We start from the raw sequence: 72,089 nt of genomic DNA, 5'->3' as shown, positions 1-72,089 counted from the left end.
GTGTCCGTCTAAGGGGACATCATCTTGTCAGGGTGGCCCACAACAGGGAAGGTGTTCATCCTGTAGGGTCTCAGTTAAGGGAGTCCTTCCGTCTGAGCAGCAGGCCACTCGAGTGCAATCTGCAGCCCTCACACAGCTAGCTCCAGGCTGGCAAAGGCAGAGCCCCGGTGCACCAGCCAGGGACGCCTCTACACTAGTAAGAATTTAGCCACCAGCTTTGTGCAGAACCATTTTGGAAAGAGCGAATCACCGTAGCAACCCTGAAATGAAAAACCTGGTATTTACAACACCGAGTCTCGACTCTGGCTACACGTTAGAATTACCTGCGGAGATTTCTAAGGCGAGAAATGACTGGGTACCATCCTCAGGGATTTTGTTTGCACTGTTTTTTTGGTTTTGTTTTGTTTTGTTTTGTTTACACTCCTATAGGGAACCTGATGCCAGAGACTGGAAAAGGCAGGCGTGGAACTTGGAGGGAGTCTGTAAACAGACTAGAGCTAGCAGGGCTCTGTAGAAAAACCTTCACAGGTGAAGACCTACAGACCAGGAATGATAGGAGGGAAGGAGGCTGCACTGCAATGGCCTGTGATCGCTCCATACTGAGGAATGTGATTGTTGTATCCAGACCCTAGGCTGTAAACAATTTATCATATGTTTTCTGTAAGTAAATTGCTAATTCCAATTGAGCCAAAGTCAATCTAGCTGTCTCAGAATGCAGTCTGTCTTAGTTGATGTTCTATCGCTGTGAAGAGATACCATGACTATGGCAACTTTTATTTATTTATTTATTGATTGATTGATTGATTGATTTTATGTGTGTAGTGTTTTGCCATGGGTTTTGAGTCCCTTGGAACTGGAGCTACAGACAATTGTGGGCTGCCTTATGAGTGCTGGGAATTGAACCCTGGTCCCCTGGAAGAGCAGCCAGTGCTCTTAACTGCTCAGCCATCTCTCCAGTCCCACAGCAACTCTTATAAAGTAAAGCATTTAATTGGGACTGGCTTACAGTATCAGAGGTTCAGTCCATTGTCATCATGGCAGGCAGCACGGTGGCATGCAGGCAGACATAGAGGTGGAGAGGTAGCTGAGAGTTCTATACCCAGGTCTGCAGGCAGCAGGAAAAGAAAAACACTGGGCCTGGCTTGAGCATCTGAAACCTCAACGCCCACCCACATTGACACACTTCTTCCAACAACACCACACCGACTCCAACTCCATGAATCCTAATCCTTTCACATGGTGCCATTCCCTGTGTGCCTGTGGGGGACATTTTCATTCAAACCACCACACAGTTCTTATATCAGAAGCAACTGCATTTCCCAGGAGCTTGTTAGAGACACTGGGCCTCCAACCCAGGCTTAGTTGTTCTCCATAAACCGGCAATAAGGCTTTCTTGCTGCAGTTAACACCTACACAAACTCATTGAAAATGGAGAAGTCAAGTTGATGCCCACACGGAGCCTTCACTCATACTGACTAGTAGTGTTTATGACATGGGAAGGTAGTTTTGCACACTACCAGAGAAAGGTGAACACAAATCCAGCTACAAAACTTTGGTCCACAGTGGCGACCTCCAGCATGATATACAGGTGCAACAGTGACACAAAGCTTGTGGAGTGACCAACCACTCTCTGATGGGAGTCAAGGCCCGCTCCATGAGATGGAACCCATACCAGTCACTGTTCAGGAGGCCAAGAACCTGAGACAAGACAAGCCATGAGCCTAGGGGAAAACCAAATACTACTGCTCCACTAAAGAATGTAGCAATAAAACGACTTCTAAGAACATCTGTACCCATAGTTCAGTGTCTCTCCATCAGCTGTCCTCAGAAAAACTTCCTCCTGCAGCAGATGGGAGCAAATACAGAGACACACGGCCATACAATGTGCAGGGAGTTAGAGACCTGGGAACGCTCAGTCAAAAAAGGAATGTCCCTGTCAAATCCCTCCCTTCAGGGCTCAGAGAATCCTGCAGAAGAGGAGGCAGAAAGTGTAAGCACCAGAGGGGATGAAAGACACCAAGGACACAAGGCCCTCTAAACACAGTAGGGCCCACACATATGAGCTCACAGAGACTGTGAAGCATGCCTGGGTCTGGGCCTGATGGGTGCCTGAGCTGAGAAGGGAAGCCAACACAGCCCCACATCCTTAACCCAGAAACTATCTACAAGTGTAACAAACTCACAAATGAAAATTGTTTTCTCCAACAGAGTCTCACTGGGTACACAAACCACTCTTCAGGGAAAACCCCATGCCCAGCAGTTGATGGCCAACATGAAATTGTAAAATGGGAGTTGAATTGGTCTAAATAATAAAAACTCAAAGTAGAATTCAGAAGAAAATGCTGAGAGATCAGAGAGAAGGAACAAACCACTGCCATATCTTACCTCCTTAGTGTCTCAGCAGACAAGAGAGCGAGTTCCTGTTTCTCCCTGCTTATGTCCTGTTTCTGCCCAGCTATCTCACTTCCTGTCTGTACAGACCTGCAGACCTCTATGGTTAGCTAGTGACACATTCTACTTTCTGACCTTCAGACAGACTTTTTATTTGTACAAGTAAGATATCACCACATAAACTCAAGTGGTAAATGAGCTTTTTCCTAAAGTTTAATAACACCTCATCCTAAGAGGACACCCTTCCAGAACCCAGAGACAAACTGTAGCAATTAAGACAAGGGAAGCAGGAATTCTCCAAAATCTGTGCTGTACCCAGCACCGCGATGCACTGGCATCGCAGGACCAATGGGGACCCCTGGGTTTGGAAGCACAGCACATGGCAGCAATGTCTGATGTGCCAGCCTTTTTAGGAAGGCATCAACCACAGAAGTGATGATGACACTCCTTGTCAGTGGAAGCAGGACGAGAATTGTCCCCAAGCATAAGTCCTGGTACACAGCAAACATCTGCCAAGTGTCTATGGAGCCATCACCAAGGAAACCTCAGAAATCACTGGAAGGAAGGAATCGGCAGGCCCCTGAGTAGAAATGGAAATAGAACAGAGAATAGGTCATCTCAACTTTTTACCCACAGACAACACAGTGTGTCGCTATACCTCAAAAAAAGGTCCTCTTATTATCCATCATAAATTCTAGAGAGTCTCCAGGTATTATACCCAGGGATTCTGAAAGCTCTTTGACAACTTATCCCCAGAACTCATTATTCTAAAAACTGATAAGGAAAAACAATTAAGCATTCATTCTGTCTTCACCTATCAATTGCACTCAAGTAATGGCTAGGAGGATGTTGTCCAGTGGAAAATTCCAGCTAATCAGGAGGAATGTTCAAGCATCATCCTTACTACTCCCAGGGAGGTAGTGGAGTAGACTGGGGCTTCTCAGCCTTGCCTGTAAACCAGAATCACCTCTATCAGTGGGTCCCACCCCAAGAACATCTGGTTTGGTTCATCTGGAGGTGACCTGGTGAAGAAATATAGATAAGACTAAAATATACCCAGTAGAATAAACAACACATGGTTGATAATTAGTCTTGTTTTATTAATACCACTCACTATCATTTTTTTCCTTCTGATAGGAGATTTATACTCAAATTCCATTCATTATAACTAAATCCATACTGTAGGTGGACTTTTCTTTCCCACCAGCCAGTTCCCAAATAACCGACACGGAAACTCAATATTAATTATAAATGCTCAGTCAATAGCTCAGGTTTATTACTAACTAGCTCTTACAATGTCAATTAACCCATTTCTATTCATCTACATTCTGCCAAGTGGCCTTACCTCTCTTTCATCCTGCACCTCCTGTTTCCTCTCTGCGTCTGGCTGGCAACTCCTCTGACTCTGCCCTTCTTCCTACCAGTGTCCTTAGTCTGATTTTCTGGCCTAACCTTATCCTGTCCAGCTATTGGCCAGTCAGCTTCTTTATTAAACCAATCACAGCGACATATATTCACACAGTATAAAGGAATGTTCCACACTATACACTCTTTTGAATGGATCTCTAAACTAGAGGTTGGCAGGATCTGCCCAGTTGATTGAATGGGGAAATAATGTAACCACTTTTTGTAAGATGAGGTCTGTCATAGCCTGGAACTCAACAGTTCACTGAGGGGGAGAGAGCTATCCTCATTTCTTCTCCTGTTGCTGTGATAACATAACTGACAAACGCTCTTTGAAGGAGAAAGGGCTAATGTGAGTCACAGTTTCAAGTTACAGTTCATCAAGGCAGGAAAGTCACAGCCACAGGCGTATGAGAGTCACAGCCACAGGCACATGAGAGGACTAGTCACATCACTTCCCATAGTCAGGAGCAGGAAGCAATTAATTAATGCATGAACACCAGAGCTTGACTCACCTTCCTTCACCTTCATCTGAGGACCCAGCCTGTGGAATGGTTCCACCCATATTCCACAAAGTGGGTCTTCCTGCCTCCACCTAATCTAATCTTTGAGATTCCTTCCCGGGTAATTCTACATTGTTACAAGTCACTAATTGAAACTATGACCATCATGACAGACAGCTGGTCATAGATTAGCAGGCAGCCTGCCATTGTTTCATCATCCTTCAAAATGTATTGTAGTTTCTACAGATGAAGGTGCTCTCTGCGTTACAAAGTAGCCTGTGACAGGCCATTTTGATACATAAGATCAATAGATTCTCTCATTCCTTGATAAATAAGCCCCTTCTTAACCAATCAGTCATTTCAAAACTACTGACAGGAAATCCAGAGGCAGCCTACAAAGCATCATTTACCGCACGTAATAATTCCAGCAGGGCTGGCATCCTTGCTGTTCTGTGATCTGATTTGCCTAAATACCTTTAATCTCTCAGGATTGAAATATGCTACCAAACACTGGCACTTCTGTGTTAAATATTCAGTATCTTTAACAGCATATTTCCCACATGATACCTGATCCTGTCATATTATAGTCCATCTATACAATAAGGTTCATATTCTCCTCCAGTGTAAGAATGAGTTGTTTTACCAGTTAAGATGATTTCAGTGTGAAGAAGAGGAGGAGGAAGCTGCCTGCCTAACTTGACAGAAAAGGATTGCATAGCAGTGGCAACTCACAAAATGGAACAAAGCATGGCATCAACAGGCTCAGAAATGCAGAAACTGGGGGTGACCCTCGCTTAGCAGAGGCAGGACCTAAAGAATGTCATTTGTCACTTCCAGGCATACTACAAAAACAGTAGTGCCAGTTAATTCAGGTCGTGTGTGTGTGTGTGTGTGTGTGTGTGTGTGTGTGTGTGTGTGTGTGTGTACATGTGCCATGGCACACTTAGGGAGATCTGAGAACAGCTTGCAAGAGTCGGTTCTCTCCTTCCACTGTATGGTACTGGGATTTGAACTCAGAATGATAGTCCTGGAGGCAAGGGCTCTTAACCATCTCACCTTTAACCCACTGAGCCATCTCACCAACCCTATTTTGGTTTTGGTTTTGGTTTGTTTTTTTGGTTTTTCGAGACAGGGTTTCTCTGTAGCTTTGGAGCCTATCCTGGCACTCGCTCTGGAGACCAGGCTGGCCTCGAACTCACAGAGATCTGCCTGCCTCTGCCTCCCGAGTGCCGGAATTAAAGGCATACGCCACCAACGCCCGGCCTCACCAACCCTATTTGGATCTTTCTATCACCCTGACAAATACTTTCAGGCACATGCCTTGGGTCAAAGGTCATTAGGTCACTGACTGACAAGTTCTCTGATCAGAAGCAAAAGGTGACAAATATCCACTACAGTTTCAAAAAACATAGATAAAACTGAGTATGGCAACACATACTTTTAATCACAGAACCAGGTAGACAGTGGCAGGCAGATCTCTGAATTTGAAGCCAGCCTGATTTGTAAATAGAGTTCCAGGATAACCAGGGCTACATGAGGAAATCATATCTCAGAAAACCAAAATAAAATAATTAAAAGATGGCCTAGATCTAAAATTTTCATTCCTCTGATATTGTTAGGGATTTTATTCAACTGTCCATCATGGTGAAAATGTGGTAGAGTGTTCAACTAATTACCATAAAATTTCTAAGCAATGTCCTAGAGTTGCTGTAAAAGAGGAAAAAAAAAACATTAATGAACATGGTCACAAAAGGGTAACAGAGATTCTCAAAACATTAGGTCTTTGATGGCTGCCTCACATAGACTTTTATTATCCTCTGGAATGAGAGCCACTTCTTAGATGTGAAGTTCCCTTTCCTCTTAAAACTGTCATGATGTAATAAGTCTATCCTCAACTTAGAATGTTCAAATAACGAGTTACAGGGACATGAACTGCTTTACTCGGAAGGCGGCAGTTTCCGATGCCTCGCCGAGAGGAATGAGATGCCATGTTGAAGGGCTGAGAACAAAGCCAGAGCCTGAGATCTTAATGCTCCTGTAGACACCAAAAGGAAGCCGCTCTCAACTTCCTCATCATATCAAGTTGCCAGAACTTTTGTCTTGTCAAGCTTAATCTCATTTCCAAAAATGGACTTTCAGACCATGTAATCCTTTGGTTCATTTTTCTCACATTGCTAATGAGTTTCATTTTTAAACCAGACATGAGGCCAATAAGTCTTTCTGGTTTGTAAAGTAAATGTTAGCCAGAAAAGAAATGTAGCTCTTCCCTGACAAGAATGCTCTGAAATTCTCTCCTAACCAATACAAATTCCCAGCACAGAAACAGAAAAATGAGAGTAAAATGGAGCCCAGGTGTTAGACTAATTCTTAATTTAGCCATAAATGAAAAGAGGAGAAATATCAATCCTTGTGCAAGCTGTTATGTTATTATGGAAAATATCTTAATGAAGGAATGACCCACACTTTGCTCAAAGGTTAACTGTATAAATTGGGTATGTGCTGACCAAGTGTAACTGTGTGTGTGTGTGTGTGTGTGTGTGTGTGTGTGTGTGTGTGTGTGAGAGAGAGAGAGAGAGAGAGAGAGAGAGAGAGTATGTGTGAGTATGAGTGTGAATGAGTATGTGTGTGAGTGTGTGTGTGTGTTGGGAGCGGGGTTAGAAGGCAGGGGCTATGGCAGAAGAATGTCAATGTGAAAGCTGGATAATGGCAATGGAAGTCATGTCTTAGATAATGAATGGGATTTACCTCACATCCTCTCAGCCATGGCACAATCTCTCCAGCTCTGTTTATAGTAATCTCTGGAATTGTTTGACAGCACGGTGACATTTTTTACCTTGGAACACAATTTTCTTATAGAAAACATAATTACTCATTGATATTGTGACTTGCAGTTAGTCATAGCTGGTAGTTTGGGTTTTTGTAAGCATACAAATATATGTCTGTTTGCTGTTGGTGGAGGTAGGAGTCCTTGTATTCAGCCCTTTGGGTGTTAATGCCTTGGTCATATGCAAATTGATACATTCTGAATGGTTTTAATTACCCATTATTTAAATAAGGAATTTCAAATTTTTAAACATGGGAGAACATGAGAGGCTAAAGCTAATTAATATCCGTGACAGATAAAATCCTTATTGAATGTAGAGACCACTTCAAGGAACATTATTTGGGTTATATTCTACCTAGACCCATTTAAACGAAAAATTCCTATTATGAAGGAATTTTATTATAGCGTAAAATGTAATCTGCTGGAAATATGTATGAATTTTTATGAGTGTCGTTGTTTTATTTAAATTCACAGAGTTATCAGTCATGTGCCACACTGAGTACGTGAAGGAGAAAACCCCTTTGTGTAGCTTCTGGGCCTTACAGAGTTCAGGAGGGGGATTCTTGCCCTGGAGAGCACATGTGTGGCCGCACACACTCACACACACTCATATGCGACTGTATGCAGCTAGCTCTCAACCGCATGTCAAGTGGCAATGTTTCCACCCACACCAATTCACCTGCTGTCACTCGGAAGCATGGCCTCTCCTCAAAGTGCATTCAAGAGAAATCAGTAGAATTCAACATTAAGCCAAACAAAGCAAGTTTATTGGGAAATCTAAAGTAAATTATTTCTTACACATCAGCAAATGGTTTTAAAACAATGTATTTAAAATTGTGGAAACCCTTTGTGGCTTATGTGTTATTTAAAATACACCAAAAAATGTGAAACTGTACTGTTCTAGTATATGTTATGAACCTAAAAAGAGCTGGAAGGAAGGAAAGAAGGAAGGAAGGAAGCTAACCTTTGGGTGGGACATTATCTGATTGTCACAGACTGTTAGAAAAGCTAACCCTCCACAGAACCCATTGGTAGCATGCATATTACAGCTGTGTCATTCAGTTTACGGTCAGCATTTAATAAGATGAAGCAGTGGTCAGCAGACCATGGTTTATGAGCCGGATCTGGACGAGCATTTATTTCCATCCAGTTCACAAGGTGTACATGGTCTTCACGTTTTTAATGGTTGGGGGAAGAAGATCAAAGGGCTAACATTTTATGACATGTGAAATTAAAGATTCAGAGCCCATAGACCAAGTGGCATCGAGACACAGCTGCACTGCCGATGGCTCAGAGCTGACCGTTCCCAACAGAAAGAAACCTTGCAGGCCATACAAACTACTCACTGGTTCCTAACAGGAAAAAAATTAAAATAAGCTTGAGAAATCAGCACACCATGCAGCATGTCATAGGTTTCTGTAGATGATATTTATATATAAAAATACATCCTTGATATATTCCTGTATGATTCATGAACTAAGCTTTCTGTCCCCCAGGAGGGTTTTTATGACCTTAACATGTAATACAGAGGGGCTGGAGAGATGGCTCAGAGGTTAAGAGCACTGACTGCTCTTCCAGGGGTCCTGAGTTCAATTCCCAACAACCACATGGTGGCTCACAACCATCTACAATTCAATCTGGTGCCCTCCTCTGGCATGTAGGCAGAACACTGTATATGTAACAAAAAAAATAAATCTTTTTTAAACATGTAATACAGAAAGTCACCTCAACAGAGCAGCCAAGCCACTCTGGGTAGGCTACTGAACAGAACATATAGAATGAATGTACATATATTAAAGAAGGATTTATTAGCTGGGCAGTGGTAGCACACTCCTTTAGTCCCAGCACTCGGGAGGCAGAGGCAGGTGGCTCTCTGAATTTGAAGACAGCCTGGTCTACAGAGTGAGTTACAAGACAGCCGGAGCTACACAGAGAAACCCTGTCTTAACTCCCCCCACCCCCCGCCCAAAAAAAAATAAAGGATTTATTAAACTGATGTGTGGTCCAGGCAATCCAACGATGAATATCTCACAATGAGAACCTAGTAACTGTCCAGTCCATGTGGCTGGATGTCTCTGCAGTTCCAATCTGATGCTGGAGTCCTGGAGGATTCTGGAGAGTGACTGGTCTTCAGTCTACACTGGAATCTTGAAAAAGTTGTATTTAATATCACCACAGCAACAGGATATTCAAACCTGCCAGTAAGAGCAAGAGCAAGCAGACACAAGGCAGTGTCCTGTGTGCCTCCACATCCCTTCACATGCCACAGAAGGTGCGGCCAGATTCAGGGTGGATCTTCTTACTTGAGATAATCTGATTAAGAAAATCCCTCACTGGGGTGTTCAGAACCTTGCATTTTAGTTGATTCCAGATGTAGTCAAGTTGACAACCAGATTAGCTATCACAGCTACATAATGAAACCTGATGATCAAAAGAATAAATTAAACTCTACCCATTTGGTAAAGCCCTAAAGATCAGTGGAGTGGAAATGGTTGTTAAGCCAGAAATGAAACCAGAAATATTCCACACAAGCTTGTTTCACATGTAAGTCCCTTCTCCCTCTCCCTCCCCTCACTCCCATCCCTCCTCCCCCACCCAACCTACCCCCCACCCCATCCACCCACCACTCCCCAGGCAGGGTAGGGCCCTCAATGGGGGCTCTGCAAAGTCCACCAAATCTTCCTGTGCTGGTCCTGGGCCCTTCCCCATGTGTCCAGGGCCAGAGTGTAACCCTTCTCGTGGGATGGGGTCTCAAAGCCCCTTCTTGCACCAGGGAAAAATACTAATCTACCACCAGAGGCTCCCTGGAGTGCAAGAGGCCTCCTTATTGACATCCATGTTCAGGGGTCTGGATCAGTCTTGTACCGGCCTCCCCGACAGCATCTGGGGTCGATGTGCTCTCCCTTGTTCAGGCCAATTGTTCCTGTGGGTTTCTCCAACCTGGTACAGACCCCTTCGCTCTTCATTCCTCCCTCTCTTCAACTAAATTCCCGATTTCAGCTCAGTGTATATCTGTGGATGTCTGTCTCTGCTTCCATCAGCCACTGGATGAGGGCTCTAGTTCCTGGGTCAGTCAGCGGAAAGCTACCTTCTCTTCTTAAGCATCTACCCATGTAGTGTTCTTGGACTTCTGGAGATGAGTTTTCCTGTGAAGATAAAAGCAAAGCACTTCCCTTTCCTTTGGGGGGGTTTCTATTTAGTTTATGAGATATACCTTAATAGAATGCCCACTTCTTGTCGAGAGGTTTTTCCTTTTCAACTCGAATCTTGATCAACTTTGACAGTATCCAAAGTTTTTCTTCTCCTGTGGAAACCGATGCAAAACCCCTACCCCATGGTAACACATATCCTGGTTTCCATACAGAGGTTAGTACATCTTTGAAGTATACCAGCTGATTCAATTCAGCAGTTTTTTCGGTCGTCCAGTGTTGTTCTGTAGCCATTTGTCCTTTCTCATTGGCATTAAGAAAGTTTAGTGTTAATAAAGCATTATGCAACCTATGTTTTGGGGGTTTAGTCTTCCAAGATATCTATGGAGCATCTCCTTTAGTGTCTGATTAGATCTCTCAACCACTGCTTGTCCCGTAGGATTGTGTGGTATACTGGTGACATGCTTTATGTTATAATATTTGAAAAACTGTTCCAATTTTGTGGAGACATATGCTGGAGCATTGTCAGTTTTTATTTGTGCAGGAATACCCAGAACTGCCATCACCTCTAGCAGGTGTGTAATAACAGAATCATCTTTTTCAGAGTTAAAAATAGTAGCCCATTGGAACCCTGAGAATGTGTCTATAGTATGATGCACATATTTCAAATTTCCAGATTCTGAAAAGTGAAAGACATCCATCTGCCAAACCTCATTTCTCTGAATGCCCTTCGGATTACAACCTACTAGCAATGGAGTTTGGTTATAAAAGGAACAAGTAGGACAGTTTCTCGCTATCTCCTTGGCTTGTTGACAAGTGATGGAGAAGTCCTTTTTCAAACCTTTGCTATTTACATGATGTTTTTTATGAAATTCTGAGGCTTCTAGCACACTTCCAATTAATAAACGATCAATCTAATCATTGCCTTATGCTAGTGGGCCTGGCAGACCCATATGGGATCTGATATGTGTAACGTATAGAGGATTACTTCTGTTTCTGATTGTTTCCTGTAATTGTATAAACAATGAAGTTAATTCTGTATTATCAGGAATTAATTCTGCAGTCTCGATGTGTAAAATGACTCTTTCTGCATATTGAGAATCAGTACCTATATTAAGAGGTTCTGTAAAATCCATGAGTACCATGAGAATTGCATATAATTCTGCCTTCTGTACAGATGTATATGGACTTTGAACTACCTTACTTACCTCACCTGCTTTATATCCAGCCTTACCTGATTTGTTGGCATCAGTGTAGAAGGTAAGAACTCCAGAAATGGGGGTTTGTCTTACAATACATGGAAGAATCCAGACTGTCTTTTTTATGAATTTAATTCTGTCAGTTTTGGGATAATTGTTGCTAATTGTTCCCAAAAAGTCAGTAAGAGTTACTTGCCAATATTCATAATCCTTCCACAAAGAGGAAATTTCCTCATTAGTTAAAGGTACTATAATTTCTGCTGGATCTTTTCCAATCAGTTGTTGGAGTCTTAATTTGCCCTTTAGAATCAAATCAGAAATCTTTTCTATATATTTCTTTAACTTTTTATTCTCTTTATGTGGCAGAAATATGCACTCCAATATGGTGTCTTCCCACTGCATCAGAATCCCAGAAGGGTATTCTCTGGATGGCAAGATAACCAGAATACAGTCTAAATTAAGGTTTATCCGATCTACATGCAGATCCAATGTTCTGTTTTCTACCCATTGTAATTCTTTTTCTGCCTCAGCAGATAATATTCTCGGGCTGTTTAGGTCCTTATCACCTTTAAAGCCATTTTTAAATACTTTAAAGTATGTCCTTCCACCCAATAATTGTCTGTAGTTGAGAAATTTCCCCTAGCAGCTTCTGAAGACTATTAAGAGTTTGATAATGATCCCTTCTAATTTGTACCTTTTGAGGTCTGATTCTTTGTAAGTATATCTTGTAACCTAAGTAGTTAATATAATCTCCTCTTTGTATCTTTCCTTAGGCAATCTGTAACCCCCAACGAGGCATAACTTCCTTCACCATTTCAAACATACGTTCCAGAGTTTCCTTATTAGAATCTGATAAAAGAATGTCATCCATGTAATGATAAACAAGAGATTGTGAAAATTTCTTACGAATTATTTCCAAAGGTTGCTGTACGAAGTGCTGACACAAAGTAGAACTATTTAGCATTCCTTGTGGTAAAACCCTCCATGATATCTCCTAACTTGCTGTGAATTATTAAGAGTTGGTACAGTAAATGCAAATTTTTCTCTATCATTTTCCTGTAATGGTATTGTGAAAAAACAGTCTTTCAGATCAATGACTATGATCAGTCATCCCTTAGGAATCAAGGAAGGCAACGGCATTACAGGTTGCAGAGAGCCCATTGGTTGAATCACTTTATTTATGGCTCTCAGGTATGTCTGCATTCTCCACTTGCCTGACTTCTTTTTTATAACAAATACAGGAGAATTCCAAGGGCTGGTAGATTCCTCTATGTGCCCAGCTTCTAGCTGTTCCTGTACTAACTTTTCTAAAGCCTCTAGCTTCTCAGAGGTCAAAAGCCATTGTCCTACCCAAACAGGTTCATGTGTAAGCCACTTCAATGGCAGGGCCTTGGGTGCTTTTGAAGATCTATCATTTGTATTTAGTTTCTGTACAGCCTGAATGGTTGGTATCCATTTTCCATAGCATCTTACCTGATCTTTTCTACTATTTAAAGATTGTACATAATTTGTATCCGACACTGGAGGAATATTAATCTGAGTATTCCATTACTGTAAGAGATCACGACCCCAGAGATTTATAGCTATATCTGCCACATATGGTTTCAGTCTCCCTTTCTGTCCTTCCGGTCCAAAGCAGACCACCGAGTGAACACTCTGTCGAAGTCTAGATAGAGTTCCAATTCCTAAAAATTATACTTTTGCCTCTCCAAGAAGCCATTTCTGAGGCCAAGACTTTTGGGTAATAATAGTCACATCCGCCCCAGTGTCTACTAAGCCAGTAATAACTTTATTATTCTCACTTTCAACTGAGGTCTTAAGTTTGCCAAAATATGTGTTTCTCATTTTGTCCATTCACATTTGATTCTTCATCGCTAGCCAAACTACCATCTAGAGCAGTATTATTTCTCACAATAGGCAAAGAACTATCTATTCGTCATATGAGAGATTGTTTCCCACTGCTACTGGGAATGACCAGACTGTTCTCGATGTGGGGGACTTCTTGAGGCCCCCCTCAGGGTTTCCCAGCATTAACGGGCTTCCTTGTATGTCCCTGGTCGATCTACAGTCATTGGTCCACTGTCTGCCTTTACCATGTCTTCTACACAATCCAGAAGGCAGTGGCCTTCCGTATGAGGCATTGTTAGAATTCATTTGTCTACAATTTCTCTTAATATGTCCCATTCTACCACAGCTGAAACATCTAGGTTCCTGGCACCTTTGTGGTCTCTTGGGGAAGGCTCTTCCTACCCGAGGTTCTGGTTCATAGTAGTGATAAACTCTGGCCTCTTAGTACCTATGTTGATCTCTGTAAGGTGCTTCTCCTTCCCAAGCCCTTGTGTTCTCACCTCTAGAACTTTTAATTTCCTGTTGCCTTTTTAAACCTTTCGAGATGGCTTCTCCTACCCAAGCTCCAGTATCTTGCACATTATAGTCAATGTTGGCTGCATGCAAAACCCATTCTTCTAGCGGAGCTGATCTGATCTTTAAAGGAAAAAGTATTCATTTGCATATTGGGTTTGCATTTTCATAAGCTATTGTATATATAATTGATTGTCTTGTTTCTGGATCTGTTACCTGTAATTCTACTGCCCTAGTTAACCTTTGTAAGAAGTCCTGTAACTGGCAGACTGACCTGGAACTAGGTGAGTGAGCCCTGCCCGCTCCCGACCCCAGACCAGAACACCCCACCACCCCCATCCCACCACCCCCTCCTGAGCCTGCCGGCTTGGGCCAGACACGCCCAGAGAGGGAGGAGCCCCCTGCCCCTCCAATCTGCTAGCACTCCATTCTTACATTCCGCCGCCGCAGACTGACCTGGAACTAGGTGAGTGAGCCCCTGCCCGCTCCCGACCCCAGACCAGAACACCCCACCACCCCCATCCCACCACCCCCGCCTGAGCCTGCCGGCTTGGGCCAGACACGCCCAGAGAGGGAGGAGCCCCCTGCCCCACCAATCCGCTAGCACCCCATTCTTACATTCCGCCGCCGCAGACTGACCTGGAACTAGGTGAGTGAGCCCCTGCCCGCTCCCGACCCCAGACCAGAACACCCCACCACCCCCATCCCACCACCCCCGCCTGAGCCTGCCGGCTTGGGCCAGACACGCCCAGAGAGGGAGGAGCCCCTGCCCCACCAATCTGCTAGCACCCCATTCTTACATTCCGCCGCCGCAGACTGACCTGGAACTAGGTGAGTGAGCTCCTGCCCGCTCCCGACCCCAGACCAGAACACCCCACCACCCCCATCCCACCACCCCCTCCTGAGCCTGCCGGCTTGGGCCAGACACGCCCAGAGAGGGAGGAGCCCCCTGCCCCTCCAATCTGCTAGCACTCCATTCTTACATTCCGCCGCCGCAGACTGACCTGGAACTAGGTGAGTGAGCCCTGCCCGCTCCCGACCCCAGACCAGAACACCCCACCACCCCCATCCCACCACCCCCTCCTGAGCCTGCCGGCTTGGGCCAGACACGCCCAGAGAGGGAGGAGCCCCCTGCCCCTCCAATCTGCTAGCACTCCATTCTTACATTCCGCCGCCGCAGACTGACCTGGAACTAGGTGAGTGAGCTCCTGCCCGCTCCCGACCCCAGACCAGAACACCCCACCACCCCCATCCCACCACCCCCGCCTGAGCCTGCCGGCTTGGGCCAGACACGCCCAGAGAGGGAGGAGCCACCTGCCCCACCAATCCGCTAGCACCCCATTCTTACATTCCGCCGCCGCAGACTGACCTGGAACTAGGTGAGTGAGCCCCTGCCCGCTCCCGACCCCAGACCAGAACACCCCACCACCCCCATCCCACCACCCCCGCCTGAGCCTGCCGGCTTGGGCCAGACACGCCCAGAGAGGGAGGAGCCACCTGCCCCACCAATCCGCTAGCACCCCATTCTTACATTCCGCCGCCGCAGACTGACCTGGAACTAGGTGAGTGAGCCCTGCCCGCTCCCGACCCCAGACCAGAACACCCCACCACCCCCATCCCACCACCCCCTCCTGAGCCTGCCGGCTTGGGCCAGACACGCCCAGAGAGGGAGGAGCCCCCTGCCCCTCCAATCTGCTAGCACTCCATTCTTACATTCCGCCGCCGCAGACTGACCTGGAACTAGGTGAGTGAGCTCCTGCCCGCTCCCGACCCCAGACCAGAACACCCCACCACCCCCATCCCACCACCCCCTCCTGAGCCTGCCGGCTTGGGCCAGACACGCCCAGAGAGGGAGGAGCCCCCTGCCCCTCCAATCTGCTAGCACTCCATTCTTACATTCCGCCGCCGCAGACTGACCTGGAACTAGGTGAGTGAGCCCCTGCCCGCTCCCGACCCCAGACCAGAACACCCCACCACCCCCATCCCACCACCCCCGCCTGAGCCTGCCGGCTTGGGCCAGACACGCCCAGAGAGGGAGGAGCCACCTGCCCCACCAATCCGCTAGCACCCCATTCTTACATTCCGCCGCCGCAGACTGACCTGGAACTAGGTGAGTGAGCCCCTGCCCGCTCCCGACCCCAGACCAGAACACCCCACCACCCCCATCCCACCACCCCCGCCTGAGCCTGCCGGCTTGGGCCAGACACGCCCAGAGAGGGAGGAGCCACCTGCCCCACCAATCCGCTAGCACCCCATTCTTACATTCCGCCGCCGCAGACTGACCTGGAACTAGGTGAGTGAGCTCCTGCCCGCTCCCGACCCCAGACCAGAACACCCCACCACCCCCATCCCACCACCCCCGCCTGAGCCTGCCGGCTTGGGCCAGACAAGCCCAGGCAGGGAGGAGCTCCCTGTGCCCCAAATCTGGTAGCACCCCACTCTTCCATTCCGCCGAACGACCAAGAAACTAGGAACTAGCGAGGAGACCACCAGGAGCTTCGAGATCATCTAGAGTTGTGGACATCGAATTCCTAGCCCCCACACACCACTGGGCCACAAGAGGAGATAGAGAGAACCCACCCGCACCCACTAAAAGGATATGGGGAGAAGACAGAATAAGATTTCACTCAACAACACAAAGACCAACATGACACCACCAGAACCTAGGGACTCCACTCCGGCAAGAGGTGAAAAGCCCAACACAGAGCATGAAGATGAGATGGACCTCAAAAATTATCTCAGCAAGTTGATAGAGACCTTTAAAGAGGAAACAAGAAAATCCCTTAAAGAAATAGAAGAGAAAACAAACAAAAAATTAAATGAATTGGAGGAAAAGACAAACCAAAAAATTCAAGAAATAAATAAATCTCTTAAAGAATCCAAAGAAAGCCAAGAAAAAACATCCAAGCAAGTGAAGGAAGCTCTTGAAATAGTTCAAAACATGAAAGCTGAAATACACACAATAAAGAAAACACAGAATGAGACCATGTTGGAAATGGAAAGGTTGGATAAACGATCAGGAACTAAAGATGTAAGTGTATCCAACAGGATTCAAGAGATGGAAGAGAGAATCTCAGCCACTGAAGACTCGCTAGAGGATATACATTCATCCACCAAAGAGAACCTCAAGTCCAACAAAACCCTAACACAAAATATCCAGGAAATATGGGACACCGTAAAAAGGCCAAACCTAAGAATAATAGGTGTAGAAGAAGGTGAAGAAATACTGCTCAAAGGTACAGAAAACATATTCAACAAAATCATAGAAGAAAACTTCCCCAACCTACAGAAGGATATGCCTATGAAAGTACAAGAAGCTTACAGGACACCAAACAGACTGGACCACAAAAAGAAGTCGCCCCGACACATAATAATCAAAACACCAAATCTACAGAATAAAGAGAAAATATTAAGAGCAGCAAAGGAAAAAGGCCAAGTAACATATAAAGGCAAACCAATCAGAATCACACCCGACTTCTCAATGGAAACTCTGAAAGCCAGAAGGTCTTGGATAGATACCCTACAAGCACTAAGGGAGCATGGATGTCAACCCAGACTACTGTACCCAGCAAAACTTTCAATCACTATAGATGGAGAAAACAAGATATTCCACGACAAAAACAGATTTAAACAATACATATCAACAAATCCAGCACTACAGAAGGCTCTGGAAGGAAAACTCCAACCCAACGAACATAACTACACTCACAAAAACACTGTCAGTAGTTAATCGAATTTCACCAAACACAAAAAGAAACAGAAGGGCAAAATCCACACGCAATGATACCACCAACAATAAATCCAAAACCAAGAAGAACCAATGAACAATGGACGTTAATATCCCTGAATGTCAATGGTCTTAACTTACCCATAAAAAGATACAGGCTAACAGAATGGATACGAAGACAGAATCCATCCTTCTGCTGTTTACAAGAAACACACCTCAAATTCAAAGACAGGCGATACCTCAGAGTAAAAGGATGGGAAAAGATTTTCCAATCAAATGGGCTCAAGAAACAAGCTGGGGTAGCAATATTAATATCTAACAAATTAGACTTTAAACTGAAAGCAATCAAAAGAGATAAAGAAGGGCATTTCATACTCATCACAGGAAAAGTCCATCAAGACGAAGTCTCAATCCTGAACATCTATGCCCCTAATACAAAAGCATCCACTTTTGTAAAAGAAACATTACTAAAGCTCAAACCACACATAAAACCACACACACTTATAGTAGGAGACTTCAACACCCCCCTTATACCACTGGACAGAACTACTAGACAGAAACTTAACAAAGAAACAAAGGATCTGAAAGAAGTTATGACACAACTGGGTTTAACAGATATCTATAGAACATTCCATCCAAACACAAAAGAATATACCTTCTTCTCAGCGCCACATGGAACCTTCTCAAAAATTGACCACATAGTTGGCAGCAAAGCAAACCTCCACAGGTACAAAAGTATTGAAATAACCCCCTGTATCTTATCAGACCACCATGCATTAAAGCTAGAATTCAACAGCAATACGAATTGCAGAAAACCTACATTTACGTGGAAAATGAATAACTCCCAATTGCACCATTCCTTGGTTGAGGAAGAAATAAAAAAAGAAATCAAAGACTTTCTAGAATTTAATGAGAATGTAGACACAACATACCCGAACTTATGGGACACCCTGAAAGCAGTGCTAAGAGGGAAGTTCATAGCACTAAGTGCTCACATGAAGAAACTGGAGGAAAGTCACATTAGAGAATTGACAGAACAACTGAAAGCTTTAGAGCAAGAGGAAGCAAACTCACCAAGGAGGAGTAGACGCCAGGAAATAATCAACCTGAGAGCCGAAATCAACAAAGTAGAAACTAGGAAAACAGTACAAAGAATCAATGAAACAAAGAGTTGGTTCTTTGAGAAGATCAACAAGATAGACAAGCCTCTAGCCAAACTAACCAAAAGGCAGAGAGAGAGCATGCTAATTAACAAAATCAGAAATGAAAAGGGAGACATAACAACGGACACTGAGGAAATCCAGAGAATCTTTAGGTCATACTTTGAAAACCTGTATTCCACAAAATTGGAAAACCTAAAGGAAATGGACAACTTTCTGGATAAATATCACTTACCAAAATTAAATCAAGATCAGATAGACAGTTTAAATCGAACTATAACCCCTAATGAGATAGAAGCAGTAATCAAAAGCCTCCCAACCAAAAAAAGCCCAGGGCCAGATGGCTTCACTGCAGAATTCTACCAGAAATTCAAACAAGAGCTAATTCCAGTACTCCTCAAACTGTTCCACACAATAGAAGCAGATGGGATATTGCCAAACTCTTTCTATGAGGCTACAATCACTTTGATACCCAAGCCTCACAAAGATATGACTAAGAAAGAGAACTACAGACCGATATCCCTCATGAACATCGATGCTAAAATACTCAATAAAATATTGGCCAACCGAATACAAGAACATATCAGAAAAATCATCCACCATGATCAAGTAGGCTTTATCCCAGGGATGCAAGGATGGTTCAACATACGAAAATCCATCAATGTAATCCACTATATAAACAAACTTAAAAAGAAAAACCACATGATCATCTCACTAGATGCTGAAAAAGCCTTTGACAAAATCCAACATCCCTTCATGATAAAGATCTTGGAGAGAACAGGAATAACAGGAACATATCTAAACATGATCAAGGCAATATATACCAAACCAATAGCCAACATCAAAGTAAATGGAGAGAAACTCAAAGCGTTTCCTCTAAAATCAGGAACAAGACAAGGCTGTCCACTCTCTCCATATCTCTTCAATATTGTACTTGAAGTTCTGGCTATAGCAATAAGACAAGAAAAGGGGATCAAAGGGATACAAATTGGAAAGGATGAAGTAAAACTTTCACTATTTGCAGATGACATGATAGTCTACATTAGTGACCCGAAAAACTCTACCAGGGAACTCCTACAGCTGATAAACACCTTCAGCAAGGTAGCAGGATACAAAATTAACTCAAAAAAATCAGTAGCCCTACTATATACAGATGATAAATCCAATGAGAAAGAAATCAGGGAAACATCACCTTTCACAATATCCACAAGCAACATAAAATATCTGGGGGTAACACTAACCAAAAAAGTGAAAGACCTGTACAATAAGAACTTTGAGACTTTAAAGAAAGAAATTAAAGAAGATACCAGAAAATGGAAAGATCTCCCATGCTCATGGATAGGTAGAATTAACATAGTAAAAATGGCAATCCTGCCAAAAGCAATCTACAGATTCAATGCAATCCCCATCAAAATCCCAACACAGTTTTTCACAGACATTGAAAGAACAATACTCAACTTTATATGGAAAAATAAAAAGCCCAGGATAGCCAAAACAACTCTTTACAATAAAGGATCTTCTGGAGGCATCACCATCCCCGACTTCAAGCTCTACTATAGAGCCATAGTTCTGAAAACAGCTTGGTATTGGCACAAAAATAGACTGATAGACCAATGGAATCGAATTGAAAACCCTGATATCGACCCACGCACCTATGGATACCTTATTTTTGACAAAGGTGCTAAATCTATACAATGGAAAAAAGACAGCATCTTCAACAAATGGTGCTGGTACAATTGGATTCGGACATGCAGAAAATTACAGATAGATCCATACCTGTCACCATGCACAAAACTTAAGTGCAAATGGATCAAAGATCTCAGCATAAATCCAACCACACTGAATCTTCTAGAAGAGAAAGTGGGAACTACCCTTGAACAAATTGGCACAGGAGACCACTTCCTGAACATTACGCCAGAAGCACAGACATTGAGGTCTGCAATTAATAAATGGGACCTCCTGAAACTGAGAAGCTTCTGCAAGGCAAAGGAAACAGTCAGTAGGATAAAACGACCACCCACAGAATGGGAAAAGATCTTCACCGATCCCACATCTGACAGAGGACTGATTTCCAAAATATATAAGGAGCTCAAGAAGCTAGCCACCAAAACACCAAACAACGAAATTAAAAAGTGGGGTGCAGAACTAAATAGGGAATTCTCAACAGAGGAATCTGAAATGGCTGAAAGACACTTAAAAAAGTGCTCAAAATCATTGGCCATCAGAGAAATGCAACTCAAAACAACTCTGAGATACCATCTCACGCCTGTCAGAATGGCTAAAATAAAAAACACCAATGACAATCTATGCTGGAGAGGATGTGGAGAAAAAGGAACACTCCTCCATTGCTGGTGGGAGTGCGATCTTGTAAGACCACTCTGGAAATCAGTATGGCGGTTGCTCAGAAAAATGGGAATCAGTGTACCTCAAGATCCAGCCATTCCTCTCTTGGGTATATACCCAAATAGGGCATGTACTTACAACAAGGACATATGTTCAACCATGTTCATAGCAGCATTGTTTGTAATAGCCAGAACCTGGAAACAACCTAGATGCCCCTCTATTGAAGAATGGATTGAGAAAATGTGGTACATTTATACAATGGAGTACTACTCAGCAGAAAAAAGCAATGGAATCTTGAAATTCGCAGGCAAATGGATGGAACTAGAGGAAACCATCCTGAGTGAGGTAACCCAGTCACAAAAAGACAAGCAAGGTATGTACTCACTGATATATGAATTTTAGACATAGAACAAAAGACTACCAGTATATAATGCTCTTCACCAAAGAAACTAGGAAACATGAAGGACTCTAAGGGTTAAATGGTCCCCAGGAATGGAAATGGCATGAACTCCCGAACTAATTGGGGGCATGAGGGTGGGGGGGGGAAGGAGCTGCTACAATAAGAGCAAGAGAAGAGGAGAAGAGGAGAGGAAATGGAGGGGCAGAAACATTGAGTTGGGGGAAGAATAGAGGAAAGAGAGCAAGATGAGAGAAACGATATCAGAGGGAGCCACTGTAGGCCCGAGAAGGGATCAGGAACCAGGGAGATCTCCAGAGACCTACAAGGATGACACGATCTGACAATCCAGGCAATGGTGGAGAGGATAACCTAAAAACCCTCCCCCTAAAATGAGATTGATGACTTCTCTTTATGCCATCCTAGAGCCCTCACCCAGAGGCTGATGGAAACAGAGACAGACATCCACAGATATACAATGAGCCGAAATCGGGAATTTAGTTGAAGAGAGGGAGGAATGAAGAACGAAGGGGTCTGTATTAGGATGGAGAAACCCACAGGAACTGTTGGCCTGAACAAGGGAGAGCACATCGACCTCAGATGCTGTCCAGGAGGCCTGTACAAGACTGATCCAGACCCCAGAACATAGATGTCAATAAGGAGGCCTCTGCACTCCAGGGAGCCTCTGGTAGTGGATTAGTATTTTTCCCTGGTGCAAGAAGGGACTTTGAGAGCCCATCCCATATGAAGGGTTACACTCTGGCCCTGGACACATGGGGAAGGGCCCAGGATCAGCATAGGAAGACTTGGTGGACTTTGCTGAGCTCCCGTTGAGGGCCCTACCCTGCCTGGGGAGTAGTGGGTGGATGGGGTTGGGGGGATGGGCTGGGGGTGGGGGAGAAAGTTTGGGGGTGAGGGGAGGGAGAGGGAGAAGGGACTTGAAATAAGCTTGTTCCCTAACTAGAACTAATAAAATAAAATAAAAAAAAAAAAAAAAAAAAAAAAAAAAAAAAAAAAAGAAGTCCTGTAACTGTTCTGTAGGTCCCTGTTCTATTCTGGTATAAGCTTCTAGGTGTTGTCCTGGCTCATGAACCTTATCCCGGGTGTTGAATGCTGCTTTCCTGCATAGGGACAGTATATGGTCGTCATATTCAGCCTGAACCTGTGGGTTAGCATAAATACCCTCACCAAGAATCATATCTAGGGGGGCTTCATAACCATCCTTTATGCCTTGACACTCAAGGAGCTTTTCTTCTTCCCTGACCAATGCCTTCCACTGGGTTTGGCATGAATTCTTAGGTACAGCTGACACCAGTCTTTCCCAGTCCATGGGTGTCACCCTGTTAAAGGTTGCCCATGAATGTAATAGCTGTTTTACGTATGGGATATGGAGACCATATGAGACAACTGATTTTTTAATATTCTTAAGATCCTTCAGCTGTATAGGTTGCCATACATAAGCCATCTGTCCCTGAGGATGTTTCTTAGACGGTGGCTTTTCTACCATGGCAACTGGGTAGACTAATGGTGTACAAGTAACAACCTTAGAAGAATAGTCATGATACCTGGGTGTAGTAGGTGCCTCGGATTGGAGTGATTCTGTCTCTGAGGCATCCCAATTATCTTTAAACCTAGTAATGATATCCTCATGAAAAGTTTCGATTTCCTGCATAATAAAAGATTCCAAGCATGTTAGCGAATCTGTAAATTGCTCTAACTGCTCCTCTACACATTTTTCTAGGTCTTTAATACACTTGTCCTTAGCATCTGGATGGTATGGAGACTGCCTTCTAGGTATTGGAGTCTAGATCATGATTTGCTGATTTTGAGTCCTCAGCAATCAACCGTATGGACCTATCTAATCTGTCAGCCCTGTTCTGTAAATTATCTTCCAAACATTCTAATCTAGACTCAAATTTATGATCTGCTACCTTAGATGCTTCAATAATTGATTGAATGTAATTGTCCAATTCTTCAACCCTATCCTGGGTATTTTTCACCTTTGCATCTAATTTCTGGGACACAGAGCCTATCTGAGTCTCTAGTTGGCTACAGATATTCTTTAGTTCATCATGGTCCTCTGACAGCCTAGCCTCTAATGCCTCAGACATGGAGGATCTCTCTGTGTTTATCTTATAAATATGCTGCATCTCATCTTGGGTAACAGACAGCTCTGTTTTTAGTGTATTGGACACAGAGCCAAGCTTATCATCCAATTTTTGTTCCTCTTGCTGCACAATTTTGGCCTGACCTAATCTGTTCTCCAAAATCTTATTGTGTAAAGCTGTTATTTCCTGTAAGTAGGTGGTGAGGTTATCTTTGTCCCTGTTCCTGAGGACTCTGGCTAGTAATGTTATTTGTACCAGCAAGCTAACTGCCATTATATTACATAGGCTGGTAATTGGCAGATTAGCGTCCTCCTCAAACATTGAATTCACATAATAAGCAAAAATATTATCAATTCTAGCAAATGATAAATATTCCACCATGACTTTACCTTGTGGTTCCTACTCCAGATGCAGTAGCTATCTATCTTTGACCAGCAAGTGGTGTAGGCATTCAGCTAGTCCAAGTGCCTTTTGGCAACAGTGGGTCAGGCAAGATGGCAACAGCAGTGGTGGAGCTGAGGTCAAACAGGCAGCTGTGTTTTAGCTGGAAGTGTGCAGCCTTGCAGCCGCAACCACTGAAAGAGGTGCGGCTTTACGGCCTCCATGGCCAGGGAAAGCCACAGGCCCTGATGAAAGCTGAGGCCTACTCCCAAAGCCTACTTGACTCAAGGGCAAGAGGCCTCCGGGTGCAGACAGGCCACAATCCGGGGCAGTCCCGTGTCCACGAAGCTAGAAACTGCAGCAGTAAAAGCGTGGGGAGGTCTGGAGAAGTCTCCTCAGTGGCAGCAGGAACCTGCTTGTGTGGCACAGCAGGTTGGCTGGGAGCTGGGAGCACCTGTGGAGAGAGGGAGCGCTTTCCCTGCTTAGTCTGCCATCCCAGTGGGACCCACAGGCTCTCCCAAATGGGGCCTAGGTTTACAAGATCCCACTCCTGACACCAGATACTATGGGAAATTACCAAAATGGAGCCAGGTAAAAGTACAAGGGAATTTAGTAGGGAAAAGCCTTACTCACAGAGTGACCTAGCCAGCCGGCGGGGTAGCAGTAAGTACAGCAAGCCAAAGATGAAAACGAAAGCATCCTGCCACATGAGCATCCCTCACTCTTAAACCTTCCCTACATCTCCCTGACCACGCCCACCTGTAGCCAGCCCCTAAGCAGGTGTAGCTACAACATCCCCTACACACACACACACACACACACACACACACACACACACCATACACATACACACACACCCCACACACATACATACACACACACCAAGAAAAAAGGAGGTGAACCTTGTATGAACCATGTATGAACCTTGGGGACACTGTGTTAAGTGATATAAACTAGTAACTATATGACAAATGCTACATAATTCTACCATGGGACATACTTAGTCAAAAAACATGAAAAGAGTGAATGGTGGCCGCCATAGGCTGGGGAGAAGAAGAAATGGGCATTATGTATAATGGATACAGAATTCTGATTTGCAAAATGAAAAGAGTTGTAGCAACAAGTGGGGCAGCAGTCAGTCAGCATTGAAATGCATTTAACACCAGTGTATGCTTAAAAATAGGTAATTTGCCAGGCACGTGGTGGCTCACGCCTTTAATCCCAACACTTGGGAGACAGAGACAGGCAGATTTTTATGAGTTGGAAGCCAGCCTGATCTACACAGTGAGTTTCAGGCCACCCAAACCTACACAGAGAAACCCAGTAAATTTATCCGTTTCTCTTTTCTTTCTTAAATACAAAAGAATCCATGGATTGTTATCAAATCATTATCCAAAAAACAGAAGCCAGAGATACACATTTCTAATCCCAGCACTCTGGAATCTGGGGCAGAAGGATCACAAGTTCAAAGCCAGCGTGGGCCATATAGTAAAATGCTATCTCAAAATAACAATAGTAATAACAGTAAAATAAAATTTAAATACCCACTGTTATCACCATTTAAAAAAAAAAAACAAGAAAAGGGGGCTGGAGAGATGGCTCAGCATTTAAGAGCACTGACTGCTCTTCCAGAGGTCCTGAGTTCAATTCCCCGCAACCACATGGTGGCTCACAAACCACCTTGAATGAGATCTGGTGCCCTCTGCTGGCATGCAGGCAGAAGACTGTATACATAATAAATAAATAAAATATAAAAAAAGAAAAAGCCTTATAATCATTTAAAACAGTGGTTCCCAAGCTATAGATCATGGCCCCTTTCACGTGGGTCCCCTAAGACCACTGGAAAACACACATATTAACAGCATAATTCATAGCAGTAGCAAAATCACAGTTATGAAGTAGCAACAAAAATAATTTTACCACCATATGAGGAACTGTGTTAAAGGGTCAAACACTAACCTCAGAGGAAATCTCGAGGGGGTGGCCCACCGTGTTGCCCACCCAAGAGTCCCAGTAGCTGAGTTTCACACTTTACTACGACCAAGTAAATGGGGAATCCCTGAACAGTCACTGTGAAATTCACCACCCTAATGTCATTACACATGGGGCCTGAGGATATCGATGGTCTGAAAATGTGACCAAGAGAAGTATTAAAATATTATAAGAATTAGATTTAGTTACTAAATCAGTCACTTCTATGAATAGATAATCACATTTCTCAGAAGATAGAAGTTCAGACCCAAAACAAATCTTTACTAAAACAGCTTCGGTAATGTTCCAAACAATAATTTTCTATTTCATAAAAAAAAATCAGGAGAGATATAACTGGTTTTAGGATATTAAGAAAATGCTGATAATAAAGCATTATCAGGAAAAAAAGAAACATTTCTGCTACCATGGGTTTTGTTTAAGATCAATAATTTGATAAAAAAATCATGTGTCCCTCTTTATTTATTTTAAAACAAGATAAAAATCTACCAGAGTAAAATGCCTCTGGGTCTATACATACTGCCTCAGAAATAAAAACTCATTATAAAAGAATGACTTATTGTCTCCAGTTCATCCAAAAAACTCTTCCTGCTGTTTTTACAAAAATCTAAACGCAGTCTGGAGCACTTCCTTCGGAGAACCAGGGCAGGAGAAATTCCAAGAGTAGGAACCAAAGATGAAGGCTCCTAAGTCAGGAGCTGGGTGTCCAAGTTTCCTAAACAGGATGGACCAAACATCATACAGCTATGGGTGCATCCACACCTGGCAGCCCCTGGAGTCACCAGCCAGGAAGTACGCCAGCCTGCCCTGTACCAGGAAGAAGTGTGCCGGTCTCCCACTCTACAGAGGCCCGTTGGCAATACCTCAACTTAAAGAAGTCTGTGCATATGTGACAGAAGAATAAACTTTTTAAAAATGAATGCAGCTCAGAAAAGAAAATACTGGGTGTGAAGGTGACAGTAGCAGGGAAAGAATTTTTGACCAAGGTGCTTACTCCACCCATTAGCCCTAAACACCAAGGACAACTTACTCTACACACATCTTGAAGAGCAAATGAAGGATACAGTTCAATCATAAAAATCATTATTTTTAAACAAGCTTTCAGTTGTAAGTTTTTAATTGATTCTAATTGCTTAATTCATCTCTGACCTTATTTTGTCAGTTTAAGTTGAGGTTACATCTTGAACCACAAAATATAAACCACAAAGGCTTGGAAGATGGCTCAGAAGTTAAGGGCACTTGCTATTCTTTCAGGGGACCCAGGTTTGGTTCCCTGTACCCTCAACTGGTAGCTAGCTCACAACAACTTATAGGCCTCTGTGGATGTGCACAAGCAATCATGAAAAAAAAAATGTAGTGTTTTTAATCTTTAAAAAAATCAACAAATTCAACGGGCAGTGGTGGCGCATGCCTTTAGTCCCAATACTCGGGAGGCAGAGGCAGGCAGATCTCTGTGAGTTCGAGGCCAGCCTGGTCTACAAGAGCTAGTTCTAGGACAGCCTCCAAAGCCACAGAGAAACCCTGTCTCGAAAAACTAAGAAAAAAAAACAGTAAGTTCTACACACCACGGCTGGAGAGATGGCTCAGCGGTTAAGAGCACTGACTGATCTTCCAGAGGTCCTGAGTTCAATTCTCAGCAACCACATGGTGGCTCACAACCACTTTAAATGAGATCTGGTGACCTTTGCTGGCATGCAGGCAGAAGACTGTATACGTAATAAATACATAAATACATAAATTAATTAATTAATTAATTAATTAAAAATTCTACACACCTAACCTAGCATGGGGAGGGGCAGTGCTAGAGAACGTCTGACCGGAGCTCTCTTCTGACTTACGTCAGTCTACATTGCCGGAACTTCTGTAAGAAGCGTACTTTTATATATAACTTCTGGGTTTACATCTCAAGATCATCTGAAATAGCATTACCTCGGGGACCTTTACCCACCCAGGTGACAACAATCCACGCGGTTCATTCAGTCACATTGTCTAGTCACTCCAGGAACTATCTCCCTTGGGGACCTACAGGTATAATCCTGTAATGGCATTTAGGGTGCACTGACCATGTGCCAGGTGTCGCCTCAAGAACTTCCCCAGAACTGTCATTTAACCTCCAGCCCATTACACAAAACCAGCACTGTCCTTTCTTCCTCTCAGGGAACAAAGCTCAGAGGCAGACGGTAAACTGCCCACACCCTTCAGCTGATACTGATGGAGCTGCAATATGGCTTCCAAAAACGCCACTGACCACTGTGTTCCGCCTCCCCTTCCTCACCCCCCCCCCCGAGGGTTATAGTCTAACTGGGGAGAAAGGAAGGGACTGGATGATAGGATAAAAGTACAAGAGGGAATCTGGAGTGGTTGGAAGGGGTGGGGATTGGCAGAGAACATTTCCCAGAGGAAGCTCCCAGCACAACCAGGAACAGGTCTCACCACAGAAGCCAAGCAGGGAGAATAAAGGCCACAGACTCTCAGTCGTGAACAGGGCACCTGTGAGTATATCAAACAGGCCATCACATTGGCTGGAGCCACCCAGAGTAGTTCCACGAAATGAGTGGAGTGCTCACTTCCACCCGTCAAGACACCGAGGCTAAATGGTGCCTAAAGTTAAACAGCTCCAGGTGCCAGAGATTTACAAAGAGAAAAAAATGAGCCTTTATGGATTGACTCAGAGCCCAGACTCCTCCCACTATGCCCTCCTCACAAGGATGAGGGTGAGGAGGAGAAAAACTAAAAGCTAATTGAAAATATTCTGGCATAGACTGGAGAGAGAGCTCAGTCAGCAATGTGCTGAGTTCGAACATGAGTTTGATCCCCGGAAAACACACACACACACACACACACACACACACACACACACACACACACATCTTGGTACCATAAATCCCTGATGGTTCCAAAGCAGCCTGGCAAATTAAGAAGGCCAGAAATTCAAAGCTACCAAACTCAGTGCATAAACAAACCAGGAGATTCAAACATAATAGTTGGAGAGAGTTGAGTCTCAGCCCATCAGAAGCAGGTGAGCACCAGCTAACCACAGGCTGCAACTGCTCAGACCTTACTCAGGGAAAGCAAGCCTGGTGCACTGTTTACCCAGTCTGCTTCACCCACTCCACTCCCCATGCTGTCCCCACTCCCCAAGCCTGCTTAGCAGCTCTCCAAACCTCCAGCCCATCTGTGACTAGGTCTCTGTTTGACTTTGACTGTTTAAGGCTTTTCTTTTCACTGACCAAAGGCAACCAGACACAGCACATCCCTTGGGATGATCTTCCATGTCTGGGAATGTTTGTGTAAATGTGAGCATGTGTCTGTCTGGGCTGGAAAGCCCAGGGTGAGACTTTAGACTACCTGATCTCTGGTTACCCTTGAAGCTAAAGAAAATATTATTCCATGGGATACTTCCTAGTTTCCATGGTAACACAGGCACTCCCAGAAGTTAAGTGTAGCCGAAAAATAAAGTTCTACTTAGTGCTGGTTTTGTTGCTGTGACAACATTGTACTTCTCTGATGACAAAAGCATCATCTTGTCACCTCAGTTATCCCAGGCAGGGTCCTCTGTCTTCTCAAGGACACACAAGCATCCTTAAGGGCCTCTCTGTTCTCCTCTTGTTTAACCTCTTGGCTGTTGCCAACACTTCCTTCAGACAGTTCTTTCCTTTGTTTCCATGGCTCCACGCTTCCTCTCCTCCTACCCTAGCTATTCATTCCTTCTTCATCACTTTGGCTGGTTCCTCCTCCTCTTGCCAGCCTCTGCACTGGGACACAGTTTGGAATTACCTTCCCTGGGATCTGTATGCTGTCCCTGGACCAGCTGGTTCAGCTCCTGGGTCTTCAGACATCACTATATGCAAACAATGCTCACATTTGTGTCTTCAGGTCTGACTTACCAGGGACCAATGTTTTCACATCCAGTGGGCAACTGAAAGCAACCACACTCAAGCTGAACGCAGAATTTCCATTCTCTACAACTTTTCTCGTTTCGGTAGATTGCTCAGGACAGCTCTTGGGTGTGGCAATTTACACCTGTAACCCCAACAGGCTGAAGCAGAAGGACTGCACAAATTCAGGGCCTGCCTGGACTGTGTAGTGAGGTTTAGGACAACCTGGCCTCCAGAATGATATCTGTTAGTATCCAAGCATCTGTACTGGCCTGTCCTTGGGGTTCTGACAGGATACACCCTCAGCTGCTGTCACTAAGAGCACCTCCTGTGCACTACACTATGTTCCTTTTTAAAAGGGCCCTGCCCACCTCCTGTCTCTCTTTCTCTCTTCCCTCTCCACCTCCCTCTACCTCTCTCTTCTTTTCTGCTACTCCTGTCCCCAGAGGTTGGTCTCCCCTCTCCCCCTCCATTTTTCCCATTCACTTTCCCCCCAATTAAAAAAAACCTCCACCCAAGCTCTGTCACATGGCGTCTCTCTTGGGCAACACTTTTTTTAAATTACAACAATATCCTGTCTCAAAGAAACAAAATTGTGTTTACTCTATTCCCATTTATAGCCCTTCAGTAAATCCCTTTGTTACTCCAAAAGACATTTTACAATCAACAGTTTCTTCCCATCTCTACTATTTTCAACTTAGTGCAAAGGCCCTGAACTTACAAGGCTCACCGGAAGTAGCCCAGGAGAGCTTCCATTCTTGTCCCTAAAATTGTTCTCCCAGCTTCTAACCTCCTCAGGACCTTACATCTCCACCTGAGCCAGTCCTTGCCCGCCTCTGCTCCCCTTCCTCCTGGCTCACAACAGCCCCTTATGTTGCTTCACTCACACCAAGCTGGCTCCTGCCTCAAGGCCTTGGCAAGTGTATCCAATATCCAGGGTGCTGTTTTCCCTCACCTCCTCATCACCTGCTCTGCTCCCTCAGGGAGGGCTTCCCCACCCAGTGCCCTGTGCCCTGTGCCCTGTGCTCTCGACTGTACCATCCTGTTCTATTCTCCTCATAGGCTCTTTGTTTACTTATCCATTGTCTTTATTTCCACTAGAAAGTAAGATCCAAGAGGGCTGAGACTTCATTCCTTTTGTTCATCAGAACCCCACTGCTTCGGAGGCTGCTGGTTCTCAGGGGATGTTTGTAGAAGCCGATCACGTGTTAAAGTTTTCTGTCGGCTGAATCTGTGGATGATTTTCTGCCATAACTGGAGTTAGAGGTGTTGCAGACATCGGCCTCTGTCATAAGCATGTGATCATAGATCTCCAGTTGCCCAAGTCACCCCAGCAAGACTCCATCAACCCTGTGCCTATGTAGCCCTGGAGTAGTGTCGAGAGTGACTCATGGGATCCATTCCTTTTGTCTCAACTTCCCAATTTCTTCATCTCACATTCCAGTGTTTTAATGTGAGAAACAAAGCTAAAATGATGAGTTAACTGGTTTCTTCCAGGACTATGTGCTTATTTAAAACATAAGCCCAGCATTGTGGCACACGCCTTTAATCCCAGCACTCAGGAGGCAGAAGCAGGTGGATCTCTGTACTTTGCAAGCCAGCCTGGTCTCAAAAAAACAAACACAAACCTAACTAGATATATACCAGTGTGCTTATTTGAAATGCAAAGACACCAAGGCAGAATAGTGCTAACAATTGGGCCCAGGACATGAATTATCCCATTTGTACAGTCAGATGCACGCCCTATCCTCTTAGAATACAATCTAAAAGAAATGTCATGGCCCAGTTCCGGTTTCATAGAAAAATTCCCATGTGGACATGCTCCACAGTTTCTAGTGAGTTTCTGATTTCGTAGCAAGCACATTTTTTTTTTTTTTAGAAACCTCTCCTATTTTTAGATATTAAAGTAAATCTCATAAGGAGGATTAAGGATTAGGTGTTATCAACATTGGCAAAGATAAAATAGTATTTCTTAATCATGACTGCATTATGTGGAAAAATGACTTCCTTTCTTTGGGTTTTGGGTTAAATCATTATGCTGAAATTGGCTTCTGGGAAGTCCCGGGTAAGTCATCATCGTCATGAGTGGGGAAGCACAATTTGCCACCAGTTTCCTATTATTTCTATACTGCTCAGTTATTTGTGACCTGAATAAATGAGTCCTGGTGGCACCATAGGACAAGAGTGCCTGCCATGACTGACAGGAGCAAAGGCAAGATGAAGGTGATGAGATGGTGACTTGTGGAATACTTTCAGAGACAAGGCTGTCTCCAGAGCCTCCTCACACCAACCCTACTCCAAAGGGAGTGAAGGGGCTGGTGGATCACCAGGGGAAGCCCTTAATGCTGTTGTTACATCACACGATTACCTGAGGAAAACATATCTATTTTTTTAAGATTTTATTTATTATGTGTACAATGTGTACAATACAATGCCTGCATGTATGCCTGCACACCAGAAGAGAGCACCAGACCTCATTATAGATGGTTGTGAGCACCATGTGATTGCTAGGAATTGAACTCAGGACCTTTGGAAGAACAGCCGATACTCTTATCTGCTGAGCCATTTCTCCAGCCTGCTCAGCCTGCTTTCTTATAGAATCCAGTACTGCCAGTCCAGGAATGGGGCCACCCACAATGGACTGGGCCCTCCCCAATCAAACACTAATTTAAAAAACGCCTTACAGCTGGATCTCATGGAGGAATTTCCTCAACTGAGTTTCCCTCCTTTCAGACAACTCTAGTTTGTGTCAAGTTGACATAAGACTAGTCAGACCAAAAGGCTAGAGACTTCAGGCTAGTGGTAACTTACAAGCCATCAATATTACTAGAAAATGCCGACAATTGTCTGTTCTTTAAACTCAAAATCCTGGGGCTGGAGAGATGGCTTAGAGGTTAAGAGTACCAACTGCTCTTCCAGAGGTCCTGAGTTCAATTCCCAGAAACCACATGGTGGCTCACAACCATCCCTTATGAGATCTGGTGCCCTCTGCTGGTGTGCAGATATACATGGAAGCAGAATGTTGTATACATAAATAAATAAATCTTAAAAAAAATAAAAATAAACTCAAAATCCTTTGGCCAATCTTCTGACAAGAATGTGCACACACTGGACTGGCATGACTGCCCAGCCAGAAATGGACTCAAACTCATCATGCAAGCCTAATGACCCAAGTTCAATCCCTGAAATCTACAGAAAAATGGACAACCCAACAAAGTTGTCCTCTTGATCTCTGCATGAATGTCCATACACACACAATAACAATAAGTAATAATTATTTCTAAAAGAATGTCCACAGCACTCATTTGCTTTATCTGACAAATGATGGGAGGATAGGATGCACTGATAATGATGAAACCATGTGTGTGTCCACGCTCACACCTGTGTGAAATAGAGGAAACCTGGTTTTCTTGGGTGTGATTCTCAATCATGACTCTTTATTCAAATCCAGTGTTTGAATATCCTTTCTTCATAGCAGCTGAGTGATGCTGAATTAATGAAAGAAAATACTAATTGATTTGATCGGAGAAGAAATCAAATGCCATCCTAAGAAGTCAGCAGGAGCCCTTCTGTCTGTCTCTGACTCCAGTCAGCCCAGGCCTGGCAAACATGTTTCTAGCAGGCCCTTTCCTTCTCCCTCGTTCCCTCTGCCTTGCTAAAAACTGTCAAAGTACATTTCTGAAACTAACCCTGAAGGGCCATTCCATTATTTGGCCAATCCCTCTTCCTGAGGTTGACTACCAAGGTACAGCTATCAAAGAATTGAAGTCCAGCAACCAAAATCCCCCTTTGGCTCACCAAATTAACATGTCCAATTAAAATTAAACACCTCATACTAACATGGGTTTCCCCTTTTACCTTTGTAAACTATTTGCATCTGTCACCTCTCTATCCAGAGGCAGTCCTTTGTTCCGCCCCTGCCCCTCACAAAACCCCCTTCTTCCTCTCCCTTGCCCCTTGTTCTCCTCTTTCCCCTCCCTTGTTCACTTCCCCTTCTCCCTCTTCCTCTATCTCCTCCTGTCTTTGTCCCTTAGCCCTGCCCTCTGTCCCTTTGTGGCAAATAAACCTCCTTTGTGCTGAGAATTTGATCTTGGGGTGTTTTGAGCCAACTTAGAGGTCCCCTACAGTTACAACCATCTTATTCTTAAAAATGCTGAAACCACATCATAGGAACTGAACCCATTCGAACCACAACCGTGCTCCCATTCAAGCCTCCTCCTCATTTAAACTGTAGACTCCTCTCTGAAACAGAACCTATCTCATATCTCTAGGTCCTATGCTGACACCTACAAAGGGACCGAATACATGTTCTCTAATCACGATGATCTAATGACGTCCTCTGAACTCCTACGAAGAACATAACCACTTCTTTACTCATTAGACCCATGTTTCTAAAAAGGTAGCCCACAGAAGGTATATGTTTTGCAATATTGATGGCTGTTCTATGAAAATGAAGGAAAGAGACAAAACCAAAAGCAGAACTACCATGGGATCCAGATAGATTGATTACTGCTGGTGCCTCAGACGCTAAGACGATGAAGGCTCCTTTTTCTCAGAGTCCAGTGGAATCTGAGTCAGCATAGACTAGGCCCACTTATACAGCCATTTGTATTGAGGTGCTATTCATAACAGCCAAGTTATGGGATCAACCTAGACATTCATCAACAGATGAATAAGGAAAATGTAGTGTAGACCCACAAGTCTCAAAAAAGAAAACAAAAGCAACCCAATCACAAAAAGACAAAAATGATATGTACTCACTCATATGTGGATTTTAGACATAGAGTAAGGGATTACCAACCTATAATCCACACTTCCAGAGAAACTAGTAAACAAAGAAGACCATAAAAGATACAAACTTTGTCCCCTGGAGAAGGGGAAAGGGGCACCATCCCCTGAGCAAATTGAGAGCCCAGGAAGAGGGGGGAGAAAGCTACGAGAGTGAGAAGGGAAGAAAAGGAAGGATGCAGAGGTCAAGAGGGAGCAGAAATTTTGAGTCAGGTGTAGATTAGAAGAAAGGACATATGACAGGATTTTAGTTGGGGGGTAGTAGAGGAGGAAGGGAGGGAGAAGGGAACTGGGATCGTCATGTAATTCAATCTTGTTTGTAATTCAAATATATAAAAAATCAATCAATAAATAAATTTATTTTTAAAAGAATTATTTTATATTAAAAAACCAACTGACAGTGTTCCAGTGAGTATATAGGCAACACAAATTGGAGTTGGTATTTTTTCTCTTTAGCTTTTCCTTTTTTTTAGGGGAGGTCAAAGGAAATAGGGATGGACATGGGAAGACAGGGAAGTGAGTGTGATCAGGGTGCGTTATGTGAATCCTCCAAACCAATAAAAACAAGATGTTGGATAAATGAAAAAAAAAAAAATAGGAAGATGACCCCGACCAATTCTAAAGAGCTGAGAAAGTCCTTATTTGTAGATGCTTGGATAAGTGCAGGTCTCACCTCATCAAAGAAACTTCTCTTCAAAACAGATGGAAACCACTACCGAAAACTACAACCAGTCAAGATGCAGAGAACAGACCGTGTGGTGTCCGGTTCCAGCTGATAGATCTACAACACAATTCCTGCGCCTAAGCCTCAGGAATCATCCCGGAAGATGAGAGGGAAAGACAGTAAAACCGAGAGGAACAGGCGTTTCCGATGAGATTGTGTCTCCTAGAAATGTCAGAGGGGTTACACCCACAGTCTCAACAACATGGCTGCCTGAACCAGACCTGAACAAGGGTGACAGCAATGCACGTACCAACAGTCAAGGAGGAAAGCTTGTCGGGATCTCAACCCCAGACAAAGAACCTTCGGCAACTAGGGAACTCTAAGAGCTGAAGACATGGTCTTCCCCTAGGAAAATCCTCACCACTGGCCTTCCAATGCCAAGTGATCGATCTTCCCTGAGATCACATACATACAGCATACAGGTCACATTGTATAAACTGAGCAGATCGAATAATGTATTTAGGAATTCACACATATGCACACTCGTAACTCGTATGCATGTAACAGCAATCAAAGAAAATGAATCAGAGATAGCAAAGGGGTAGGAACATCAGAGGGCCTGGAAGGAGGGAAGGAGGGGTAGAGAAGATGTAATTATATTGTAATTTCAACAGTCATTATAAATTTTAAAAGCCCGTATCCGGTGTACCTTTTCTGTGTTTAGAAATGCTTTCACATGCACTTAGCACTGTGTTGCAATGGAGTACAGGATTAAACACATAATATGCTGTACAAGTTTGTGGCTTAGGAGCCACAGCCCTGGGTGTGACGCAGGCTGTGCTGCGGAGGCTGTGTGGGAAGGTACACTCTATGCTGTTTGCACAAAGACAAAAACATCCACAAATGCATTTCTAGGAATTCGCCCTCACTGTTCCCCGGCTCTTGGATGCCTGTAAAATGCCAAGGCTTGCACTAAGAAAGCCAACACGAAAGCCTCTCTGTCCATGAAAGCAGCATTCAGTACCTGGGGGAAAGTTAAATCATCCCGACTCTCACTGCTCTCAGACACCTGGGGACAGAATTGTCACGTTTGACTCCTGCGGCCGTTCCACCCTGTCTGGGACTTTTGCCTCCTTACCTTGATAAGTCCCCATCCACCCCTACCTCTCTCACACAGTCCAAGATCCGAGGGAGAAAAAAGCCAGGATTTAAGCATAAACCGGAAGCACAGGACCGCCAGTTGCCCCCCCCCCCAAAAAAAAAAAAAAATACGAGCTGAAGGACTTTCTAAACCAAGGAGTTTAAGCAAAAGCAATATATCATTTAGGGAAATGCAAACGCGAGAGAATACACTAGACCTGCATTTAGTTTCTAATCTGTTTTTGCACCGCTGCATGCCAAAGTTGATTCAAATAAATATTTAAACAAAATCTGAGCTGCACACAGAGAAATGACCCGGCCGGGTGTGACTGGAAGCTCATCGGTGGTGCACTTGCGCCCTCTGCTGCTCGATAGCGGGTCCAACAGCGCGTTCTCCTTGCGTTCCATTGCTGGGTTTTTTCCCCCTCCCGGTGGTAAGGTTATTGTTTTGCACGTAACAAATGGCAACGAGAAGGTATAAACTTATTCTGTCTTTCACCCTCATCTCAAGGACATTTCTTGGTCAAAAGTACTCGGAGATTTCTTGCTGGGCTGATATCATGGAGTATATACTGTTCTTTAAATTATAAACTGTCCTGGCTGGGTGTAGCGGCACAGGCCGATAATCCTAGCAACTTGGGAGTCAGAGGCAGGACGGTGCCTGAGATGTTTGTGAGTTTCAGGGTGTGACTGTGGTCCTGTATGACTGGGATCCAACCTCCTTAAAAAATAAGACGTCCTATAAAATGCAGTTTATGCACGTATCCTGATAGTGCATCTTTTTTTTTTAAGGTTTTATTTATTTATTGTGTATACATCATTCTGCTTCCATGTATATCTGCACACCAGAAGAGGGCACCAGATCTCATAACAGATGGTTGTGAGCCACCATGTGGTTGCTGGGACTTGAACTCAGAACCTCTGGACGAACAGTCGGTGCTCTTAACTAACTCTGAGCCATCTCTCCAGCCCGTGATAGTGCATCTTATAGGTTCAAATTTTATTCATTATATACACTTTTTAGTCTTAATTTTACATGGTTTATATCTTGGTGTTGCCATATTTAGCATTTACAAACATGCCCTGTGAGTTTTCATAGGACCTACTTGTAATAAATACAATTTATTGTTAAAGATACAAAGTTGGGGCCGAAGAGACGGCTCAGCAGTTTAGAGCACTCCTACCCTTGCAAGGGACCCCGGTTCAGTTCACAGCACCCACACAGAGGCTCACAACCATCCTGAATTCTAATTCCAGGGAGATCTGATGGCCTCTTCTGGCCTTTGTGGGCAATGCCTGCATATGCATGCATATGCTCAGGCAAATGCATAACGTAAAATAAATAAATCTTTTTAAAAAGATACAAAGTTGCCAGGCCTAGTGGCACACACCTTAAATCCCAGCAGTCCGGAGGCAAAGGGACATAGATCTCTGTGAGTTCAAGACAAACTTGATCTACATAGGGAGTTCTAGGATAGTCAAGGCTGCACAAAGAGACCTGTCCAAAAAAAAAAAAAATGTATCAAGTGCAGTGAGGGGTATTGTGCAGCCACTTGGAACTATGAGGCAGGAAAATTCCAGCTTGAGAGCAACCTGGGTACACAGTTAAGGCCAGCCTGCATTAGAGTAAATCCCCTCATTCTAACAAAAAAGTACATTGTATTCCCTATTTATCTAAATTATCTAAATACATAGTATTCCCTATTTATCTAAAATTCCAGTTTTACTGGCTTTTCTCTATTTTTGTCAAATAAGCTTACCACTTCATGTATCCTCTGAATTTCATGAAAATTATCTTCTTTTATGATAGAGTATTTAGCTCATCTTGATAAAGAATGCAAACAAAGCAGGTCTCCCTTTGTTTTCTATTTATCCCCTCATGTTTTGTAAGATATCAAGTGGGCTTTACCATATCAGATCCAAGGGTAAAAACTGAATTAGGAGGGTCAGACCCACAGGAAATTGGACACATTTGTTCTTAAACTGATTTAATGAATGGATGGATGGGATGAGAAGAGTCTTCTGCTTTCTTTATACAACAAAGGGATTGTATAAAACCATATGAAAGTTTAAAGAGTGGAGGTATAACCCCAGAAAGCATGCCTTTCAATCCTGTACACCTAAATCACATATGGGAGCCTTAAAACTCTAGGATGTCCAGCCCATCTGTTAACCAATTACATAAGATCCCTGAGGCCAGAATCCTGTGCTCAAAAGTAAGGGGATGGATATGACAGCCACTCTCTCGGGGCTGTCAAGGTCCTTCAAGGAATGCTTCTCAATTCTGATGTCTCTGTGTGTGTGAATGCTGACTGAGTGGGATTTGAGCATTTCTAACTAGCTGTCGGTTGATATTGATGCTGTTGGGGGCAAGGGTTCCACTTGGACAAAAAAAAAAAAAAAAGCAATTTGTTGTAATGCAGAGTTATAACATTTGTGGACTGAACGTGCTTATCTCAACCATACTGTGCTAACTGCTGTAGAAATGGAGGATGGAAACAGAAAAGATAGAAAGCCTTGATAGTTCTGCCTTGGATTCACTGTTGACTCCAGTTGCTTGGATGCTTTCTGACACTCTATCTTCTACTAGCAAAAAAGAGAAAGAGTTAATGTCTGCTCCTTGCCTGCTTCTTCAGAAATGGTGCCAGAATTTGCATGAGATAATTCTATATCCTGCATCTCAAAGTTGCAGCCATCTAAACCACATAAGCTGAAGTCCTATTAGAAGTCAGTTCACAGATCATTTTCCGTCATGCATTTCATAACTATTTTGATCAGTCAACCTCCAGGTAGCAACCTGTGCGGACTGTACAACCATGTGGGGCTGATGAAACCAATCCTGGAAAATGTAATTGGCAAATCTCCTCATGTGGTTTTGAGAAATTAATCAAGACAGGTCTGGTGAACCTTAGCTGACTCTCTTTGGGACAAATGACTCAGTTCCCAGTACATTGTCATAAAAGAAAACTCCAGCTGCAAATCCCAAGGTGACCCATTTATCCACTCGGCTGGAGAATAATGACTTCTTAAGCACCACAAATAATTCCGCTGGTTTAAAGCCAATTTGGTTAATATGATTAAATGAACTATTTGATCTTTCAGGTTCAAAACCCATCAATTTGACTCATACGTTAACATCTTAATGAGAATGTAAGCACCGTGAATCTTCCAACACCTTCCAACAATGTTTCAGAGGAAGAATTTCTAAAAGTGGTACGTGTCGCATCACACTTGAAATCCCCAGAAATAGTCATAAGAACTGATAGTGTACTATTGTTGCCTTAAGCATCTATTTCATATATCAGTGATGGCAAAGGAACTACTGTACCTCAAGCCGCTGTTATTCCTGCCTCCTCAGCCACCACCTCCTGCTGTGGAACAATCTTTGTACACTGTAAATGTGTAACACTCATTGGTAATAAAGCTGAGTGGCCAGTAGCCAGGCAGGATTTTTGGAACAGAGAGAATGCTGGGAAGAAGGGTGGAGTCCCGAAGGAAGCAGGGTGTGTAGAAAATGAAGTAACAAACCATGAGCCACCTGGTAAAGTATTCCTTCACCATGCTCCTTTCCCTCCCTTTTGCAATAGTAATGTATATACTATGACATTATGTTGGAAGTATGTGATCTGGTTTTTTATTGTGATTTTACAGGGGTTACAGTTAAGAGATTGCCATGAGCTGGGCGGTGGTGGCACATGTCTTTAATCTTAGCACTCGGGAGGCAGAGGCAGGTGGATCTCTGAGTTCGAGGTCAGACTGGTCTATAGAGCTAGTTCCAGGACAGTCAGAGCTGTTACCTATATAATGGGGGAGAGAGATGTGGGGGAGAGAGACGTGGGGGGGAGAAAGAGAGAGAGAGAGAGAAAGAGAGAGAGAGAGAGAGAGAGAGAGAATGTGAGTGTGCCAGGAGTCTCTAATGACACTTTAACACTTAGAAAGTGTTGAGACAATTATAGACCATGGGGACCTTTGAAGTTGAACTGAATGCATTTTTCCATTATATACAGTTACAAGCCTATGGGGGCCATGTGGTGGTTTGAGTAAGAACTGCCCTCATAGGCTCATAGATTTGGATGCTTGTTCAATGGGGAGTGGCACTATTTGAAAGGATTAAAGCCAGCCCCAATCAAATGCTTTCCTTGTAAGAGTTGTGGTGGTCACGGTGTCTATTCACAGCAATAGACACTAAGACAAGCTCTCCACGGCATCCATTTTTCCAGATTTGTACATATCCACATTTTACCACCTAAGATGCTAAATGTACTCATTTACTATTCCTTTTTTCAAAATTGTATGTCATCAATGGATTTTTGTGTCAAAGAGGACCATATCGTCACAATGCTAACCTAGATTTGAATATATGATAATATATATCAATTTTCACCATTTCAGCTTCTTTTTTCAAGTTTTGGTTTTGGTTTCTGGTTTTTCAAGACAGGGTTTCTCTGTGTAGTTTTTGTAGACCAGGCAGGCCTCAAGCTCAAAGAGATCCACCTGCCTCTGCCACCCAGTGCTGGGATTAAAGGCGTGTGACACCAACACCCTGCATCTTTTTTTCAAGTTTTTACTCACCACCCCAGCATTTCTCTTTTTTCAGTTCTATTCATACACTGTGGAAAAGATTAGGAATGCTAGATTTCCACATATAGGAGAGAAATTGATGTATCTCACCCTGTACAAAAATCAACTCAAGGCTGTTGAGATGGCTCACTGCTCCAAGGTGCCTGCCACCAAGCCTGATGACCTGGGTTTGATCCTGAGGATCCACACTATGGAAGAAAAAACCAACTCCCACAAGTTTTCCTCTGTCCTCCACCCACAAACCATGACACACATGAAAGCCACATATGCACACAAGTGTACACACACACAATAAACAAATAATAAATAAAATGTAAAAATAACTGTCTTACGGTTTCTATTGCTGTGAAGAGACACCATGACCACAACACATCTTATAAAGGGAAACATTTTTACATTTTCAGAAGTTTAGTCCATTATCATCATGGTTCTGTGGTAGCATGCAGGCAGACATGGTGCTGGAGAAGGAGCTAAGAGTCCTACATCTTGACCTGCAGGTAACAGAAAGTAGTCTGGGACACTGGGCATGGCTTGAGCATATGTGAAACCTCAAAGCCCACCTCCACAGTGACACACTTCCTCCAACAAGGCCACACTACTGCAGCAAAGCCACACTCCTAATAGTGCCACTACCTATGAGCTTATGGGGGTCAATTACATTCAAGCTATCACAATAAATCAAAATGGATCAAAGACTTTAATACAAACCCCAAAACTGATGCCAGCGAGACACTTCAAAATACAGGTGCAGACAAAGATTTCCCGGAAAAGATGCCAACAACTTAAGAATAGCAAGAAAGATTGCATAAAATTTAAAACTACAACATGGAGGGATGACTCAGCAGTTAAGAGGGCAGACTGCTCTTCCTGGGGACCTGGGTTTAGTTTCCAACACCCACATGGTGGCTCACAGCCATTTGTAACTCCATTTCCAGGGGATCCCATGCTCTTTTTTCATTTCTTCAGACACCAGTCATGAACATGATACATATAGATGCTTGCAGGCCAAATGCTAATACATATAAAATTAGATTAAATCTTAAATAAAAGATAGCTGGCCATGGTGCCACATGCCTTCAGTCCCAGCACTGGGAAGCAGAGGCAGGTGTATCTCTGTGAGTTCCAGGCCAGCCTGGTCTACATAGTGAGTTCTGGGACAGCATGGTCACTGCAACAGTACTCACAACAGTCTGTCACCACAGGAAAAGGGTTAAAAAAGGTGAGGTATAGGTTCGGTGTAGATAATGTAATAGAGCCACAAAAGGGTGAAATTCGGTCATTTGCTAGAAAAATGGATAGATGCCAGAGAAGCATCAAATTAAACCAGATACATCAGATTCATAAAAATGTGTTTCCTCTCATATGTGGAACCTAAAAAGTGTGTGTTTTTGTATGTGTGTGTATGAGGGGGGGGAGGAAGACAGATAGGGAGGGAGAGAGAGGTAGAACTAAGTAGGAAGAGAAATGCATCAGGCGACAGGAAAGAGTTATGGGGGTGAATATGGTCAAAGCATATATTACAATTAAATGAAAATGTCTTTATGAAGCCCATTACTTCGTACACTAATATTTGACTGTATAGTTTCCATTTTAGTTGGAAAATTTGCAACACATGCATTCTCTCCACAGCCATGCCCACAGACTTAAGGACATCTCAGTCTAGACTTAATCAGTTGAAGTGTGGCTGAGAGGGCAATGTTCTCTTTTTCCTTTTGAGATGAAGTCTCATGTAGCCCAGGCCAGTCTAGAACTCACTACATAGCCAACACTGATCTGTTATTCCTCAGCCTCCTGCCTCCACCTCCCAGGTGCTATGATTATAGGCGCACCACCACACTGGCTAGAAAGATGTTTTCTGTATCTAAAATTCAGATACATAAACTGACAAAATATTTGAAAATCGTTACATGAAAAATGGTACAAATATATAAAAATTAAACTAGATTGCATTATAACTTGGCTACTTAGTTTTTGTTTGTTTGTTTGTTTGTTTTTAGTTTTTCGAAACAGGGTTTTTCTGTGGCTTTGGAGCCTATCCTGGTACTCGCTCTGGAGACCAGGCTGGTCTCGAACTCTCAGAGATCCGCCTGCCTCTGCCTCCCAAGTGTTGGGATTAAAGGCGTGTGCCACCAATGCCCGCATTGTAACTTGTTTATAGTGCCTTGATTTAAAAAAAAAAAAAAACTAATAAGGGGGACTGGAGAGATGGCTCAGCAGTTAAGAGCACTGGTTGCTCTTCCAAAGGACCTGAGTTCAATTCTCAGCACCCACACAATGGATTATAATCATCTATAAATCCAGTTCTAGGGGATCCAAGGCCCTCTTCTGGCCTCCTCAGGTACCAGGCATGCACATAATACACAGACATACAGACAGCAGAACACCCATATACATAAAATCTAAAAGAACAGTAAATAACAAATTATCAGACTGTCCCTAGGAAATTAAGTCATAAAGTCCCCAACACACACACAATTAACAGAGAAAATGACACTGACCTTGAGTGAATTATTTCCAACTTTCATTCTTTGCATTTTAATCATGACAAATGTCCTATAATGTGATCATGTCATTGTTTGTAAACACTGACTTTACTCTCCCGCCACCATCACACAGGTGCATGCTTCACAGATTTCATCATCAAATTTAAAATAATCTCATATAATAAAATTACAAATTAGAAAACGAAAGCATTAAAAAAATAAGTATACTATGGAAAATACAAAAATGTCATTCATTTACCTTATTTACTAAAATGATCAGCTATAAAGATCCAATTTTTGCCTTGCAGTTCAAGGAGTTCCTTTTTTGCCTTATTTATTTTTTGTAGTCAAATGCTAAAACCAGCCAGCACCTTCTGCACTTTTTACATTGTCTACATTCTGGATCCCATGCCTAACCAATCATTTGCATTGTATACATTCTGGATCCACGGTATCTAGCCCATAAATTACATTGTATACAAGCTGGATCCACTGTGCCTAACCAATCATTTACATTGTATACACTTGGTGCCCGAGAACATTAACATTGTATATATTGTGCAGAGAACATTTACACTGTAGACATTCTGTGCTGAGAACATTTACACTGTATACATTCTGTGTCTGAAAAGATTTACATTGTAAACATTCTGTGTCTGAGAACATTTCACCCCCTGCACTACATCACAGTACCTAATGGATCATTTACATTGTATACATTTGTGCATAAGAACCACCTTCCCCTCAGGGAAACGAAAGACCACCATCTTCATATATTGGAGTAATAGCGCTGACGGTTCTGGAAGTCCCGGTGAGCATACTGGGCATACATCTTAGTATGTGGGATCCTGCCAAAAGGCTCACGGTCATTGAAACAAGACTCAAAAACGTCATCCACGGCCTTCTGGGCCTCTTCTCTGCTGATGTTCCGAACAGCCAAGATGGAAAGAACAGCTCTGTCCCGCACACAAGTCTAAGGAAAGGGAGACCCGTGCAGTTTTTCACTTTGTTGAGAAAATTTAATCATATGACACCATTACGTATTACCTAAATTAAGATTCATTTCTCCAGGGCTGGAGAGATGGCTCAGAAGACCACTGGCTGCTCTTCCAGAGGACCTGGGTTCAATTCCCAGCACTCACATAGTAGCTCACAACTGTCTGTAACTCCAGTCCCAGGGGATCTGACTCCCTCACAGACACATATACAAGCAAGACAACACCAATGCATGTAAAATTTAAAAATTTCTTAAAAGATTCATTTCTCTTCCTGTTCTCTTATTAATTTCTACCATTCCAAAAATTCAAAGAAAATTAGTAAATATAACTCTCAAACCATGGAACATGTTTGTTCAATATAAGACAATTTAGAGGAAATTAAGACCTCCATTTTCAGCCATTGGTGGCACACGCCTTTAATCCCAGCACTCAGGAGGCAGAGGCAGGTAGATCTCTGTGAGTTCGAGGCCAGCCTGGTCTACAGAGCAAGTGCCAGAATAGACTCCAAAACTACACAGAGAAACCCTGTCTTGAAAAAACAAAAAAAAAAAACAAAAAAAAAAATCTCCATTTTCTTATTTTGGGGGAACATAACCAGATTCCATCCCCTGAAGCACCAATGTCTATCAAACAGTAATTCCCAATTTGCAAAATCACAAAAAAAGTTCATAGACAAGGTCCTGGCTGATTTTTTTAAAATAATTTATTTATTTTTATTTTATGTGCATTGGTGTTTTGCCTGCATGTATGTCTGTGTAAGGCTGTCAGATCTTGGAGTTACCGACAGTTGTGAGCTGCCAGGTGAGTGTTGGGAATTGAACCCGGGTCCTCTGGAAGAGCAGTCAGTGCCCTTAACCACTGAGCCATCTCTCCAGCCCGGTCCTGGCTGATCTTGCATAATTAAATTTAAAATATATTTAGAGGGGCTGAGAGATGACTTGTGGTTAAGAGAACTGCCCGCTGTTCCAAAGGACCTAAGCTCAGTTCCCCCAGCAGCCATGGTGGGCAGCTCACAAACACCTGTAACTCCAGCTCTGGGGATCTGATGCCCTCTTCTGGCTTCCACAAGCACCTACACTCATGTAGACAGACATTGAGGATCCCACAGAGCCACTGCATCTGGCTTGAATCCCAGAGTAACAGCACCCATGCTTTGTCTTTTGTTTAAAGTCAGCAATTCTTATCTGAGTTCTTCCTGAGAATTTCAGAGCCTTTGCAAAACTTAGTCTCCAGAGGACCTGGGAAAACCAGGAAGTCTCAGGCTGAGAACCGTTCTGGCAAAGTGTTCCTTCAAATAACTGCAGGTAAGAGGTTTGGGTATGCAGAAATTGACTTGCTAGAGGTACAATTTGTGTAACAATAAAAGAGGCTTTTACAAAGTCACCAGAGGTCAGTCTGTGGAGATTGATTCCCCTCCTGCTTTGGCTAACCCTGAATTACATTCTGGAGTGATCCTCTTTCTTCAACTGATCATCGAAACACTGACAACATGAACACATGACTAAAAATAAAATGTGTCTTTTAAAAATATATAAAATATTCTTCACACCTCTTTCATAACTTTTCAGATGACTAGTGACAGATTAACTTTTTACTGGTTATCCTGAGGAAGCAGGAAACCATTCACAGACACCCAAACTTAAAAGGTCTGCCTTCATTTTTAGGCAGAAAGAAAATTTAAACATAGTCTTTGCTTAGGCCTCAGTTTTGCTATGACAATAACATACCCATTATCTTGAATTTGTTGATCCTAAAATTTACATGTTTTAAGAAATGTAAGGCCCTGCCATTCCAATTCTCAGAGAGCTTTTAAAATATTTATTTCTCGGGCTGGAGAGATGGCTCAGTGGTTAAGAGCACTGCTTACTCTTCCAGAGATCCTGAATTCAATTCCCAGCAACCATATGGTGGCTCACAACCATCTGCAATGAGATCTGGTGCCCTCTACTGGCCTTCAGGCATTCATGCAATTCATGCAACACTGTATACATAATAAATAAATAAAACTTTAAAAAAAATTATTTCTCTCCTCTCCAAACTAAAATCCCATAAAAGATAACCAGAAGCAGACATGGTGGCACATGCTTGTAAAATCAATGCTCAGGAGACAAAGGCATTTGGACCAAGAATTCCAGGCCAGGTTAGGCTACATAGCATACATAAAACTAAGATTGCAGGCCTGGTGTGGTGACAGACACTTGTACTCCCAGCAGTTGGAGGCTGAGGCACGAAGAAGGCCTGAGCCCAGAACAAAACCAGCAACAGCAAGACCTACTCTCAAAGGAGCATAAATAAAAAATAAACAGCGATTTTTATGATAATCACCAATAGTCTCTGTTTTCCTGGTTTTACTTCGTCCTGAGCAGCACTCAGCTGGAAATGCTTGCTCATCAAAGAACAGAAAGCAGCCGGGAGTTGGTGGTACACGCCTTTAATCCCAACACTCGGGAGGCAGAGGCAGGCTCTGTGAGTTTGATGCCAGCCTGGTCTACAGATCGAGTGCCAGGATAGGCTCCAAAGCTACACAGAGAAACCCTGTCTCAAAGGAAAAAAAAAAAAATCCAGATGTTACAGGGTCAGAAGACCCAATGACAGACCACAATTCAGATTTACTCATATGGGAAGATGAGAAAAACAAGGAAAGGGCAAGACAACAGTGAAACCATCCTTAAAAGTCATAAGGAATCATACTATCTCTCTACCAAAAATTACCCATAGTATATGTAAATCTGTGCATACATATACAATTTAAATAAAATTTTCCCATTTGGGCTAACAACACTCCCCCCTCCAACCAGCATCTAACACAAACACCAACCCTCCTTTTGTTTGCACTAATTTTATATCAACCTGACACAGGTTAGAGTCATCTGAAAGGAGGGAACCTCAATTGAGAAAACACCTCCATGACGCTGGGCTGTAGGCAAGCCTGTAGAGCATTTTCTTAATTAGTGATTAAGTGGGAGGGACCAGCCCATCCTTGGAGGTGCTGTCCTTGGTCTGATGGTCCTGGGTTCCAAAAGAAATCGGGCTGAGTAAGCCAGCACCCTCTATGACCTCTGCCTCCTGCCTCCTGCCTCCAGGTTCCGGAACTGCCTGAGTTCCTGTCCTAACTTTTTTCAGTGATGAACAACAATGTGGCAGTGTGAGCCAAATGAACCCTTTCCTCCCCAACTTGATTTTGGTCATGGTGTTTCGTCACAGCCATAGTAACCAAAAGTAAGACAAACTGGTACCAGGATACTAGGCAATTGCTGTGACAGACCTGACCATGTTTGTTGAAGGGTTTTGGAACTTTGGGCTAGAACCATTGAGTGTTGAGAGCTCAGAGAGCTATTCTGTAAGAGTTAGAGTGTTGAAAGCAGTGCAGACTATGGAGGCCCAGCTTGTGAAGTGTCAAAGGGAAGCAAAGACTCTACCAGGCCATTTGTGTGAAGAACCTGTGGTATCTGGTTGTACCTTGTGCTGGCAGTCAAACTTGGTAGTGTAAGAATCACCCCAGTGGTAGTGGTTTTGAAGGCATGAAGGAGTTACAGAGAAGAGCTGAGGATTGACACTGTGAGAAGCCAGGAGAGGACACAGACAAAGCAGCAATTGAAGGCCCAGGATTGAGGGGTTCATGAAGAAAAGTTAAGGCTTTGCATGGAGACACCCCAAAAGAGCTTACTAGCGAAAGTGCAGCCCAATTACAGCAGAAGATCCCAGCATTTTGGAGACGTTAGTACCGTGGGAGGACCGCTAAGAACAGCAACAGCTGTGAGTGGGTCCTGTATGACCCTAGAAGACAAGCTGTGTGTGCTGCAGAGGACAGAGCCGGAGAAGTGGCCCAAGGCCTGTGGAGGAGCCCAGAAGATTGTAAGTGAATCCCCAGACATTGGCCATTGAGTTATTTACACTGTCGGAGTGTAGTTTTGCTTTGTTCAGATTGTGACTATGCCCTGGTTCTTGCCTCTTGAGGTAACAAAGTATTTAACTTATTTTTTATTTTATTGGAGCCCACAGTTGAGAGACTTTGAATTTTTAAGGAAAAAAAATTGATTTTAAAAGACATTTTGGATTTTTACAGAGACTGAACTCTCTTGGTTTTGTTTTTGTTTTCAAGACAGGGTTTCTCCGTGTAACTGTCCTGGAACTCTCACTCTGTAGATAAGGTTGACCTCAAACTCAGAGATCCAACTGCCTCTGCCTCCTGAATGCTGGGATTAAAGGTGTGCACCACCACCACCCACCACTCCCACCCACACACACACAAAGACTGAACTTTTAAATTATTTGAGCTAGTGAAGACTGCAAGTTTTAGGTTTGCAATATGTTTCCTTTTTGTGATATTTATTAATCTGAGATCTTGGGGGATGAACCAAAAAAGAGGCAAGGTTACGCCTTACAGTGCCTGCCGTGTGTCAAGTTTGCAAGAGGTCAATTATACATGTACATACACAAATAATTGTAGGACTATTAGCATACAAGGGAGGCAGGCTATGGTTTCACTTATATTCTCCACCCATCCCCATTAAAAAGTATACAGAGTTGGAGATGGAGGGATGGCTCAGCAGTTAAGGGCACTGGCTATTCTTGCAGAGGACCCAGGTTTGGTCCCCAGTACTCACATGGCTCACAACCACATGTAACCCCACTTTCTAGGAGATCTAAAGCTTTCTTCTGACCTCCATAGGCACCATGCACACACACACACGGTGCACTTACACACATGCAAGTAAAACACTCACACACATAAAATAAAGCATTTTAAATGTCCCAGAACAAGATCATAACTCTCTTAGACAGTCACATGGTTGACCCATCATTATGAAATAGAACTAATTTCCATCAACTTACACAGTATGGCAGTTTGTATTCTCTTCATGTAGGTAGGTCTTCATTTTGTTTTGTTTTTCTCTTTTTTTAATTTATATACTTAATTTTATTACACATACAAACTTCTGTCTGCATATTTGCCTGTACACCAGAAGAGGGCATCAGATCTCATGATAGATGGTTGTGAGCCACCATGTGGTTGCTGGGAATTGAACTCAGGACCTCTGGAAGAGCAGTCAGTGCTCTTAATATCTGAGCCATCTCTCCTGCCCCATATTGTTTTTTTTCAAGACAGGTTTCTCTGTATAGCCTTGGCTGTCCTAGAACTTGCTCTGTAGACCTGCCTCTGCCTCCTGAGTGCTGGGATTAAATTAGTGTACCACCACCACCTACCTGGTTTTTATTGTTGTATTTCCTTTCTTTGCATGTTGTTTTGCTTCCATCTTTGTGACTGTGTTAGAAGCCCTGGAAGTGAAGTTACAGACAGCTGTGAGCTGCCCTGTAGGTGCTAGGAATTGAACTTGGGTACTGTGGAAGAGCAGCCAGTGCTCTCAATTTCTGAGCCATCTCTCCAGCCCTGTGTATTTCCTTTCTTTACTCACTGCATCCACTCATGACACCCGTGAGAGTCAGTGATTCTGTGTATGTTTACCTGATGGTGTTGCTTTAATCCAAAATGCAACCTGAAGATTTCATTCACAAGTGAGCAGTCTCCACTGAGGCTTGCAGCTCGGATCTGCACAAACACAGAGGGTAAGTGACAGGAAAGGGCTCTCTGCCTATCCACAGCCAGCCAGCATTTAAAACTGGGAAGGAATAGAAACTCGGCATGTATTTCCGAGACTCCAGCACATCTGAAACTTCCTTCTAAATCATCTCTTTAAACATCTGTTAGCAAGGGCAGAATCCCAAGATTATGCTACACAAATCGGGGGCACTGTGGCAGGGGAGTTAAATAGCTCACCAAAGGGAATTTTCTAAAAATTACCTATAGTCTCTGAAGGGACCAGCTTCCCTTTCGGCAGCCATAACAGCCGAACACGTGCTTGCCATAAACCTGCCTTGGTCACTTAGAGGTCAGATGCCTGCCTTGTGACAAGGAACCCATCAGAAGTTAGTCACTAGAAAGTCAGATGCCTGTCTCGTGACAAGGAACCAATCAGAAATTAGCTGGTGGCGCTATGCTTTACGACCCTGGGTGTGCTTTACAGACAAGCACACAGCAATGAAGTAGAGAGCATAGCAACCACCCTGGGAGGGCCTATGGGCCATAACAACCAGTTGGCCAATCAACACAGGGCAAGCCCTCCAAGCCTGGAGGCACACCAATCCTGAGCCTGTGCGTACCCCTAGACACCCCCTTACGCTGCCCTATAAAGATCTGTGCGCAGCGGCTTCAAACTGTCTTTTCTAGCCATCCGCCATGGCCGGTGGGTGAAAGACCCGAGCTAACATGGGGTTAGCTCGTTAAATTACAATAAAGCCTCGTGCAGTTTGCAGCAAGCTCTCGAATCCGCCTGGTGATTGGGGTGACCGAGAACGTAGCCTGGGACCCTGGATACTTGAGTTTTCCGGGGGTCTAACAGAACTACCCCCATATATAGCACAGCCTTTAGTCACATTTTTGGTAATTCACTGCCAAGAGAATGGTCCGCTTCTTGTTACCTCTACAATAACACAGCGGCATTCCATTGTGGGCTCAAGTTACTGAACACGTTAGCTAACAGGCATTAGGCTCATAACACCGGAGAGAGACGCCTACTTAAGAACCCAGGTTTAATCTTCCCTCCAAATAATGAGTTTTAGTTAGATGCAGTGAGGGCACATTATTTATATCAAGGGAAGGAGGAAACAGTCTACATTAAAGTGCATGCTTGAGATTTGTTAAGTTGGGGGCTGGAGAGATGGCTCAGCAGTTGAGAGATTTGTTAACTCCTTAATCTCTCATTATAATGTACTCTTCAAATGCTGAAATTCAAGTATGGAATGTGGAGCATATTGATTTCCAAGAGCAACCCAAAATTACTAATGGCAAGCATCTTTTTATGTTGTACTTTTGAGGCTAAATGTTTTACTCCAGGGCAAACAATGACTGCCTATGAGACACAGCAAGCTGGTTATGAACCCTGGTAACCCCGACTCTGCCACTAACTCTAGAATCCAAACAACTTTCACTCTGCACATCTAGCAGACAAGGATCATAATTGGACGGATGTGAAGATTAAACGAGAATCCGGAAGGGCTGGGCACTTAAGGAAGTGGCGGATTGCTTACCTAGCATGCGCTATGCTCAGGGCTTTCCCCCCGCACCGCAAAAGCAAACCCAAGGCTGGGAGGGTAAGCTCAGCTTGACTATCGCAAGAGGCCTTGGATTCAAATCCCAAAACAATAATAATGAATAATTTTGTTAAATCATATGGGCATGACCCTCGGTGTACCACAGAGATGTAGCTTATTATGATTTAATCCAGCCAATACTATTATTAGGCTTTTTTTTTTAAGAATTTATTTATTTGTAGCATATAGTGTTCTTCCTGCACGTTTGCCTGCACACCAGAAGAGGGCACCAGATTTTTTTTTTTAAGATGGTTGTGAGCCACCATGTGGTTGCTGGAAATTGAACTCAGGACCTCTGGAAGAGCAACCAGTGCTCTTAACCTCTGAGCCATCTCTCCAGCCCCATGTTATTAGGTCTTGAAGATAACACTTACAACAAGTCTACAAAGAGGAATATGCTTAAACAGCTGCATCTGAATAAAGCGCTCTGGAGAAAACATATGTTCTACAATGAGACTCACCTCCGAGCACGCCAAATGTCTGATATCAGTAAACCAGTGGACATGAGCCCGACAATGATCGAACGCGTGGATGAGCTCGTGGGTGACGACTCTGCTCATGTGAGCCTGATTGCGGATGTTATTCTGGCACAAAACAATCTAGCAGACACGAAAACAAGAGAAGTTCGCTCTAAAATCTGCTCGGTCAGTAGATCCCACTTTGTCTCTTGCCTGCCACCTGCTGGAAGCCTTGACTCACACTTCCCCCTCAAAAACCCCTCAAAACCCACTTCCGGTGACTAACCCTTCCCTCTTCTCTCTAGGCCACACCAGCATGCCAATTAAAGACTGTTCATATACCGCACCGCCTGAGCTGATCATGCCAGTTAGTCTCCGATGCTGCAGCTCTGTGGTTCTAAGAATGGGCTTTGGGAAGAAACAGCCATATTTAAAGCACGGATCCTGGCCCTACTAGCTCGGCAAGCTGCCAAATTTCTTCATATATATATATATATGAATGACATGAGTGTGGGTGGCCACAGAGACCAGAAGGGGGCCTTATATCCCCTAGAGCTGAGGTTACTGGTGACTGTGCACCACCCAACAAGGGCACTGGTCCTCTGAAAGAGCACTAAGTGTTCTGGGCCATCCCTCCAGATCCCTGAGCAAGTTTCTTAGCCTCTCTGTGCCTCGGTTTCCCCAACTGTAAAAAGGAGATGCTTGTTAGCAGAGAACTGGGAGACAAAGTGAGAACATATATAAAGTACTTCTTGGCGGCCTGGAGAGACGGCTCAGGGGTTAAGAGCACTGGCTGCTCTCCACAGGACCCAAGTTTAATTCCTAGCACCCACATGGAGGATCACAGCCATCTGTAACTCCAGTTCCAAGAGATACTACCCTCTCTTCTGCGTCTGTGGGCACCAGTCACACACATGGCATTCATATAAAAACGGTCAAAACAGCCATGAAGATAAAATAAAAATAAAAACAGATTTGAAAGCGAGCAGGTGAAGGGTTACGTGAGAGTTAGGAGGGAGAAAAGGGAATCGGGAAATGATGAAATTAAGATTCTAATCTCAAAAATATTTTTTAAATTGTTTAAATAAAAATTTATTTTAAAAATTAATAGAGCCCTGACCTATCAAATGAGTGGTGGCAAAATTTAAATAGAAGGAAGGAAAGAGGACAACATATGGAAGAGGAGAGGAAGGGCGGAAAGAACGGAAGCTGAAAGTCGGACCAAGAAAAGAAGGTCAGGAGCCTGCAGGCCTGAGCCAGCCTGTGACATGGGCTGAGGACAAGTCATACAGACCTTGCCTGCATTCTGGCAGCAGTGAGAAGCTCTGAAGGGAGTGCCGAAACACGGGTGTGCTTTTGTGTTTATCCTTACATCTACAGCCAGAAGGATAAGTGGGAGACGGTCAAAGCCGGGTTCAGATAAACGAGATGAAGGCCACTGTGGTATTCTAGGCAAGAGGCAGAAGGTGAGCTAGTTAAGAATGGCAGGAGCCAGATGATAATTTAGGAGGCAAAGTAAACAAAAATCTGGTGATGAAGATGGGGCAGGAACCAGAACTATCTATAAATTTCTGCTTAAATAGCAGAAACATCTACTGAGATATGTAAAACCAAGCTGAGCATGGTGGTACATACATGTAATCCCAGAAAGTGGGAGGTGAAGGCAGGAATACAAAGTCTCAGCTACATTGAGACCAGCCTGGGCTACATCAGACACTGTCCCAAAAAAAAAAAAAAAAAACTGAAAGAAAAGAAGGAGGAAGGGTGGGAGGGGACAACTAAAAAACCAGATTAAGAGACGCTAGAGGATGGTAAAAATCATGAGTCTGAACTTGGGCAATCCAAGCAGGAGTGCTAAGCGAGCATTTGAATACACAGGTGAGCATCCAAAACAGAAGTCTGACCTAAAAGAGGAACAAGACTCCTAATCAGAGCAGAGAAACAGAAAGCACTGAGGGGCCTCAACATTTCAGGGCTGGAAGGGACACCAGCAAAGGAGCCATCAGGAGAAAGGGCATGAAAGTGCAGACAGTGTCATCAGCCAACATCCTGTAGACTCCATGCCCCTGCTATCCCACACAGAGACTTGGAGCTTGGAGAGAAGGTCAAGATATTTACAGCAGAACCGCGCACAATTGCAAGGCTAGAAACAGTATTCGACAGGGTGAGCTCTGATGCAAACATACAGTGGAATAGTATACAACAGTGAAGTTAAATAAACCAGGCAGGGCACACAGTAGCATGGGAAAACTCACAATGGCAATCCAAAGAACTACCTTACAGGGGACTATATGCTGGAGGATTTTACACTTCACAAAGCCACAAAGGACTCATGCTGAGTCCACAACACATTCCATATAACTCAAAATAGTCTATGCAGGAGGCACAGAAGCAAGTATCCAAACAATGGGATATTGGACTGCATATGTGGGTGAGAAACTCAGAAAAGCAGGGAATAGTGCCCACAGTCAGGGTAAGGAACGTGAGTCAAGAGGACCACACAGGTATCTGAAGTCCTGAGAACATTTTACTCCTCCCATCTGGGTATCAGTTACACAGAGGCTTCCCCTATTACTGAAAGTATATACACATGGGTTTTCTAATTTTCTGAACAAATGGAAGACTTCATAATAAAAATTCCAATTCAAGACAGAATGGAGGCCAAGCGTTGGTGGCGCACGCCTTTAATCCCAGCACTCGGGAGGCAGAGGCAGGCGGGTCTCTATGAGTTCCAAGCCAGCCTGGTCTCCAGAGTGAGTGCCGGGTTAGACTCCAAAGCTACACAGAGAAACACTCTCAAAAAACCAAAAAAAAAAAAAAGATAGAATGGAATAGTATACGACTGTGTTTAACACTGCCCAGAGTTGAGAGTTCAAAATGTCAAAATGTTCACTCTATTTTTCCCCCCGAGACAGCCTCTCTAGTCCAACTGGCCTCAAACTCTCTATATAGCTGAGGCTGGCCTTGAACTTCTGGTGCCCAGTCTCCACCTCCCGAGTGCCAGGATTACAGGTTAGATTACGGATTCTGCAGTGTCAGGGATGAACTCAGGGGTCCATGTACATTAGGCAAGACCTCTACTGACTGAGCTACTGCCCCAGCTCCCAAACACTCACTCTACTTAACTGCCGCAGGGGAATGGGCAAACCTATCAAGAGCCTTTGAGAGCTGTCCATAATTCAGTTACCAATTTACAAATGAGGAAACTAAGAGCAAGAAAAATAACTTGCCCAAGCCCACATAGCTAATAAGCAGAGGGACTAGGATTCCGGCTCAAGTCTAAAACCCACAGTGCTCACCCATATTTCTGTAGACAGTTATGAGTAACCAAACACACATGAAATTTCCCAGTCGGGAGCACTTGGGCCGAGTTAAATGTAGATTATATATTCAAATTGGAAAAGTTACATGCAAGGCCTTCAACGACCTCCATCATGTCACATGATCCACCTGCTGCCTCCAATATCCTGTGGGAACCCTCTAGTGACTTAAAGCTAATAATAAAATTGAGTGTTCAAGCTAATTTAATTCTCGTCACTATCCTAAAAGATAGATGCAGTCGTTATCAATAACACGACAACTCTCCCCCCCCACATTCGAACCTTACCTTATGTGGTAGCCTCAGCATTCACAGCCGCCCACCACACAGCTCACACTGGTTTCCAATTCTAGACCCCCTTTTTCCCACATGTCCCCACCCTCTAGCTATGCTACACAGCATGCTATTCCTCCCACCTGTGATTTCCTAGTGTTCTGGTGAACAGTGTATGTCTTCTCTGCCTTTGCAGGGGATTGTGTGTCTTCCAGCTGAGTCTGTTAAGTGGCTTTCAATCAACACATTGCTATCCTGTCATGGTGACCGCCTGCCACAGTGTGGACCTTAACTATCCTCCACAGGCCCAGGAACTAAAGGACTGGTTCCCTTTTTATTTTCTAATGCCTATATGTGTTTTGTCTGCATGTACATCTGTACACCACATGTGTGCCTGCAGGGGCCAGAAGAGGGTGTTGGATCCCCTAGGACTGCAGTTACCGATGGTTGTAAGTGGCCATACGGGTGCTGGGCACTGAATCTTGTCTTATGGAAAAGCAGCCAGTGTTCTTAACCACTCTCTCCATCCCCAAAGGACTCGTTATCCTGCAGAACTTCAAAAGCAGGGCCAGGTAGAAGGAAGTTAAATCACTGAGCATGAGGGAGCTATGGTGACCTTGATGCCCATAAATATAGTCCCACTATGAAGTTCTGACTTAACACACGCCACAAAGGCAAAGGGGTCGAGTGACCACGGGCTGACACCATGAGCAGAAATAACTCACTCCTCCTTATGAGTTCAATTTCTCAGCCACTTGTTGCAGGAACAGAGAGTTACCACACCGAATATCCTACTTGCTCAAATTCTCAAATTTACTGTTTAAGGAGTTCGTGTCTTATCTCCTTCACAAGAGTAACATTAAGGACCACGACTGATTTTTTTGTTTTTAAGTACTATGCAAAGTCTACCAAATAGAACACCCAGTATGTGGAAAGTGTTCGGCAAGTATCGGGAGGGAGTAAAGGGGTGAACACAATTCAGCAAAGACACCCACCTGAGACGTTGAAGCGTCAAACCCTCCGCTGACGTTTCCATCACAGTCTTCGCAAGAAAAGTGTCTCCCTTTGTTAACAGTACTGTGGAGCATGGGGAGATGTAAGCGTATGAAGGAATCAACCCTTGTCCTCTTTTTAAATTGTTTCTGCCTTTTACTCCACGCTGTCCAAATCAGCAACTGCAACTCTGCAATATCTGCAGCAGTGAAGCCTCAAGAGCTGCAGCCTGAGGGAATTCTGTCCCCTCAGACACCGACTGTTTCACCGATAGGAAGGGAATTCACCTAAATCTCTGTCCCTCCAAAGAACTCAAGATTCAAAGGCTGAGGTGGAATTCTGCTCCTCAAGAGAGGCTGAATAGCAAGCATCTCACCACCTCTCCTTCTCTCATCTCTCCAGAACACTCTATAAACCCTTCTCCACCTGGCTCCTCACCACTTCCTGTCAGCTAGTTGCTGGTCCAGCCTCCTGACAGCAGGCGAGTTTTATTTAATCAAACACATCTTTGCATCATTAAACAAAGTTTCCAAAACATAAACAGAAGTAATGCACCTTAAAATAATATTCTACAACAAGTCCTGGCCAGGACACCCTGGACCACATGGCATAGCCCTTCCACCACTAACACCTACAGAGCCTGGCAAGCCATTTAACACAGCCAGGGCTCTCGCCTGTAGAATAAAAGAGATCATACCTGAAGGCTCCATACTACTTCGCACTCTTTAAGGAATCTATCAAGGCATGACTAGGACCGCACTGCAAATATGATGGAGTCCTTCCTTTGGGCCAGGGCATTAAAAAGTAGCTATCAGAAGTCATTTCCCCTAATCCACTCTGAGTTAGTATCTAGAAGCCTCCTACTAATTAATCCGAGTTAAGGTTTCTTCACCACAGTGTCCTAGGCTGGAGGAATAGAAGGGCCAAGTTTGGGAATTACTTTCAGGACGAACTGTAAATATTGCCTTTACTAATATTCAGAGTGAACAGTAGAACCAGAGACTGGGCCAGGACAAAAGACAGCTGAAGAGAACAAGGCCAGCCTGGAGGACACGCAGCCTGCCATTGTGGACCGAGAAGGCTTTGTGTTCCAAAGTAGAATAGTTCTGTAATCTTAGTTCTGGGGGCTCCAGAATATTCAGTGACATTTAAAAAAAAGATTTACTTACCAGCCTGAGTGTTTCATAGCATCTAGTAGAAGTTTGACATAAGGGTCTACAAAGATAGTAAAAGTATGTTCATTAGAAAACGCAGCACCAATTAATCATCCAAATAGAAGATGTCACAAAATAACTCACAAATACTACCTTAAAACCGATTTTTAAATGGGTATGGAACATGTAAATTAATACCAAATCAAGTCTTGAATGAAATAAAACGTTAACACAAAGACCAAAGTGGTGCCCACAAGCATCTTAGTATCAAAGGCTGGTTTTGTTTAAACTACTAAATGCTGTATTACAGCATATATTAGGAGACCAAGGGCATCTTGGGTCACAGTCAGAAAAACAAAAACAGCATAGTACCTAGATTTGAGGAAGGCGGTACCTACACTGTTCTCTATGGTAACATCATGCCCCATTCTCAGTACCACATTCCAAATGGGACATGCCAAGCAAAGAACTTGCCAGCCAGTTCTTCAGTGGGGGCTGGCAACTGGAAGAGTGTGAGTCTATGGTTAACAAGAAAGAAAAAAGTGGGGTTAGGGATTTGAGCCCAGTGGTAAAGGCAGGCCTGTGGAGGGCAAGGCCTTGGGTTCAGGCCTCACCTGGGGGGGGGGGGGGTGGAGCTAACTCAGGGGTTAGGAGCACTTGTTGCTCTTGCAGAGGACCAGGTTCAGTTCCACACAGTGGCTCACAGTCCTGAACACCAGGAATGCAGGTAGTGCGCAGACATACATGCAGGCAAAACAATCATATGCATAAAATAAATCTTTAAAAAAAAAAAAAAAACTTTTTAAAAAGAAGAGAGTTAAGGGACTGGAGAGATGGCTCAGTGGTTAAGAGCACTGACTGTTCTTCCAGAGGACCCGGGTTCAATTCCCAGCACCCACATGGCAGCTCACAACTGTCTGTAACTCCAGTTCCAAGGGACCTGACACCCATGGCAAAACATAAAATAAATTAAAAAAAAATAAAAAGGAAGAGAATAAAATCTTTGATCAGTTGACTACTGAATTATGATGATCAACTCTGCTATGAAACGTTAACCTATTATCTGGGACAAATACATTTAACTCTTACTTCCTTAAATAAATCCGAAGTAGGCAGGCAATCTATGCGGGTACAAAGCAACAAGACTCTAGGGCCGTGTCTCTGGGACTGGTGAGAAATTGCTCAGCGGGAACCTGTGTGCCTGCCTGACCTGTGGCAGTGATAACAAACGTTTTAGAAGTTGGGGCCTCTTTGAGAACACGATGAAGCTAGGAGCTCTCTCCCCAGCAAAGAGCACTTAGGTGCATAAACGCGGGGTTTCTCAAGAGTTTCTACCCCAGGATTCTCCTCTGTCCCTATTGCAATGAATGAAGGTTAAAGAACATCCACCTCAGCCCACCCCACCCCCACCTCCGGGAAGGCTGCACAGCCAGAAGACCGCCTATTAATGGGGTCCTCCCCAGCTGTCACCCTACTTACTGCCCCTGCTGCCGCGTAACTTACATAAGAAACTGAGCTGTGACCCAAAAGGACAGACTCCTAATCCGAGTAGTGCGGGAGTACCCAAGCCCCCACCGGCCCACGCAGCTCTGGGGCTCAGTGGGGTCCCTGGCCTTCCTCGCCCCCGGGATCTGATGTCACTCCCAGCCCCAACCCCAACCCCAACCCCAACCTCCAGGTCACCGCTCCTACTCGTCTCTAGCGTCTTCAGGAGCATGAGCGGGCAACTCTGGTCCCGGGTGAAGAGGCTGGAGAGGAAGCCCTGCTGGGGCTTCCCGTGGGCCCGCGGCTCGGGCGAGCCTGGGGAGTCGTGCCGCTGCAGCAGCGCTCGCGCGGGCCTGGCCCGCCACCGCCCGGAGCTGCAGCCATGCGGCCCGCAGGCCTCGCCGGCCTCTCCGCCTCCTCCTCCTGCTCTTCGTTCCCTTCAGCCGTCCCGGGGACGCCGCTTCCGCCGCCCGGCGAGCCCTCAGTCCTCCAGTACTGCAGGGTAGCTGCTATCAGCTCCGGGCGGGGCTTTGGTGGGCGTGGTTCGTGGGCGTGGGTTGATGGGCGGGGCTCGTGGCCATCTTCATTGCTGCTGCGGGTTGGCCTGCCTTTTTTGTTTGTTTTGGAGTTTTTTGTTGTTGTTTTGTTTTTCGAGATAGGGTTTCCCTGTGACTTTGGAGGCTGGTCTCGAACTCACAGAGATCCGCCTGCCTCTGCCTCCCAAGTGCCACCACCGCCCGGCTTTGGCCTGTCTTAGTAAGTGCACTTTCTCAGCCTCCTGCTGCCTCCCAAACTTCTAAGGGTGTCCATCCCCTCCTGGACGCGTCCTCTCCTAAATTCCTTTCTGCTGCTGAAAGTCTCTGCCCTTGTCCCATCCCCTGACCTCCACGGCTTCTCTCATTCCCGCTACCCGCTCAGGCCAAATTAAAGGCAGCATTTCCAGAAAGGCTTGTGAACAAAGACTGTTGGATCACATCAGATTCTAGCTCATCAGGACCCGTTCCTCAACCTCACTCCCTTGCCAGCACAAATAACCGGTAAGATAAACAGTTTGCTTCTACCTACAAACCTCAGCTCATAGGATGGCGGCTGTCTCGAAGCCTTTTTCCTGGGTACCCCCAATCAGGTCCCAGATTAAGCCTATCTACTCCCCAGGGAATTGCCAACACTATTACTCAAAATTAATGCTGTCTGGTCTGCAGTTCAAAGCACTTTGTATGTGTTAGTGTATTCATGACAGACTTCTGGGTTTTATTTAATTTGTGTGTGTGGTGTGTTTGTTTTTCCTTTCCCCACTAAATTATTCAACTCAGCTCACACGTTTATTCAGCTCCTGCTACCCTGAGCCAGGCAGGATGGTAGAGTCTGAGAAAACAAAGATGAATAAGAAAATTACTGAAGTTGAACCACAGCATATGTTTTCTGTAGGAAAAAAATATCTAAGAAAAACGGACATATGAGGTCTTAAGAATTACGAACAGCACTAAGATGTCACAGGTGCTCAGTAAGCAGGAGTTGAGTGGGAAGCAGAGGGCACTGGCTCACTTGCAATATTATACAAATATGAACACCTGTACTTACAGACTAATAAAGCTATAAACCAAAAATTAGATTTTTATTGAGCTCCATTTATGTACATTATTTCCTTTCCTCATTACAACCTTGCAAAATATTATCAACCCTGATTTGCAGATAGAAGTGAGCTCAGCAAAGCTAAACAGTTGATCCAGCTACAGAAGAAGGCTGAAGATGTAACTTAGTTGAGAGAGTGCTTGTTTGATATGCATAGAGTCCTGGGTTCTGTCCCCTGAACCACATAAGCAGACATGGTGGCAAAATGTTTCTGTAATGTCAGTATTCAGGAAGTAGAGACAAGAGGGTCAGGGGCTTAGTGTCAACCTCTGTTACACAGCAAGGTCAAAGCCAGCCTGGGATACATGAGACCACTTCCTAAGAAAAAAGCAAGTTAGAATGAGGCTAGAGAAATAGCTCAGCAGTTGAGAGCAACTGTTGCTGTTGCAGAGGACCTGGGTTCAGTTCCCAGCACCCACACAGCAGCTTATGTCCATAACTCCAGTTCTAGGGGATCCAACGCCCTCTTCTGACCTCTCAGAACACCAGGCAACCCATGGAAATTTACTTATTTATTTGTTTATTTGTTTGTTTGTTTGTTTATTTATTTGGTTTTTCAAGACAGGGTTTCTCTCTGTGGCTTTGGAACCTGTCCTGGAACTCCCTCTGTAGACAAGTCTGGCCTCAAACTCACAGAGATCTACCTGCTTCTGCCTCCCAAGTGCTGGTATTAAAGGCATGCTCCACCAACGCCTGGCTCTGAGCTGAATTTTAAGGGCTTAATTCCCACAGGTGTCACCAGGCGTTGGTAGCACATGCCTTTAATACCAGCACTTGGGAGGCAGAAGCAGGTAGATCTCTGTGAGTTTGAGGCCAGCCTGGTCTACAGAGGGAGTTCCAGGACAGCCTCCAAAGCCACAGAGAGAAACCCTGTCTCGGAAAAAAAAAAAAAAAAATTCAGTTCAGTTGGGTTAGAATGCTAGAAGAAGGCTAAATAGACATGGTAAGTCCCACAGACCATAAGCTAGTGTCCTTGTTTGCTGTAATCAAACACTGATGGAAAAACAACTTGGGGAGGAAAGGGTTTACTTAACCTCTCAGGTTATAGTCCATCACTATGGAAAGTCAAGCAGGACCTGGAGGCAGGAACAAAAGCAGAGACCATGGAGAAACAAAACTAGCCAGCATACCTAGAAAAGATTTGAAATACCACTTGATGGATTACTCAGCTACATAAATAATCAAAAATGCAAACTAAATGCTGCAATATTATCCCATAAAACATCTCTCAATGCTCACTCCTAAAAGAACAGAGAAAAATCATATTATACCAAAATATCAGTGTCATCAAAGTATTAGTTCTTTGATTTACATTCTGAATTTTTTCCTATGGTTGGGTGGGAGTATGCATACATGTGTGCATGTGTTTGTGTACACTTAAGAATTTATGTGTACAGCCGGGCAGTGGTGGCACACGCCTTTAATCCCAGCACTCGGGAAGCAGAGGCAGGCGGATCTCTGTGATTTCGAGACCAGCCTGGTCTACAAGAGCTAGCTCCAGGACAGCCTCCAAAGCCGCAGAGAAATCCTGTCTCAGAAAAACAAAAACAAACAAAAAAAGAATTTATGTGTACACGTGCCATAGCATATGTGTGGAGGTCCAAGGACAACCTCACACTAGCGCACCCAGCACTGATGGGCTCTGGGGACTCAAACTCAGGTCCTCACGCTTGTGCCACAGTTCTTTACCCAGAGCCATCTCCCCAGCTCCTACACTTCCTTAATGTCCTACAGTAAACATGCATTGCCTTAATAATCACAAAAATTAACTGTAAGAGGCTTTCAGTGCCTCATGTGTAACTTCACATACAACCCCCCCTGCAGGGGAGAAGGGAAAAGGCATTCTGGGAGAAATGGGGAAATACAGGAGTTGGGAGGAAAAAACACGGGGACTGGAGAGATGGCTCAGAGGTTAAGAGCCCTGGCTGCTCTTCCAGAGGTCCTGAGTTCAATTCCCAGCAACCACATGATGGCTCACAACCATCTGTAATGAGATCTGGTGCCCTGTTCTGGCACGCAGGCATACATGGAGGCAGGATATTATGTTCATAATACATAAATATTTACCAAAAAAGGGAGAAAACACCACAAAGATCAAAAGGGCCAGGTGTAGCGTCACACTGCACACTCACAGTTCTCTGTGATCGTACACCTTTAATCCCAGAATTCAGGAAGTAGGGACCAGCAATTCTCTGTCTACAATATAGAGTGCCAGGCCAGCCAAGTTTACATAATGAGACCCTGTCTCAAACAAACAAAAACAAAAAAAAAGGAAAGGAGAATGGATCCTCTTTCACAGCACTAACAGTGAAAAGGACAGGAACATATTAAATGTCCAGGAAGAGGTGCAAAGATGCAAGTGCAACTATATAGTCTTTTTTAAACTACATGGTTTTTACATTATAAAATAGCACATTTGATTCTGTTCTGAATTTTTATTTGCTAGCTGCATAAAAAGAGGCCCCCTTCAAAGTGGCCAGTCACAGAGGTTGTTTCTGTGCAGACAGGACCTGGAGGTTTGAGCTATTTTATGCTTGCTTTCATTTTCTAAAGCAAAAAACTTATCTTTCTAAAGCAGAAAAAAATTATGGAAAATGAATCACAGTTGTTAAGTCTATCTCAGTAATGGATGACGTTACATGTAATTTTAAGCATTTTATAACATTTTAACTTTTTAAGATTTATTATGTTTAGTGTTCTGCCTGCACGCCAGAAGAGGGCACCAGATCTCATTATAGATGGCTGTGAACCACCAAGTGGTTCCTAGGAATAAACGCAAGACCACAAGAGCAGCCAGTGCTCTTAACTTCTGAGCCTTCTCTCCAGCCCCCACATTTTAGCTTTTTAAAACTTAATTCCGTTTTATAATTGACAAATAAAAATCGTATTTGCGGGGTGCAGCAACCGTGTTTACACTGCAGAACACTGAGTCAAGTTATATCCTTCTATTTTAGGGAGTCGGGTGTTTGGTCTGATTTTGATTCGGGACTTTTATTTGTTTAACTGGCGGGCTGGACAGATGGCTCAGTAGTTAAGAACACTTGCTGCTCCTTCAAAGGACCCAGGTTCGATTCCCAATATCCACCTAGTGGCTCACAGCTGTCTATAATTCCACTGTCAGGGGATCTGACGCCCTCTTCTGGCCTCCTCGGGCACTGCATTACGACTGTGTATTCATACACATACAGTAACCTTAAAAAAATAAAAGACAGTATTGGTGCAAGGGCGGCCCGCATGCTAGGCAAGCGCTCTTCCGTGGCCCTGTCTTTGCATTTTCCAGACGAGATGTCACACTGTGGTCTAGACGGGTCTCGAACGCGATACGGCTGGGATGGGGTGGACCACCACGCCACGCCCCCTGCGGTTGCTTAGTAACCAGCATCCGATCCATTTATCCAGTGTCAACAAAAACCAGGCGAAAGCGTAACATTGACCCTAGATCACTGATGCCTCCGCAGGTCCGGGACGAAAGCAAACGCCGCGGTGCTGCGCAAGCAGCCGCCACGCTCCGGAAGGAGTCTGCCTGGAGCCCCAGCACAGGAAGTAGGAAGGCGCGCAGCATCCTGGGAAAAGTTGACCCAGCGCCTTGGCTGTTACCAAGGCAACCGGAGGCGAGCCGGAAAGGCTCAGAGCTCTCCCGCGGCTGGTGGCTTCTCGCAGTCTATTCTGCCTCTTTTTTCAGAATATAAATTGAGAATTTTAAAGTTACATAACAATTTGTTCTAGTGTAAATGTAAATTATTCATTTTCCAGTTGTGCAAATTAAAAATGAACTCGTTATCAAGGTACCCAGAGGCAAATTAAAATTTTCATGTGTTACCTATCAGTTTTTTTTTCCTCTGTAGAAACATTTTTTAATAAATATTTTATTTATTATGTATACACTCTTCTGCCTGCAGAGGGCACCAGATTTCATTACAGATGGTTGTGAGCCACCACGTGGTTGCTGGGAATTGAACTCAGGACCTCTGGAAAAACAGTCAGTGCTCTTAACTGCTGAGCCATCTCTCCAGCCCCAATAGCAACATTTTTGCATAGTCAGGTTGGTTTGGGGAAAACTGCTTTGTATCTTGCTGCCTTCATATGAGTGTGTGAATAATGTAATTCTAATATTAAAATCTTCGGGACGAGAAGGCATTGGTGTAAATATGTTTGCCCTGAGTTTGGATGCAGCATGTGAAGACAACTCTTTCAAGAAGTTTGGCCATAAAGGAAAAGAGATGGCTGTAAGCCTGAGAAGACTAGCAAGTGAGAGAGAGAAAGAAAGAAAGTGATTTTTTTCTAATTTATAGGGATAGGACAATGACACTAGTACAAGGGAAGAAAAAAACCATAGAAAGACACACAAAAAAAAAAATAGTGCAAAAGAAAGAAAGGGAGGTAGCTGTTGTTCTGGATAGCCACCTGGCTTCATCCCTATATAGGGGGTGAGATGCATGCATCAAGTCAATAAATTAGCTTACATTAGAAGCGAGCCTGGGAGAGAAGTTGTCAAAGTGGATGAGGCTGTGAAGAAATGACACCTGAGATCTGGAGCGATGACTCTGTGGTTAAGAACCTTTATGAGGGCTCTCTGGAAATGCCCAAATTCTTCACCACTTAACAATATTCTTCTCTTCTGAAACCCCTTAAGCTTAGCCCACACAACCTACATTGTTCTCAGCACCACCGTTTTCCCTGCTCCTACTAGTGTAGCCTACCAAGCCTCACTTCGAGTATTCACCTGCTTTCCCAATGCAAAACCCCCAAGTCCACAACCGGCCAACAAGAAACATGGCCAGGCCTGTCACAGCCAGGAAGCAAGAAGGGAGGCTTGGGAAGGGAAAGGCAAAAGTGTAGGACACAGCAAACAGGTGTGGTGTGAAGGTAGGGGTGGGAATACTTGGTATGGAAAGGTTTAAACGGGGATAGAGTGGGGAGGATAGGAAAACTGAGGGTAGAGAGGAGGGTTTCCCACAACTAAGGGTATATGAAAAAGCCATAGAGAAACCAATGGGAGCCAGAGAGAGTTCAGCCACCAGTAAATTTGTTTGCCACGAGGCCTGATGACCTGAGTTCAATCCCCGGGACCCACATGATGGAAGGAGAGAACTAACTCCCACAAGCTGTCCTCACATGTGCCTCGGTGCACTTTTCTACTCTCTCTCTCAAGCGCGCTCACACAAACACACACTCACACTAAAAAGAAACCTACTACTTTATACATAAGCTAGGGAAGTAGTGGATGTCTTTGAGACAGTCTCACTATGTAGCCCTGGGTGTCCTGGAATTTGTTACATAGACCAGGACGACCTGGAACTCTTAGATATCTGCCTGCCTCTGCCTCTTGAATACTGGGATTAAAGGCCAGTGCTACCCCACCCAAGCCTGTGGCATTTTCCTTTTTCTTTTTAATGTGGCTACCAAAACTACCTAAGCGGCTGGCACATTCCTCCTGAAGATGTGATAGAAAGCCTTTGTAACATTAGTGATCTCCAAAAGTGTCATGGCCAACTTTTTGTATAGTTAATTTACTAAAATTATGTGTTTTTTGTTTCCTTCCTCAAGACACTCTGGTGCAAAAATCAATATCTACTCTAAGTGGTTTTAATTTTTCAGAGTGGCCCTCAAATCACTAGGTGTCAGTGGCTATCTGATGAAGACTGACTGTCACACTCCACGGTGTGGCTTCATTCCAGGAGCCCATCAATCACAGACGCATCTGAAACAGTCTAGGAGACTCATCTCATTAAAATTGAATTGGCCCGGGGTAGCCCAGCTTAGCGTTCTCCCAGGTAGTGTAACAGCCATGGTGGAGATAACAGAACCTTAACTAGGTCGTCTCCTGTTACTTCTCCTATCCGCTCTGGGTGCGGCTTTGTCTTACCATCGACAAACAGTTTCTGCTCCAGTCTGTGGACTGTGCTCTCATGGGTTCACAACACTCTCCCTGGTGTATTCAAAGGTGTGTGTGTGTGTGTGTGTGTGTGTGTGTGTGTGTGTGTGTGTGTGCGCGTGCGCGCGTGCGTGAAATTCACCCTTTTACTAATTTTCATGGTGCTGGAAGATCAATTATTTGATTGAGTATGCAGAGGGTACAGTATGATAATTCGGTGCATGAATGTAGGGTGTGATATCGTCACAGGGTATGTGATGCTTCCCTTCTCTTAGAGCCTTCAAGTTCCTGTTTTTCATTTATTCATAAAATATATGAGGCTCTTTGGGACCTGGTGTGTTGCAGACAACTAGAACCTCTTCCTTCTAGCATCCTTGGCCCTGGTACCCATTATCCAGTCCCCTTCTATCTTCTCTCCTGGTATGTGAATTCTAGAGGAAGAAGCAAGGCTCCCATAGGGCTCTCAGCTGAGCTAAGCTGAGTAGTGGTCAGCTCTCTGTATTTCTACTGCTACTGTCACCGACTACCACAACCTCACCAGGCTGGAGTCAAGTTGGGTCAGCAAAACCGGCCTTCCTGAGGGCTCTAGAGGAGAATCTGTTTCTCGCTCTTTCAGATTGTTGACAGGGCTCACGTCTGTGAGGGACTGATGCCTCAGTTCCTTATTGGCATCATCAGCTGTTCCCAGGGGCTGAGGAGGCCCAGTCTCCTTCCTCAAAATCAGAGTCCAAGAGGGTCAGAGAGAGCACCGGATGTGATGGTTCATGCCTGTTTGAGACCAGCCTGGTCTACATAGAGACTGTCTTTAAAAAATAATAATAATAATAATAATAATAATTAAAATGTTACACAATTAAATCTTAAAGCTAAAACAAATAAATAAAATATGTAAAAATGTTTTAAAAACTGGAGTTCAAGACCAGCTCAAGCTTAGAGTCTCACCTCCTCCTCTCATTTTACCTCCTTCTCTCATCTTTTTACAGCCTCGTGTGATAATTCAGGCCTCTCTGGATAATCCAGGATAATCTCCCTGTTTTCAAGTCCGAAATCTTAATTCCTTCTGCGAAGTTGTCCTGCTGTGAGACTTAACATGGTCTCAGATCCTTAGGATCATAATGTGAACCCCCCCCCCGGCGGAGGGGGGGTTGCTACTCCCATCTGTCACCCCTTCCTACCCAGGGATGTGCTGTCTGCTCTATTCCCAGGTAGGGGAAGGTGAGGCCCGCACTAGTTACTGAAGTGCCCCCCCCTTCCCCGTTCCCGTACAGAGTCTACGGGGCCAGAGCACACCACGCACCACTTCTCCTGTTTAGGGCACAGGCAACAACTTCAATCTCTCTGCCTTGCTTCCTCGTTGAAAATAGTAACAGTGGGGCCAACAAGCCAGTCCAGAGTTAAAGGTATTTGCCACCAAGCCTGATAACTTGAGTCCAGGTCCCAGCGCCTATATACCAAGCCAGGCACCCTGTAACGGCCTCTAACCCTACTCCCATGGTATGTGATGCCTCTTCTGGCATGCACCCATGCACACCCCTGCACACACGCACACACACATGCACAAATAAATAAATAAATATAATGCTTTAACAATAAGAAACCACGTCTTTAATCCCAACACTCAGGAGGCAGAGGCAGGAGGATCTCTGTGAGTTCGAGGACAGACCTCTGATTGCTCTAGAGAAAGCACTCACAGTTTGCCGACCCCTCCCCTTATCCTGCAGGGCACGCCCCACAGCTGACTAGAGTCACTTCTCTCTTCTCCAGGATCCTTCTGCACGCTGCACGCTCACCCCTTACCCATCAGAGTTCATCCTCAGCGTCCTACTGGTGTCCCACACTCTCTATGGTTCTTTCACTCAGTGAAGCTGAGCCACGACCCCCTTTTCAGATGCCTGCCTGACATCCACTCACAGGCTCCACGATGCTCCTTCCTCTCCACTCTGCTCCTCTAACACTGCTGCCAGAACCCAGCATCTTCCCTCATCCCATATTCCCAGCGGGCTTCTTTTCTAGGCGTTCCCATCTTACCGCCTTGGGACTCAACTCCTGTTTGCTGAGATATCAGAGAAACCTGATGGCTACTTCTGACTCTTCTCTGCTACTAAAATCACTCTTTAAATTCAAATCTGGGACTGGTGATGAACTCGACTGATAGAATATTTGTCTACCATGCACAAAGACCCGAGTTGGAATTCCAGCACCACATAAACCCGGCATGGTGGCAAGACACGTGCAATGTCAGGGCTCGGGCAGTTCAAGGTCGTCCTTAGCTAAATAGCAGGTTGGAAGGCAATCTGGGTTACATAGTGAGTTCCGAGCCTGCCTGGATTTTGGAGTGAGACCGTGTCTCAGGAACAGAAATGCCGGAGAGATGGCTCCGTGCTTACGAGCTCTTGTTGCGCTTGGTGAGGACTAGGGTTTGGTTCCCAGCACCCACACGGCAGCTAACAACCATCTGTAAGGACATCCACAGGCTCCATTTGTCGTGTTTTCGGTTTTGTTTCGCAGCGTTTGGGGTCAGAAGCAGGGTCTTGCAGGAGCTAAGCGGAGACTGTTACCGAACTGCTCTCCAAGCCTCGTTTCTTTTAAATGAGAATGTGCAATATATGTCTACCCGGCTCCACTCCACATAGGGTTTTCACATTTGGGGATTATTTTAAGTCTCCCATGACCCGCAGGCAGAATCTAAGGACACTATGCCTGCGGAGACACTGCCAGGCTCAGCTCTGAGCTCCATCTGTTTAATGGGCCTTAAAGGAATTGCAATACACTTTTTGGTCTGTGTCTGTGATTCTAAGAGCAAGGGGTTCCCAGGACGTCATCCCAGCTCTTGCCACGAGGGGGAGACAGAGAAGCCTTGTTTGTGTTGAGACTCTAGTGACCACCAGGTGGACCCAAATACCAGTTTAAAGAAGGCAGGGTCTCAACTCTGGTTCTAGACACTTCATCATCGGTTTTCTCTTATTCTCTCCCCCTTGTGGCATGACACCCCTCCCACAGGTGACCTCTGCTTGGGAAGAGGAAATGTGGGAAGAGCAAGAGACAGCATCATTAGGAACTGTTGAGGAGGAAAGGAACCGGAAATGAGTGCGGGCTAAGGATTTACAGAGACCTGGATAATCAATGTTCGCTTTTTAGGAGCGTTCAGTGTGTTTTGACTTTCAAAATAACAAATACAAATCTCTGAAAAGAGCCAGGCGACGTGGTGCATGCCTGTAATCCTAGAGCTGGGGATGCAGAGGCAGCAAGCAGGCTCTAGAATTCCGGGCCAGCCTGAGCTACAGAGTAGATGGGGATGGGGAGTCATCACTAGCCTGTTCCTTTTCTTCTTCATATACTGACACTCTTTTTCTTCTGATAAAATCATTTACACAGAGGATGATTACAGGAAATTTTTAACACCCATCCCCCCAAAAAATGTTAAGAGAGAGAATGTAACTCAATAGAGTTCTTTTCTTTTTTAAGATTTATTCATTTTATATACAGTGTTCTGTCTGCACATATCCTTGCAAGACATAAAAAGAGCACTAGATCTCATTATAGATGGTTGTGAGCCACCATGTGGTTGCTGGGAATTGAACTCAGGACCTCTGGAAGAGCAACCAGTGCTCTTAACATCTGAGCCAAATCTCCAGTCCTTGGGAACTTTTCTAATAGGCACACCACCACATAGACACTCCGTACATCTGTCGTTCCAGGGTTTGGGAGGCAGAGGCAGAAAGATGAGAAACGCAAGGTGGGGGTTGAAGACTTGACTCTGTATTTGCTCTCCCAGAGAACCTGCGTTCAGCTCCCAGTATATGTCAGGTGACTTGAAACTACTTGTAACACCACCTCCCAGGGATCTGGTGCCCTCTTCTGGCTTCCTGGGGCACTGCACCCACACATACACACACAGATTTATACATAATAAAAATATTTATACATAATAAAAAATAACAAAATATTTTAAAAGGAAAGAGGGGGCTGGAGAGATGGTTCAGAGGTTAACAGTCCTGGCTGCTCTTTCAGAGGTCCTGAGTTCAATTCCCAGAAACCACATGGTGGCTCACAGTCATTTGTGATGAGATCTGGTGCCCTCCTCTGGCCACAGGTGTATATGCAGGCAGAACACTGTATGCATAATAAACAAATTAGAACTTTTTTTAAAAAAGGAAGGAAGAAAAGGTTATCCTTGGCTACATCACAAGTTTGAGGCCAAACTGAACTATATAAGACACTGTCTCAAAAATTTTTTTAAATAATTAAACGTTAGTGGCTAGTCACACAAAATGTATAGGACCTTCCCTATCTGCTCCTCAACAAATAAAATCTATCCCCATATTGTTCTTTCACAGACCTCCATGGTGTTTGTGGCAAGTGCTTAAATGTTTTGCCTGTTCCCTTATTTATTGACTTTTATTCTCCTGAACTGAAGACTCTGTGATGGTGGAACATGGGTCTATTCACCACTCTCTCAATGGCTAAACAAAATGCATACTTAGGAAGATAGTTATCCAATGAATAAATGAGCAAAGTTTTAAAAAAGAAAGTTTAATGTCATCCAGGTCTACCAGTGCGAGAGAGGGGGGGTGGAATTCTGTTTGGCTTCCTTGTTGAGTATTCACATATGAGCAGGGTTATTAAGACTATTTCTTTTTGTTTTTTCAATAGGGCCCAGTTCTAATTACTGCTCATTTACCTGTGTTCTCCAAGAAGGACCACTTATGCCAATTACTGACATTAAAACATAAAAATAAAATTTTTCACTGCTAAGATAGCAATCTGATTAAGTATGTCCTAATTGCATCTTGTTAGAGGCCTTCCTGATAAATCTTTATGAAAGCCAAACCCTCTCCCAAATACACCTTAATTATAGTAGAGCCACCATGTACTGGAATGAGGAGGGCTGGAGAGTGAGGAGTCCAGAAACATTAAATGTCCATTAAGGAAAGAACAAACACTGACTGTAACAGTTGCCTTGATTTTGGGGGTTTTTTTGTTTTATTTTGTTGTTGTCTTTCTGTAATCCATGACCACCCCAACCCAGATAAGGACTGAGCCTGGTATCTTGTACTTGCCAACTAAGCAAGTACCCCTACCACTGAGCTAAACCCCCAACCCCAAAGCATTCAAACAGGAAAAACCTAGATAAAAGCAATTCTCATAAAAGACACCTACAAGGCAAAAAAAAAAAAAAAAAAAAAAAAAAAGCTAATCTCACCTCTGAGTCATCAGAGAAATGGAAACAAAACCACAAGAAAGCCCTTCATGGCAAATTCACCAAAAGAATGAGGTCTG

At 44.1% G+C, this 72,089-nt stretch overlaps 1 protein-coding gene and 1 long non-coding RNA gene across 2 annotated transcripts; one reads left to right on the top strand and one right to left on the bottom strand.

The window, feature by feature from the left end:
* Positions 1 to 43,486: 43,486 nt before the first annotated feature.
* On the bottom strand, positions 43,487 to 59,823 carry Atp23 (ATP23 metallopeptidase and ATP synthase assembly factor homolog). The gene is given in 7 exon segments (XM_027392272.2): positions 43,487 to 44,443; positions 49,936 to 50,019; positions 52,082 to 52,219; positions 56,666 to 56,747; positions 57,833 to 57,878; positions 59,510 to 59,650; positions 59,653 to 59,823. Coding segments are annotated over 7 exon segments (729 nt in total). The 5' UTR covers positions 59,687 to 59,823; the 3' UTR covers positions 43,487 to 44,239.
* A 40-nt stretch (positions 59,824 to 59,863) lies between these two features.
* On the top strand, positions 59,864 to 65,067 carry LOC103161793. The gene is made up of 3 exons (XR_003480475.2): positions 59,864 to 60,058; positions 60,221 to 60,339; positions 64,393 to 65,067. It is a non-coding gene; the product is annotated as an uncharacterized LOC103161793 (long non-coding RNA).
* The last annotated feature ends 7,022 nt before the right edge of the window (positions 65,068 to 72,089 follow it).

This window comes from Cricetulus griseus (assembly GCF_003668045.3).
Source record: "Cricetulus griseus strain 17A/GY chromosome 1 unlocalized genomic scaffold, alternate assembly CriGri-PICRH-1.0 chr1_0, whole genome shotgun sequence".
Classification (NCBI taxonomy): Eukaryota; Metazoa; Chordata; class Mammalia; order Rodentia; family Cricetidae; genus Cricetulus; species Cricetulus griseus.
This window is presented reverse-complemented; position numbering and strand designations above follow the sequence as displayed.